General features: G+C 45.4%; 1 protein-coding gene across 1 annotated transcript; it reads right to left on the reverse strand.

The window, feature by feature from the left end:
• Window positions 1-1,313: 1,313 nt before the first annotated feature.
• Window positions 1,314-50,639, reverse strand: SBSPON (somatomedin B and thrombospondin type 1 domain containing). Its single transcript, XM_044294079.1, has 5 exons — window positions 50,072-50,639; window positions 7,754-7,948; window positions 6,973-7,063; window positions 3,706-3,882; window positions 1,314-2,381 (listed from the first exon to the last, which is right to left on the reverse strand). Exons 1-5 carry the CDS (start codon window positions 50,301-50,303, stop codon window positions 2,264-2,266), a joined length of 813 nt encoding a protein of 270 aa, XP_044150014.1. The 5' UTR covers window positions 50,304-50,639; the 3' UTR covers window positions 1,314-2,263.
• Between the last annotated feature and the right edge of the window lie 21,450 nt (window positions 50,640-72,089).

Raw genomic sequence — 72,089 nt, forward strand, 5'->3', positions numbered from 1 at the left:
TACACCTCTCTGAACAGTGTCTGGGAGGCTGTGGTTGCTGCTGCACGCAATGTTGATGGTGAACAGATCAAAACACTGACAGAATCCATGGATGGCAGGCTTTTGAGTGTCCTTGCAAAGAAAGGTGGCTATATTGGTCACTGATTTGTTTTTGTTTTGTTTTTGAAATTGCATACTTTTTCATTATACAGTGATTGAATTACATCTAAAGTTGTATATAGTAGCAGCTTTGGGCAACATGGAAGATCAGCCACGCTACCTAGTGCCAATAGTGATGCCATTTACTTGCATGTTTTCTGTCTATGAACAGAGCAGAAAGGACACTGTGATAGCCATCTGCACCCATAATCTTTCCCTCTATGCTGCTGATGGTGACAGGAAGAGCAGTTCCTGTACTGTTTTGCTGAAAGACTTTATTCTGATGATACAGCTACATAATATACTATGTTTATAGCTCAGGCATGGTACAAACATCATGATTACATAAAATAGTTTATTATAGCATTTTTTTTTTGTTCAACAGTTATTTTTGTGCATTAAAGCAAAACTGCATACTGTACATTTATTAGGACAGTTCTTTATCTCAAAAAATAATAGCATATTGGCGAGCAGGCACAGCAAGTATAAAATATACATGTTAAAAGAAAGGAACACTCGGCATGTAAACAATTCAGCCTGACAATTAACGTAAAGAAATGCTTATTATATTTTTGGAGTCTAAGAACAGGGGACCCAACTTATATATTTATTGGAACACCTGCTAATAGCGCCAGTTATGTACGAAGCCAGTTATGTCCTCCTTTTAGGGTTTTTGTGATGCAACAAAGACCACGAGCCACTGTGGCTTTCCTTTGGAATGTTAGCTTAGGGTACTTTCACACTTGCGGCAGGACGGATCCGACAGGCTGTTCACCCTGTCGGATCCGTCCTTCCGCTATTTCTTCGTGCTGCCGGACCGACGCTCCGTCCCCATTGACTATAATGGGGACAGCGGCGGAGATCCGGCGCAGCACGGCAGTGCACGGCGAAAAGCCGCCGGACTAAAAGTCCTGCATGTCCGACTTTTTAGTCAGGCGGCCTCTCACCGCGAACTGCCGTATAGTCAGTGGGGACGGAGCGGCGGTCCGGCAGCACGGCGAAATAGCGGAAGGATGGATCCGACAGGGTGAACAGCCTGTCGGATCAGTCCTGCCGCAAGTGTGAAAGTACCCTTAGGTAGGGTCTTTTAAAGGGAGTCTGTCAACTACTTGACTGGTTTCAAACAGGTGACATTGTTTAGTGGGGCACAAAGACATGACACAGATGTTACCTGTGTTTAGTTCTTCAGATGCTTCAAATCGCCCAAAAAGTAGTTTTTATCATATGCTATCTCTTTTAACATACTGCATATCTCTGTGCTTCTGACCACAGTGGGCAGAACAGAATGCCCGGGCCTGGCAGTGATGCGCGAACAGCCTATAGGGAAATATGATGTCACAGTGCCACAGGGCTGGCCTGAGCTTACTGAGGTGCGGAGTTAGGCGCGAGTGAGGCGGGGGAACTTAGGCACTTTCAGAAAACTCTCGGCCCCTGGGTACTTGCGACGGCTCATTAGCATATGATAAAAAAATGACTTTTTGGGAGATTTGATGCATCTGAAGAACTAAACACGGGTAACATCTGTGTCATGTCTTTGTGCCCCACTGAACAATGTCACCTTGTTTGAAACCGGTCAGGTAGGTGACAGACTCCCTTTAAAGAAACCAGTCCTATATAGAGATTTACTGGAAGTACTCCCTGGTGTGGAGACTTGGCAATGCTCCATGGGAAAACAATATGCAAAGAGGTATCTCCCATGGAAAGAGAACTATCTCTCTATCGCCACCTTGTGGAAGTGGCCACTTATGAGTCAAAATTGACTTTTTAACAAGCCTTGGGACATGACAAGGGAAAATAGCCAAGCCATTTGTAAAGTCGGATTATGATTTGTAGGGAGCCACTTCCACAAGGTCATGCTATCGGGATGGTTCTCTTTCCTTGGGAGATACCTCTTTGTACACTGGAATGTTAAGTGGTTGTTAATTTTCTGGGAAACAACTACCCCCTCCCTCCCCCAAAATAACTGTGTGGCCATTTATTTACAAACTGTAAGCAGCCACTAAGTTCTGCCCCATGTGGTCTTATCTAAAGGATGTTAGGTTTAATCATACATGCTAATATAACTATAATACTTACAAAATATATAAAATAGCTTATTTTCCTTGACATGGTTCCATAACCTAAATCATATAAAAATAAAGCTATGAACCAAGGGGCAGGAGCACTTCTCAAGCTCTCTAACTTTTTTCCAGGTTCCATGACACTTGCCATTTCCCACAGCTTGCCAGTGAAGAATTTGGTCCCTGAAAACACACAAAAAAAGAAGCAAATTAATCTTTAGTGATTTGTGCAGAATTACTGGGCATAAGAAACTCTAGACACTAGAATTAAAGAATTAAAAAAATTAATAATTAAAATTAAAAAAATTAATAATTATGTAAAACTCTTACATACTAATGTGTATGGAGGGCATTGAGGGGCTGGTCTAATGAATTCTATTGATACGGTAGGTTGTAATGTAAGGTGTGTACTGTGTAGAATCAGGATTTCTGCATCTTTCATTTATTTATTCATTTATTTTAATCATTTTATTCTCATTTGCATCTGGATCTTGCAGAGTTAAAGGGGTTGATCAGAGTTATTTTATTTATTTATTGATTGATTTACTTTAGACAAGGAAGGTATTAAATGAACTAAATAATATTATACTCAATTCCTGAGCCCCTCCATTCCACCTCTTTCCTCCCCACTCGCCTTTGTTATCCTGAGTGCAGCAGTGACATGTGCGTACACCACAAATCACCACTGCAACCATTATGGGCCTCAGAAGTCTCATAACGTGTACCGCTGAGGCCAGTGATTGGCTGCAGCAGTCACATGCCATACACATCATTTCTGCAACCAAAGCATGACCCGATGGCTGTGGCAGCGGAGAGGATGGAGTAATGGTGCTGGAATGGAGGAGGTTTGGAACGGTAAGTCGTTTTTTATTACTCTAATAGGCCTTTTTTTTAAAAAAAATAACTAAATAACTTCTATTTCTTCCCTTGATTTAGAAAATGTTGACCTTTTACCATAACTTGGTTGGCTCAGATTGGTGTATTCCCTGTGACATAGTTTTTTCTATACTCCCAGTTAGCAGTCGCTATAATCATAAACTCCTGGGAATATAGTCACATATTCTCCTACAGATGTAACATTGTATGCACAGAAATAATGGGGGGGGGGGGGTTCATGAGGGTAATATTTTAGGTCAGTTTTGCTTGAGACTGCCTTTGGGTACTTAGCACCAATATTATTAATCCTCATATAAGTTTTTTTCTTTTTTCAATTAGTCTAGAAATACTACTCCAGTTTTTTTTTGTGCCAACCTCATACTGGAGGGACTTTGCATCTTTTTTTTGCAATTTTTTTTAAAAGGTCACATTGATAAATCTGGGGTGAAACACATTAAGATAGCTAACTGTACCCACCTTCCAACCCACTTTTCAAAACTGGAGTAAGTGATGAACTATCAAATTTTTCCACAACAAAGGCCAAAATGTTGCAAAAGCCCTATTTTTGTACTTTTTTAAGCCAGAATTCTGAAGTGCAGGGCATGATAAATTCCCCCCATTAAATTCTCACCTGTTAGCACCACTACCATCTCCATAGCACCGATGGTTCCTGACATTCATTGCAGGGTGCTGGCATGCCACACACACAGTGTAGCCATCTCTGATATACAGCATCCAGCGAGCATGTGGTTCATCCTGAGTCAAGCAGGCTGGAGAAAAGGATTCAATCTGGAACTCAACGCAGTACCTGATGTAAAGATTAGCAAGCATTATCTTCACCAGACAGCAGCTTATATTTATATAAAGTCAGGTAGCCCTGGATCTTAGGCCTCATGCACCCGACCGTTGTGTGCATCCGTGGCAGTTGTGCCGTTCTCCGTTTTTTTTTCGCGGACCCATTGACTTTCAATGGGTGCGTGGAAAAATCGGAAAATGCACCGTTTTGCAGCCGAGACCGTGATCCGTGTATCCTGTCCGTCAAAAAAATATGACCCGTCCTATTTTTTTGACGGACAACGGTTCACGGACCCATTCAAGTCAATGGGTCCGTGAAAGAACACGGATGCACACAAGATTGGCATCCGTGATCCGTGGCCGTAGGTTACTTTTCATATCCGAAGATCCGTCTGCATAAAAGCTTTTTCATAGCTGAGTTTTCACTTCGTGAAAACTCAGATCCGACAGTATATTCTAACACAGAGGCGTTCCCATTGTGATGGGGACGCTTCTAGTTAGAATATACAACGAACTGTGTACATGACTGCCCCCTGCTGCCTGGCAGCACCCGATCTCTTACAGGAGGCCGTGATCCGTACAATTAACACCTCAGGTGCTGCACCTGAAGGGGTTGTTTGTGCTATCATAGCCCCCTGTAAGAGATCCGGGCTGCCAGGCAGCAGGGGGCAGACCCCCCTCCCTCCCCAGTTTAAATTTCATTGGTTGGTGGCCAGTGCGCCCCTTCTCCCTCCCTCTATTGTAATGATAACATTGGTGGCAGTGTGCGCCCCCCCCCCCCCCTTCCTCCCTCTATTCTTTTGATACATTGGTGGCAGTGTGCGGCCTCCCCTCTCCCCCCCCCCCCCCTCCAGATCATTGGTGGCAGCGGAGTTCCGATCGGAGTCCCAGTTTAATCGCTGGGGCTCTGATCGGTAACCATGGCAACGAGGACGCTACTACAGTCCTGGTTGCCATGGTTACTTAGCCTTAGCAATAGTAGAAGATTCATACTTCATACCTGCTGGCTGCTGCGATGTCTGCGTCTGGCCGGGAGCTCCTCCTACTTGTAAGTGACAGCAAGGCGCCGCACAGACCTGTCACTTACCAGTAGGAGGAGCTCCCGGCCGGACCCAGAGATCGCAGCAGCCAGCAGCCAGGTAAGTATGATGCTTCTACTCCGCTGCCACCAATGATCGTGGGGGGGGGGGGGAGAGGGGAGGCCTCACACTGCCACCAATGCTATTATTACAATAGAGGGAGGGAGAGGGGGGGCGCACACTGCCACCAATGCTATTATTACAATAGAGGGAGGGAGGGGGGGGCACACACTGCCACCAATGCTATTATTACAATAGAGGGAGGGAGGGGGGGGCGGGGGCGCACACTGCCACCAATGCTATTATTACAATAGAGGGAGGGGGGGGGGCGGGGGCGCACACTGGCCACCAACGAGTTAACTACAGGGGAGGGTGGGGGGGGGGTCCCACTGGCCACCAATGAGTTAAAAACAGGCAGCAGGGGGCAGTCATGTACACAGTTTTTTTTGTATATTCTAACCTGAAGCGTCCCCATCACCAGTTAGAATATACTGTCGGATCTGAGTTTCACAATGTAGCTCATATCCGACAGTATATTCTAACATAGAGGCGTTCCCATGGTGATGGGGATGCTTCAAGTTAAAATATACCATCGGATTGGAGAAAACTCCAATCCGATGGTATAAAAGAACTCCAGACTTTACATTGAAAGTCAATGGGGATGGATCCGTTTGAAATGGCACCATATTGTGTCAACATCAAACGGATCCGTCCCCATTGACTTGCATTGTAATTCAGGATGGAAAACAAAATCCACAGTGTGTGAAGGCACTCTAAGGCCTTTTTCACACGGGCGAGAATTCCGTGCAGGTGCAATGCGTGAGGTGAACACATTGCACCCGCACTGAATCCAGACCCGATCACTTTAAGGGGCTGTGCAGATTAGCGGCGATTTTCACGCATCACTTGTGCGTTGTGTGAAAATCGCAGCATGCTCTATATTGTGCGTTTTTCACGCAAAGCAGGCCCCATAGAAGTGAATGTGGCTGCGTAAAAATCGCAAGCATCCGCAAGCAGATGCGGATGCGTTGCGATTTTCACGCATGGTTGCCTGGTGACGATCAGGATGGGGACCCGATCTTTATTATTTTCCCTTATAACATGGTTATAAGGGAAAATAATAGCATTCTTAATACAGAATGCTAAGTAAATTAGGGATGGAGGGGTTAAAAAATATTAAAAAAATAAACTCACCTCATCCACTTGATTGTGCATCCCGGCTCGTCTTCTTTCTTTTTCTTTGAGGACCTGGGAGGAAATGGACCTTTGGTGACGTCACATGGTCCATCACATGATTCATCACCATGGTGATAGACCATATGATCAGCGCAGTGACTTCACCAAAGGTCCTTTTTCTCCAGGTCCTCAAAGAAGAAGAAAGAAGACGAGCCGGGATGCGCAATCAAGTGGATAAGGTGAGTTTAATTTTTATTTTTTAACCTCTCCATTTACTTTGCATTCTGTATTCAGAATGCTATTATTTTCCCTTATAACCCAAACCCGAACTTCTGTGAAGAAGTCCGGGTTCGGGTCTGGGTACCAAACATGCCGATTTTTCCCACGCGCGTGCAAAACGCATTAAACCGCTTTGTATTCACGTTGAAAAATCATGCATTTTCCCGCAAAGCACCCGCATCTTTTCCCACACAGAAAGTTAATACGTTAGTGTGGATGAGACGTTAGATATTGATGGCATAATCTCAGCATAAGGTCATCAATATCAAATCAAAGGGGGTCTGACATCCTCCATCCCAATGATCAATAGTTTTGGACATCCGTCTTTGAGCCAAAAGCACAAGGTGCCATCCACTGTGTAGTGGCCATGGCAGGGTACTGCAGCTCAGCTTCCCTAAAAAGTGGATGGAGCCTTGGTTTCCGGCGATGGCGGCTGCCCTAAACAGCTGATTGATGGGGGTATTGATAACCTATCCTTGGAACAGTCCATCAATATTAAACCCTTTAGCTAGAAGAAAGAAAATACAACATACAATACACAGTATATCGATTGAGGTTTAATACTGTACCCAGAATCCTCTGTATTGGATGCCCAGTCTATCGCCACAGCGCGCCTCTTTCTTTCTTTGTTATATTCGGAAGTGGTAATGAAGGCAGGAACTATGGAAGAAAACTGTTACTTTTACCTTCAGACCTACGTTATTCACATATACCATTTTTAGAAGCTTTATCTGTCTGTTAAGGCTGCTTTGGACATAGATAGCCGGATTAATGGAAAAGCAAGGTCTTATCTGTGCCTTCAGATGCTCATTTGGACTCCAGCTTCCTGATTTTTCCGAAAATAGACAATACTGAGGGAAGTCCTTCCTGTCGGCCGAGTATAATGTCAGAGTAAATGTCTACAGTATATAAAGACTACTTAGGGTTCATTCACATTACCGTTCTGATCTATCTACTTTCACTTTGGTGGCACAGCTCTGCAGCAGGATGTTACCAATGTTACCGAAATGCCTGCCGGCCCTATTGATCTGACGGCCTGGAGAAAAAACGCTGCACAAAACTATCTGGCATTCTATGCCGGAACAGCCTGCCAGAGAGCTGTGCCGCCAATGTGGAAGTAGCCTTTTTCTAGCATCCGTTGTGCTCATTTTGCATCTATTTGTGTCAGTTCCATCAGAGAGCCATTGATGGATCAGAAAACAAAACAGTGATGTGAAGGAACCTTTATAATGGAATGAGTTCTGCAATTGTGTATAATAAAGAATAACGGATCGAGTACTGGGTCGTATTAGAATAATAGAAGCTGTATGAGGCTTCCATGACCTAATTAAAAATGTCTTTATGTTTTACCATATAGATGTCCACATTCAATGCCCTGGTTTGTGAAATATTCCAGACATCCGGCCTTCTCCTGTAGGTGTGGGCAGGGCTCTCCCCTATTTTCAGGCTCCTGTAACACTTGACGACTGCGCACTCTATATGTTGGGCTGCACTGGATTGCACAGCCACTCCAATGGCTCCATTCACCAACAACACAGTCACGAGCTAGAGGAACAAGCATATTTGTGAAATTAGGGTAATCTTTTCATTACCTGACTTGTATTTTCTCTGTTTGCTGTTATTAGGGTTTCAGCATTGTGACTGCTACAGGTTACCGCCTTGAAACAAACCATACACTTCTATGCTAGCACATTTTTGTTTTACTCCACCGCTGATTTCTCCTTCCCCTGCATAGGACACTTATCCATTAGCCAGAGCACAGTTTAAAAAGTTCTAGCGGACTCTGTGTAATCATGAATTACATGGACACACATGGGAGGGAGCGGATCAGGTAGTCAGCTTATGGGTGAGATCAGTGTCGGACTGGGGCATCTAGGGGCCACCTGTAAAATTTATTTTTGGGGCCCATTGTACAGATACATTCAAATATAATAAATAATCTAGCAAGTTTTTTATATGAACATAGACTGGTTGAGGTACTGTACATTTCCAATATATGTATGTAGTGCAATCAGTCTACTATGTTATGTGCCTCTTGTGCAGGGGGTGGAAAACTAGGGGCCCACCGGGGGATTCCCCTGTACCCTTGGGGGCCAGTCCGACCCTGGGTGAGATCAAATGGTGTGGCTTACCAGTTTTTCTGGAAGTGGCCAACATGTGTGGCTTCACCATTTGGTCTCACCCATAAGCCCTAGGGCCTCATGCACACAGCCAAAGCCGTTTTTGTGGTCTGAAAATTGCGGATCTGCAAAACATAGATACCGGCCATGTGCATTCTGCATTTTGCAGATTGGTACGTCCTGTTCTCTCTAGGACCGCCTATTCTCCTCCGCAAAACAGACAGGAATAGGACATAGTCTATTTTTTTTTTGCGGGTCCGCAGAATGGACATATGGATGCGGACAGCACACATTGTGCTACCGCATCTTTTGTGGGGCGATTGAAATGAATGGGTCTGCATCTGACCCAAAAAAAGAAATATTGGATGTGGACCAAAATCAAGATTGTGTGCATGAGCCCTAAGGGTGTCCTCACACGTTGCAGGATATTCCACAATAAAATCCGTGACATAAAGTCATCCTGTATGTTATCCTATGGGGATGAAAAGTGTCAATACCTGCGTTCTGACCCGCTGAGGAACATTAATTCCATAGCGGAACAGGAGGCAAATGTTGTGTTGCAGATTTCATGTACAGTAAGTAGCTGTCTTCATGATGTAATCTGCACAGAAATCAACAACATAATTCACAAACAAAATTCCCTTTCCATTTCGTTGAGGAAAAATCTGCAGTGTAATCTACAACAAAAAACACAACTTTGTCAAATCTGCACCTGCGGATCTTACTGTGGAAAATTCCGCCACATGTGAGGGCGCCGTAAAGGGAGTCTGTCACCATCATAAACAGTTTTAAATGGTTTGTCGAGTTGCCTCCCCATATTGTAAGCCTGTATTTTTCTAAAGTGCACTGAGGGCATGCTGAACCACTTGTTGCACTATCATTTTCCTCTCTCCAGACCTTTCCTGTATGATTGACAGGGCCAGGCTTCTGAGTGGTGCCTAGCCATAATTTCAGCCAAATACTTTGTGGATTTTCCTCTGCAGAAAATTTGCAGTGGACCCACTACATGTGGCATACCCTAATAGAGGCATGTAAAAGTTATTTAAAAAGGTTGTCCCACAAAAAATATTCTACAGTTTTCAATCCAGCACCTGGATCTGAATACCTTTGTAATTGCATGTAAATAATAATTTAGCATAGCCACTGAGTTATTCAATAAAATGTATATGTGTAGCACCACCTGCTGTTTGTTTCTTATTTCTTTGTCCTGCTCACTGAGATGGCCGCACATGCTCATTTTCATTCTTCTACTGCTTCATGAGCTGTGATAGGGAGAGTTGAGACACGCCCCCTTAGCTGCAGCAGAAAGGACACTCTCCTTGAGCTGCCAGCTTGATATAAATCTAGCAGAGCAATGAATGGGGAGATTTCTGGATACATGTGAGGTACAGGGCTGGTTCTAGCTTTGTTAGAAAGAGGTTGTCATGTACTATATGATGTTTGATTTTAATTTTTAACATTAGTCATGGGAAAACCCCTTTAAAGGGGTTATCCGGGAATTAAGAAAATAAAAATACTTAAATATTACTTTATTATAAATATATTCCCCAATACCTTTCATTAGTTATAAAGGCTCATTTTGTCTAGGGAGCAATCATTAGGAAAAATAAAATGGCCGCTGTCCTATTAGTACACCTGTCCTAATCACACAGCAGGACAAGTTACTTCACAACACTGAGGTAAAGAGCTGCCTCATCCTCCTCTCCTACTTGTCAGGGATTATGATCCTGAATACAGATGATAAGATCTGCAGCTGAATCTCTGTAGGAATGGAGTTCATGAGGAGACATGAAGTAGAGGGTGGGGATGTGGTAATGAGCAGCAGCACTTGTATGCAGTCTCCATTAACACAGTCTGTCCTGTCCTTCCTCTTTGTACTTCATGTCTCCTTATGAACTCCATTCCTACAGAGATTCAGCTGAAGATCTTATCAGTTCTAATCAGGATCATAATCCCTGACATGTAGGAGGAGATGAGGCAGCTCTTTACCTCAGTGTTGTGAAGTAACTTGTCTGATGTGTGATTAGGACAGGTTTTGTGTGTACTAATAGGACTATGGCCATTTTATTTCCCCTGATGATTGCTCCTTAGACAAAACGAGCCATTATAACTAATGAAAGATATTTCGGAATTTTCTTAATCCCCAGAGAACCTCTTTAACCACCTTACTGTTTTGCCTGAGTCCAGCTCCAGCAGTGGGAAAAGTAGCTAACTGGAGGGGGAGGGCTACTTTAGATGGTGATATCTCCTGAATGGTAGCAGCTAGAAACATGCAACTGGTCTTGTTTGAAAGCATTCCAAGCTTTCAGACAATACCAGAATGAGCAATATGTTCAGTACAGGGAAATTTATCACTGATAGAAATCGGGATGCTGTGAATGCAGCTGAAAGTGAAAGTAAAATCAGGTTTTGCCCGCGATTATTCCCGACCCGATTTCTAAGAGTGATTTCTCCTCTGTTGCTTGGACTTTAGCTGTCATTTTGGTCTTGTATGAAACAAGACCAGTTGCATGTTTCTAGCTGCTACCATTCAGGAGATAGCAGCATCTAAAGTAGCCCTACCCCCTCCAGTTAGCTACTTTTTCCACTGCTGGAGCTGGACTCGGGCAAAACAGTTAGTTTATTATAGTCTATGTGTGGCTATATTAATTAGCCTCTTACATAGGGCTATATGCCATTTTCTGTCTACCTTGCTGTGCCTGATCATTTGTAGGATGTTGCTGGCGTCTACTCATCCACCACTGCCTTATTTTGACTGCTTTGCAAATTGTGGATTTAGAATAGAGCAAATTGTTCTCATCTCATCAGGCTGAAAGTCTTCCAAAGAAACTTTATCTCATCCTTTGCCAAGATTTTTCTGTTTGTCATTTTCTTGCACTGTCAAAACCGAAGAGCAGCCTGTGTTATTTGTGGTTTATTCGTAACCATTGTTAGCAATATAGGAGTCTGTCTACACTTATACACTATATACACTTATATACACTTATATACACCTACGTACACTTATATAGACTATATACCAGGGTTTAGCAACTAACTGCTGTGAAACTACAACTCCCAGCATGCACACCTGCTTGCCTGTGCTTGTAACTCCCATAGATGAGAAGGGAGGTTTCTGGGAGTTGTAGTTTCTGAACAGCTGGAGTGCCAGAGGTTGCTGATCCCTGCTACATACACATATACACCTATGTACACTTATATACACTATATAGATATATACACCTATGTACACTTTTTTTTTTTATTCGCTTTATTGAACTCATAAAGCCAATTATAACGATATACATGAACAAATACTTCCATACATTATACATCAGCATGATAAAAGTGAGTTGAACATATGACGTATACATGAATAAGAAGAATAAAACATATAACACTTGTGCCGTGTCGGTAAGTCAATCCATCCTCCAGAGGGAAGGCTCGTAATGCCAATAAAGGTATCAGCATCATTAATTAGGGTAATGTGTCTAGGTCTATATTATCACATCTTCCCCCGTCCTGCAAAACTTTACTGATGTCTGACAAGTTCCGCTTGCAATGCTTCTGTCAATGTACGAGCTGAGTAGAGCGTTTGTGTTGATGAACAGCATACCCCCCACACCTTTTGAAATTTAGACATACAGCCCCTGTTCTTAAACACAATATTTTCATATGGAATTACAGTATTAACAAATAACTTCCATTGTGCTAGAGTAGGTGCTCTGTCTCCCATCCATCTAATGGCTATAGCTTTTTGTGCCAAGAATAGGGTTTCCCTCAAGAATATCCTTGTATGGTAAGAGTAAAGGATCTCATCTAATATTCCGAAAAGGCATATTTTAGGATGAAGTGGCACTGTACATCCCAATAAATCTGTGAGTAGAGTCACCACCTCCTCCCAAAACCTTTTTATATAAGGGCATGCCCATATAAGATGCCAGAAATCAGCATTTTCTGCTGCACATCTATGGCATCTGGAGTGAGCAATCCTGCCCATCCTATGCACCCTCCGTGGAGACATATAACTTTGGTGTATTATGCATAGTTGTATAAACTTATTGTTTATGGCTGGTGACACTAATGTGGGGGATTCAAGTATTTCCTCATTATCTTCATTAGATAAATCCGGAATCATTGCTTTCTATTTTGACAGTGCTTGCATCGGGTTACCTCTTAGCTTGACACATAGAAGATGGGTATAAAGTCCTGATATGAAGCCACGTGGGCCTTGAGAGCATATAACTCCAATCATTGGAAAAGTGGATAACAGAACTGGGATATCTCTATAATGTGTTTGCATGGCATGCCTTAACTGCAAAAACTTGTAGAATGTATTCCTAGGCAACTCATGTCTGTGACTCAAGGATTCAAAGTCATTGAAGACATTATTATTATATAAGTTCCCCAGTGTGACAACCCCATGCTCCTTCCAAAACGCACCATCTCCCAGTACCATCAGATCAGGAAACATGGGGTTATCCCAAACTGGCGTCTCCATTAGGTCCGTCTCGATTCTATGAAGATGTTTACCAGCCGACCATACTTGGACAGCCACCCTATGAATCGGTAGCAACCTACGAGGGAATAGTTTGGGTTTTTCCAAAACTGGCCACAAATTGGTAAGATCTAGATATTTTGCAAGATGCTTTTCTTGTCTGCACAGAGTGCCATCTGGCGATAGCCAAGACTTTATATTTCACAATTGCCCAGCTAAGTGATACAGGTGTATGTCAGGCAGAGACATGCCACCTTCCTTTTTAAAACGTGTCAAATTTAATATAGACAGTTTCGGTCTATTCGTACCCCAGATAAAAGGTGACATTAAGGATACGAGATTCTGGAAAAATGCCTTTGGGACTAGAGTTGAGCGAACACCTGGATGTTCGGGTTCGAGAAGTTCGGCCGAACTTCCCGGAAATGTTCGGGATCCGAACCCGACCCGAACTTCGTCCCGAACCCTATTGAAGTCAATGGGGACCCAAACTTTTCGGCACTAAAAAGGCTGTAAAACAGCCCAGGAAAGAGCTAGAGGGCTGCAAAAGGCAGCAACATGTAGGTAAATCCCCTGCAAACAAATGTTATAGGGAAATGAATAAAAATAAAAATAAAATAAATAAAAATTAACCAATATCAATTGGAGAGAGGTCCCATAGCAGAGAATCTGGCTTCACGTCAACCACCACTGTAACAGTCCATTGTCAGATATTTAGTCCCAGGCACCCAGGCAGAGGAGAGAGGTCCCTTAACAGAGAATCTGGCTTCATGTCAGCAGAGAATCAGTCTGCATGTTATAGCAGAGAATCAGGTTTCACGTCAGCCACCACTGTAACAGTCCATTGTCATATATTTAGGCCCAGGCAGAGGAGAGAGGTTCCATAACAGAGAATCTGGCTTCATGTCAGCAGAGAATCAGTCTGCATGTCATAGCCGAGAATCAGGCTTCACGTCAGCCACCACTGTAACAGTCCATTGTCATATATTTAGGCCCAGGCACCCAGGCAGAGGAGAGAGGTCCCGTAACAGAGAATCTGGCTTCATGTCAGCAGAGAATCAGTCTGCATGTCATAGCAGAGAATCAGGATTCACGTCACCCACCACTGTAACAGTCCATTGTCATATTTTTAGGCCCAGGCACCCAGGCAGAGGAGAGAGGTCCCGTAATAGAGAATCTGGCTTCATGTCAGCAGAGAATCAGTCTGCATGTCATAGCAGAGAATCAGGCTTCACGTCAGCCACCACTGTAACAGTCCATTGTCATATATTAAGGCCCAGGCACCCAGGCAGAGGAGAGAGGTCCTGTAACAGAGAATCTGGCTTCATGTCAGCAGAGAATCAGTCTGCATGTCATAGCAGAGAATCAGGCTTCACGTCACCCACCACTGGAACAGTCCATTGTCATATATTTAGACCCAGGCAGAGGAGAGAGGTCCCATAACAGAGAATCTGGCTTCATGTCAGCAGAGAATCAGTCTGCATGTCATAGCAGAGAATCAGGCTTCACGTCAGCCACCACTGTAACAGTCCATTGTCATATATTTAGGCCCAGGCACCCAGGCAGAGGAGAGAGGTCCCGTAACAGAGAATCTGGCTTCATGTCAGCAGAGAATAAGTCTGCATGTCATAGCAGAGAATCAGGCTTCACGTCACCCACCACTGTAACAGTCCATTGTCGTATATTTAGGCCCAGGCACCCAGGCAGAGGAGAGAGGTCCCATAACAGAGAATCTGGCTTCATGTCAGCAGAGAATCAGTCTGCATGTCATAGCAGAGAATCAGGCTTCACGTCAGCCACCACTGTAACAGTCCATTGTCATATATTTAGGCCCAGGCACCCAGGCAGAGGAGAGAGGTCCCGTAACAGAGAATCTGGCTTCATGTCAGCAGAGAATCAGTCTGCATGTCATAGCAGAGAATCAGGCTTCACGTCAGCCACCACTGTAACAGTCCATTGTCATATATTTAGGCCCAGGCGCCCAGGCACCCAGGCAGAGGAGAGAGGTCCCGTAACAGAGAATGTGGCTTCATGTCAGCAGAAAATCAGTCTGCATGTCATAGCAGAGAATCAGGCTTCACGTCACCCACCACTGGAACAGTCCATTGTCATATATTTAGGCCCAGGCACCCAGGCAGAGGAGAGAGGTCCCATAACAGAGAATCTGGCTTCATGTCAGCAGAGACTCAGTCTGCATGTCATAGCAGAGAATCAGGCTTCACGTCAGCCACCACTGTAACAGTCCATTGTCATATATTTAGGCCCAGGCACCCAGGCAGAGGAGAGAGGTCCCGTAACAGAGAATCTGGCTTCATGTCAGCAGAGAATGAGTCTGCATGTCATAGCAGAGAATCAGGCTTCACGTCAGCCACCACTGTAACAGTCCATTGTCATATATTTAGGCCCAGGCACCCAGGCAGAGGAGAGAGGTCCCGTAACAGAATCTGGCTTCATGTCAGCAGAGAATCAGTCTGCATCTCATAGCAGAGAATCATGCTTCACGTCACCCAACATTGGAACAGTCCATTGTCATATATTTAGGCCCCGGCACCCAGACAGAGGAGAGGTTCATTCAACTTTGGGTTGCCTCGCAATATAATGGTAAAATGAAAATAAAAATAGGATTTAATGAGGAAGTGCCCTGTAGTACAATAATATATGGTTAAGAGGAGCGTCAGCTTGTCCGCATTGGCTATAGAGAGGCGGCTGCGTTTGTCTGTAATGACGCCCCCTGCCGAGGCCAGCACCTCCAAGGCATAAAAGGCTAGCTCTGGCCACGTGGACAATTTAGAGACCCAGAAGTTGAATGGGGCCGAACCATCAGTCAGTACGTGGAGGGGTGTGCACACGTACTGTTCCACCATGTTAGTGAAATGTTGCCTCCTGCTAACACGTTGCGTATCAGGTGGTGGTGCAGTTAGCTGTGGCGTGTTGACAAAACTTTTCCACATCCCTGCCATGCTAACCCTGCCCTCAGAGGAGCTGGCCGTGACACAGCTGCCTTGGCGACCTCTTGCTCCTCCTCTGCCTTGGCTTTGGGCTTTCACTTGTTCCCTTGTGACATTTGGGAATGCTCTCAGTAGCGCGTCTACCAACGTGCGCTTGTACTCGCGCATCTTCCTATCACGCTCCAGTGCAGGAAGTAAGGTGGGCACATTGTCTTTGTACCGTGGATCCAACAGGGTGGCAACCCAGTAGTCCGCACACGTTAAAATGTGGGCAACTCTGCTGTCATTGCGCAGGCACTGCAGCATGTAGTCGCTCATGTGTGCCAGGCTGCCCAGGGGTAAGGATAAGCTGTCCTCTGTGGGAGGCGTATCGTCATCGTCCTGCGTTTCCCCCCAGCCACGCACCAGTGATGGGCCCGAGCTGCGTTGGGTGCCACCCCGCTGTGACCATGCTTCATCCTCATCCTCCTCCACCTCCTCCTCATCCTCGTCCTCCTCGTCCTCCAGTAGTGGGCCCTGGCTGGCCAAATTTGTACCTGGCCTCTGCTGTTTCAAAAAACCTCCCTCTGAGTCACTTCGAAGAGACTGGCCTGAAAGTGCTAAAAATGACCCCTCTTCCTCCTCCTCCTGGGTCACCTCCTCTTCCATCATCGCCCTAAGTGTTTTCTCAAGGAGACATAGAAGTGGTATTGTAACGCTGATAACGGCATCATCGCCACTGGCCATGTTGGTGGAGTACTCGAAACAGCGCAACAGGGCACACAGGTCTCCAATGGAGGCCCAGTCATTGGTGGTGAAGTGGTGCTGTTCCGCAGTGCGACTGACCCGTGCGTGCTGCAGCTGAAACTCCACTATGGCCTGCTGCTGCTCGCACAGTCTGTCCAGCATGTGCAAGGTGGAGTTCCACCTGGTGGGCACGTCGCATATGAGGCGGTGAGCGGGAAGGCCGAAGTTACGCTGTAGCGCAGACAGGCGAGCAGCGGCAGGATGTGAACACCGGAAGCGCGAACAGACGGCCCGCACTTTATGCAGCAGCTCTAACATGTTGGGATAGTTGTGAATGATCTTCTGCACCACCAAATTCAGCACATGTGCCAAGCAAGGGATGTGCGTCAAACCGGCTAGTCCCAGAGCTGCAACGAGATTTCGCCCATTATCGCACACCACCAGGCCGGGCTTGAGGCTCACCGGCAGCAACCACTCGTCGGTCTGTTGTTCTATACCCCGCCACAACTCCTGTGCAGTGTGGGGCCTGTCCCCCAAACATATGAGTTTCAGAATGGCCTGCTGACGTTTACCCCGGGCTGTGCTGAAGTTGGTGGTGAAGGTGTGTGGCTGACTGGATGAGCAGGTGGAAGAAGAGGAGGAGAAAGCTGAGTAGGAGGAGGTGGCAACAGGAGGCAAAGAATGTTGCCCTGCGATCCTTGGCGGCGGAAGGACGTGCGCCAAACAGCTCTCCGTCTGGGGCCCAGCTGCCACTACATTTACCCAGTGTGCAGTTAGGGAGATATAGCGTCCCTGGCCATGCTTACTGGTCCACGTATCTGTGGTTAGGTGGACCTTGCCACAGATGGCGTTGCGCAGTGCACACTTGATTTTATCAACGGATACTTGGTTGTGCAGGGAAGGCACGGCTCTCTTGGAGAAGTAGTGCCGGCTGGGAACAACATACTGTGGGACAGCAAGCGACATGAGCTGTTTGAAGCTGTCTGTGTCCACCAGCCTAAATGACAGCATTTCATAGGCCAGTAGTTTAGAAATGCTGGCATTCAGGGCCAGGGATCGAGGGTGGCTAGGTGGGAATTTACGCTTTCTCTCAAATGTTTGTGAGATGGAGAGCTGAACGCTGCTGTGTGACATGGTTGAGATGCTTGGTGACGGAGGTGGTGGTGTTGGTGGTACATCCCCTGTTTGCTGGGGCGGCAGGTCCCAACGTTCCTCCAGAGGCGGAGGAAGAGGCCGAGGCGGCAGCAGCAGAAGAAGCCGAGGCGGCAGCAGCAGAAGAAGCCGAGGCGGCAGCAGCAGAAGAGGCCGAGGTGGCAGCAGCAGAAGAGGTAGCAGGGGGAGCCTGAGTGACTTCCTTGTTTTTAAGGTGTTTACTCCACTGCAGTTCATGCTTTGCATGCAGGTGCCTGGTCATGCAGGTTGTGCTAAGGTTCAGAACGTTAATGCCTCGCTTCAGGCTCTGATGGCACAGCGTGCAAACCACTCGGGTCTTGTCGTCAGCACATTGTTTGAAGAAGTGCCATGCCAGGGAACTCCTTGAAGCTGCCTTTGGGGTGCTCGGTCCCAGATGGCGGCGGTCAGTAGCAGGCGGATTCTCTTGGCGGCGGGTGTTCTGCTTTTGCCCACTGCTCCCTCTTTTGCTATGCTGTTGGCTCGGTCTCACCACTTCCTCTTCCTCCGAACTGTGAAAGTCAGTGGCACGACCTTCATTCCATGTGGGGTCTAGGACCTCATCGTCCCCTGCATCGTCTTCCACCCAGTCTTGATCCCTGACCTCCTGTTCAGTCTGCACACTGCAGAAAGACGCAGCAGTTGGCACCTGTGTTTCGTCATCATCGGAGACGTGCTGAGGTGGTATTCCTATGTCCTCATCATCAGGAAACATAAGTGGTTGTGCGTCAGTGCATTCTATGTCTTCCACCGCTGGGGAAGGGCTAGGTGGATGCCCTTGGGAAACCCTGCCAGCGGAGTCTTCAAACAGAAGAGACTGCTGCATAACTTGAGGCTCAGACAGTTTCCCTGGTATGCATGGGGGTGATGTGACAGACTGATGGGCTTGGTTTTCAGGCGCCATCTGTGCGCTTTCTGCAGAAGACTGGGTGGAAGATAATGTAAACGTGCTGGATCCACTGTCGGCCACCCAATTGACTAATGCCTGTACCTGCTCAGGCCTTACCATCCTTAGAACGGCATTGGGCCCCACCAAATATCGCTGTAAATTATGGCGGCTACTGGGACCTGAGGAATTTTTTATTCCCCTAAAGTGAGGAAAATTAGCTTATACCTCACAGTTTTTTTTTGCCTTTCTCTGGATCAACTTGCAGGATGACAGGCCGAACTGGATGGACAAGTGTCTTTTTTCAGCCTTATGTACTATGTTACTATGTTACTATCTAGTCTTCTTCCGTCACTGCTCAGTTTCAAACTTTAGTAACTTGTCCTTTCCACTTTCTTACCACAATCTTCTTTCATTTCCCATAAAAGCCTGCCTCTCACTTTTCTCATGGCAATCCTACTTTTCACACTTACAGAAACCTACACACCATTAACTGCCAGCAACTTATTAACACCCTACAATTCGCTCTTACCCCAATCACTTCCCTCCCCTGTCCAGACTTGGCTGCCAATCATTACATCCAGACCCTCAAAACCACCCTAGATGAAGTTGCTCCAATATCAATCTGACCCTCTCGACACAGTAAAAGGCAACCCTGGCACACACCTGAAACACGTTTTCTCCAATGCTGCTCCAGATGTGCAGAACGCTTATGGAGAAAATCGCGATTATCAACAGACTTCCTCCATTATAATTTTATGTTCAAAGCATACAATTCAGCTCTCAACATTGCCAAACAAAAGTACTTCACTTCTCTCATCTCCTAACTCTCAAATAACCCCAAAAGACCCAAACCTCTCTCTCTCTCTTCTGGTATCTTCCCTCCTCTTTCAAACACTCTATTATAACCCCACTACTAAAGAAACCATCTCTTGACCCGACCTGTGCTGCTAACTACCGACCTGTTTCTAATCTCCCCTTCATCTCTAAACTCCTTGCTCAATAAGCTATCTCTCTGCAAACTCTTCTTGACCCCTTACAATCTGCCTTTCGCCCTCTTCACTCTACAGAAACTGTCCTTTCTAAAGTGTCTAAGGATCTCCTAATAGGAAAAAGAAAATGGGGACTATTCTCTACTGATTCTGCTGGATCTCTCTGCAGTGTTTGATACTGTAGACCATAAACTCCTCCTCACCATGCTCCACTCAATTGGCCTTAAGGACACTGCTCTCTCTTGGTTCTCTTCCTATCTCTCTGGTTGCTCCTTTAGTGTAACATTCGCTGGCTCTTCTTCTTCTCCTCTTCCTCTTGATGTTGGCGTTCCTCAGGGCTTAGTACTAGGTCCTCTACTCTTCTCCCTCTATAGAGCCCTCATCGGACAGACTATCAGTAGATTTGGCTTTTGATACCACCTCTATGCTGACGACACCCAACTATACACTTCATCCCCTGACATCACCCCTGCTTTACTCCAAAACACCAGTAATTGTCTGGCAGCTGTCTCTAACATCATGTCCTCTCTGTAACTAAAACTGAACTTCTTGTCTTTCCCCTATTTACTAACCCACCTATTTTAATTTCAGTCTGCAGTACTATCATAACTCCTGTGCAACAGGCCCGCTGTCTTGGGTACACATTTGACTCTGATCTTTCCTTTGTTCCCCATATTCAATTACTTACACGCTCTTGTCATCTGCACCTCAAGAATATCGCCAGAATCCGCCCTTTTCTTACGGTGGAAATGGCAAAAACTCTTGTTGTTACCTTGATTCATTCTCGTCTTGACTACTGCAACGCTTTACTAATCGGTCTCCCTCTCTCTAAACTCTCCCCCCTTCAGTCTGTTCTAAATACTGCAGCCAGGCTCATCTATCTCTCCAACCGCTACACTAATGCTACTAGTCTATGCCAGTCACATCACTGGTTGCCCATCTACCACAAAATACAGTTCAAACTTCTCACCCTCACCCACAAAGCTCTCCACAGTGCTGCACCTCCATATATCTCCTCCCTCATCTCCATCTACCACCCTACTCGTGCTCTCTGTTCTGTTAGAGACCTAAGATTAATAACCTTCATAATTCTTACCTCTCACTCCCGTCTTCAAGACTTTTCTCAAGCTGCACCTACTTTCTGGAATACTCCGCCCTGGAATATTAGGTCAATTCACAACTTCTTCACCTTCAAACGCGCCTTAAAAACACATCTTTTCAGGCAGGCTTATCAAGCTACCTAAAATGACTTTTTCCAGACTAAACCTCTCCCCCACCAAAGCCCAAGCAGATCGTCCGGCACCACTCCTCTCTGTTCAATAGTGGCTCAAATCCTACCTATCACAATCAACTACCTTATATGTCACCCCCAATTCCTCATAGATTGTAAGCTCTTGCGCGCAGGACCCTGACTCCTAGTGTTTCATTTGCATATTAGCCAGTTACTTTTGTTTTGCACATGAACTCTATGAATTTGTAAAGCACTGCAGAATATGGTGGTGCTATATAAATAAATGTTATTATTATTATTATAAGGCTGAGTTTCGGCTGGAAAAAAAACATTGCATACAATGGTTTTTGTCCTGCAAAAAAGCCAGCATTTCTCCAGAAAGTGGCCGGATCCCCCTGGATTCCCATTATTGTAAAAGCGGACCGGCGGTGAACCACAGTATCCAGCTTGGCCAGATTCAGTGAACTCCGGCAGGCTGTTCTCCATTTAATGAAAGTATGAACGTACTCTTACTGAGGAAAACTGCTTTGACAAGTGAATGTGGAAGCAGGGGGGGAGTTCAGATTTCCTGCAGTTCCCCCTATAGGACAAATTAGAGGGTTTATCCACTTTTGCATTAGTAAATGAGCCCCAATGTGCATAGTGTTTCAGTATTTCACTGGATAGACTCAATATATGGTGAGGATTATATTCAACAGCCTTATGAAAGACCGAAATCCAATTATGTGTGTTTGGTTGTAATTACAGCGCTAAAAGCACCGCAATCACTAATTAAGTATAAGAAGGAAGTTAATTTCTCACAAGGAAGGTTTAGTTGTTGTCTGGTTTTAGGTTCACAAAGCTTAATCACTGTATAGAAGAAAAGTTATTTAAATTTCTGATATACTCTAGGGGAATTTTAGGATTCCCTTTGCCCTAATAAAAGGAAAAGGAAAATTGGTGCAAATGATTTTTGTGAAAAATGTGTTCCTTTTTATTTTCACCACACAACAGGCACAGCACCGTGCCTGGTAGGGATGGTCCTGCTGGTTATTAATACCGGCGTTATAGACACCAGTCTTAATAACCCCTATATTTGGCATCTGCCTCTACATAACTTTGGCGCATGCAGCCCCAGTCTAAGTGTAAGCCTGGATAATAAATGACCCCCATTGACTTTTTTTTATCCGTGCCGATATTGACGTGCGAATGTCAATAGTTTGTGCTATTTTTGATGCTGATTTCACCCTTTGCAGCACAAGGATGAGAACTTTGAAAAAGGGGAATCAAATTTGCAACAGAAACTGCAAGTAACACATATGGGTTCTGGGGCAGAAACAAACAGAAATCATCAAGAAAATTAGTGCAGAAATTCTGTTAGTCCTGTTTCACACAGGCGTTACTCGTTCCGGCAGTGGAGGACCGGTGGAGACCCAGCCGCAGCACAGCAAAAATGATAAGAGGTGGCCAGACAAAAAACGGGGCGTCTCTGACACGCTGTGCGCCAGAAACTTAAAACTGAGCTATAACTTACAAAAATTTCTGGAGTAAGTTATAGTTAATCCGGCAGGCTGCGATAGGCTCTGCCCGACCCACTAATTTCCATCCCCTTTTTTCACCACTTTAGAAAAGTGTCGAGAATCTCAAAAAGTCACAAATTATGGTTTGAGCATCACAATAGTTTTGTAAACACATTAATAAGTGACTTTTATGGGAGAGTTCTAGGCACATGCTATGAACTCTGCAGAGGTCACTGTGCGGGGAGAAAGAGTAGGTAAGGCTACTTTCACACTTGCGTTCGGGGCTCCGCTTGTGAGTTCCGTTTGAAGGCTCTCACAAGCGGCCCCGAACGGATCCGTACAGCCCCAATGCATTCTGAGTGGATGCGGATCCGCTCAGAATGCCTCAGTTTGGTACGTTTGGCCTCCGTTCCGCTCAGCAGGCGGACATCCGAACGCAGCTTGCAGCGTTTTCGTGTCCGCCTGGCCGTGCGGAGCCAAGCGGATCCGTCCAGACTTATAATGCAAGTCAATGGGGACGGATCCGTTTGACATTGACACAATATCGTGCAATTGCGAATGGATCCGTCCCCCATTGACTTTCAATGTAAAGTCAGGAGTCCCTATTAATATACCATCGGATCGGAGTTTTCTCCAATCCAATGGTATATTTTAACTTGAAGCGTCCCCATCACCATGGGAATGCCTCTATGTTAGAATATACCATCGAATTTGAGTTAGATCATGAAAACTCAGATCCGACAGTATATTCTAACACAGAGGCGTTCCCATAGTGATGGGGACGCTTCAAGTTAGAATATACTGAGAACTGTGTAATAACTGCTCCCTCCTGCCTGGCAGCACCTCATCTCTTACAGGGGGCTGTGATCCGCACAATTAACCCCTCAGGTGCCGCACCTGAGGGGTTAATTGTGCATATCATAGCCCCCTGTAAGAGATCAGGTTCTGCCAGGCAGCAGTGGCCAGACCCCCCTCCCTCCCCAGTTTTAAATTCATTGGTGGCCAGTGCAGCCCCCCTCCCTCCCTCCACAGTATTGTATTCATTGGTGGTCAGTGCGGCCCCCCTCCCTCCCTCCCCAGTATTATATTCATTGGTGGCCAGTGCGGCCCCCCCCCTCCCTCCCCAGTATTATATTCATTGGTGGCCAGTGCGGCCCCCCTCCCTCCCCAGTATTATATTCATTGGTGGCCAGTGAGGCCCCCCTTCCTCCCTCCCCAGTATAATATACATTGGTGGCCAGTGCAGCCCCCCTTCCCTCCCTCCCCAGTATTATATTCATTGGTGGCCAGTGCGGCCTCCCCTCTCCCCCCCTAATTAAAATCACCCCCCCCCCCCATCATTGGTGGCAGCGGAGAGTTCCGATCGGAGTCCCAGTTTAATCGCTGGGGCTCCGATCGGTTACCATGGCAGCCAAGACGCTACTGCAGTGGCCGGCCGGGCGCTCCTCCTACTGGTAACTGAAAGGTCTGTGCGGCGCATTGCTTATAGCACAGACCTTTCACTTACCAGTAGGAGGAGCGCCCGGCCGGTCACAGACAGCACAGGTAATTATAATGCTTCTAAAATTGCTAAATAATCATGGCAGCCAGGACTGCAGTAGCGTCCTGGTTGCTATGGTTACCGATCGGAGCCCCAGCAATTAAAATGGGACTCCGATCGGAACTCTCTGCTGCCACCAATGATGGGGGGGTGATTTTAATTAGGGGGGGGAGGGGAGGCCGCACTGGCCACCAATGAATATAATACTGAGGAGGGAGGGAGAGGGGCCGCACTGGCCACCAATGAATATAATACTGGGGAGGGAGGGGGGCCGCACTGGCCACCAATGAATAGAATACTGGGGAGGGAAGGAGGGGGGCCGCACTGGCCACCAATGAATATAATACTGGGGAGGGAGGGGGGCCGCACTGGCCACCAATGAATTTAAAACTGGGGAGGGAGGAAGGTCTGGCCCCCTGCTGCCTGGCAGCACCTGATCTCTTACAGGGGCCTATGATACACACAATTAACCCCTCAGGTGCGGCACCTGAGGGGTTAATTGTGCGGATCACAGCCCCCTGTAAGAGATCGGGTGCAGGGAGCAGTTATGTACACAGTTCTTTTATTATATTCTAACTTGAAGCGTCCCCATCACCATGGGAACGCCTCTGTGTTAGAATATACTGTCGGATCTGAGTTTTCACGAAGTGAAAAATCAGATCTGAAAAAAACTGTTATGCAGACGGATCCGTTCTGAACGGATACCATAGTTTGCATTATAGGAGCGGATCCGTCTGTGCAGACACCAGACGGATCTGCTCCGAATGCAAGTGTGAAAGTAGCCTAAGCTGTGGCTTGTGTAGCGTGATCCTGTGTGAAACCTGCAATATTTTATATAAATAGTAACAAGGAAATAAAAAAACACTAAATAAAAATGGTTACCATCAGTGACGTGCCCGGGGGGAAGGGTAGGGGGCGGGGGGTCCGCCCCGGCTGCCGTCTCTCAATGGGGTGCCAGAACAGAAGCAATGAGCGCTTCCATCAATACAGTTGGAAGCGCTCATTGCTTTTCCCTTTATAAGATGCAGTGCATCTTATAAAGGGAATACTAGTGAGCGCTTCCATAATGGCTATGAGCTGTGCTCTGCGATTGGCCAGCACTACAGCAAGGGACACGCCTCCTACAAGAAATCAGTCAGAGGGAGCGCAGACACCGGAGCCTATACCGGGCGAACGGAGCGCCGACCAAGCATACTAGTAAGTGCAGGGGGACCCCTGGGCGCCGCTCTGCCCACTGATCTAGTTAGTTTTTCGTTTGTAGAGTAGTGAAAGGTCCTCTTTAAACTCTGCAGAGACAAGGCGCGGCTGAAAGAAGTCACCATGGTGGTCTGGTCTAACAGGAGAAAAAGAGGAAAGAGAATATCTACATTAGAGAAGAGAAGTCACTGGATGTAAGAGGAATGTGGCGCTGTATGACCCTGTATGTTCTGTAGCGCTGTATGTAATGTTTTCCAAGTATGTCTTTACAGGGGTTGTCCGTTTTTTTTTGTTTTTTTTTGTATGAGCACCGCCTTCTATGCTATGTTTACCTGCTCATCACTGCAAATAATACGGTGAGTAGGTGAACAGAACAGAGAAAGCAGCTCTCATATGACTGCTGCCCTCTCTTCAAACAGCTAGGGTCTAGGGGAACAGAGGGCATTACTAATATGGAGGGGGCACAGAGGGCATTACTAATGTGAAGGGGGCACAATGGGCATTTCTACTATGGAGGGGGCACAGAGCCAGAGGGCATTACTAGAATGAAGGGTGCACATTGGGCATTATTACTGTGAAGGGGGCACAATGGGGATTTCTACTATGGAGGAGGCACAGAGGGCATTACTAGAACAGTGGGCATTACTACTATAAAGGGGGCACAATGGGCATTAATACTGTGAAGGGGCAAAATGGGCATTATTACTATGATGGGGGCACAGTGCGCATTATTACTGTGAAGGGGGCACAATGGGGATTATTACTGCAAAGGGGACACAATGGGGATTATTACTGTGAAAGGGGCACAGAGAGGGCATAACTACTGTGAGGGGGGAACAATGTGGGCATAACTACTGTGAGGGGCCACAATGTGGGCATAACTACTGTGAGGGGGCACACATTTGTACAAAACTACTGTTTAGGGTTGTACAATGAGGGCAATACTACTGTGAGGGGATACAATTTTTTTTAAAGTATTGGGGGGGGGGGTCAGAGAAAGGATCCGCCCCGGGTGCCAAACACTCTAGGCGGAGTTTAAATAAAACTTTATTTAAACCAAAGATCATTTTCTGTTGATATATTCCTTTTAAGTGTAAAGCTGTCCCATATTAAAAAGAAACATGTATGCTGACATGTAAGTTGTTTGGCAGGCAGTTGTCTCCCTATTGTACCTCCCAGCCGAATGTGCATGCCCGTTCTATGAGGAGTGACTTCCCAATGTGTCCAGAAGCTTATTATTCAAGGGAACAAACCAGATGTTAATCTATTATTTCATATTGGCAAGTGGTGTAATTCATAATTAACAGCAACAAACAAATGAAATACTAATGAATAAATAAGGAACAACCACAGGCCACATATTCATCCCTCTAAGGACTCTTGCACACGACCGTATGGCTTTTTCAGCATTTTGTGGTCCGCAAATAATACGGATGACATCCATGTGCATTCCTTTTTTTGCGGAACGGAACAGCTGGCCCCTGATAGAACAGTACTATCCTTGTCCATTTTGCGGACAATAATAGGACATGTTCTATCTTTGAACGGAACGGAAAAGCGAAAATACTGAAATGGAAGGCATACGGAGTACCTTCCTTTTTTTTCGGATCCATTGAAATAAATGGTTCCGTATACAGTCCGTATATGGAACGAAAAAAACGGAACGGAAACGGAAAAAAAAACTTTTGTGTGCAAGAGGCCGTAAAAAATGAGAATGACATCCGTGTGACATCTGTATTGCATCCGGTTTTGTGAAATCCATTCTAACAATGCCTATCTTTGTCCACAAAATGGACAAAAATAGGACATACTCTATCTTTTTTGCAAAACTGTCATGAGGATATATACGGAAACTGAATGCACACAGAGTGATTTCTGTTTTTTTGCTGATCCATTGAAGTGAATGGTTCTGCATACGGGCCACAAAAAAATCCTGAATGGACACGGAAATAAAATACGTTTGTGTTCATGAGCAAATTTGCAACAAAAACTGCAAGTAAGGGTGGGTTCACACTAGCGTTAGGGATTCCATTATGGCTTTCCGTTAAAACGGAAAATAACAGAATGCCCAGACAGAATGCAAAACGGAAGCCTTAAAAAGGCATTCCGTTTGCTTTCCGTCCTAATAGAAGTCTATGGGAAAGCATAACGGATCCGTCTGGGTCCCGGTATGCAAAACGGAAAACAAAGTCCTGTCGACAGGACTTTGTTTTCCGTCTTGCATAATGGGACCTAGACGGATCCGTTTTGATTCCCATTGACTTCTATTAGGACTGAGAGAAAACGGAGTGCCTTTTAAAGGCTTCCGTTTTGCAGTCCGTCATAATACAAGTCTATAGGCAGAAGAACGGATCCGTCCTTCCGTCTTATGAATTCCGTTATAACCATGTTATAATGGAAAGCCATAATGGAATCCCTAACGCTAGTGTGAACCCACCCTTACACATGAGCCTTAAAGGCTTTGTTTAGGTACACATCTGGGTATCTATTATCACCGCTATACTACTATCCTATAGTTGGGCATCTACACTGTACTGTGTATTACCTAGAATTAACACACACATCTGGACCTCTGCAAATTTCCATACAGATAATTAATTGCTTTCTCATTGAATGTCGATACTAGAACATTACTGCCTGATTGGAACGCTAAAACAAAATAATGAACTTTATTACTTTATTTATTAAAACCAGAGTCAAAGACTCATAACTCAAAAAATATCAGGCTAGGGTATATCCCCAAGGTGTCGGGAAGAGATATACAAGTTAATTTTAAAATCTCCTATCCCTGAATGTATTACTAGGGTATAGGAGGGTGTTATCTCAAAATCCTATTAAGACTTGGTAACACCGTCAATGTGCGCATCAGTGTTACTCTGAAATCTGGACATAGACACCTCGTCACACATAAGGTAGGCATATTGTCCAGTATCCTATCACTGCTATACAAGAGCTCACTACAGGGATAGTACTATGGTGTGTGTGAAAACCGGCAGGAGTCCAGGTGAAAACAGCTGATTAATCACTCTGGACACCTCCGATAGTAACACTATCCCTGAGTGCAGCCCTCACTACCCCTGCTCTATGTGGTGGTATGCCCACACTTCATTAGGAGGTAACTTAGTATTGAATGATTGAATCCCTGCAGAGTGGCGTGCAGGATCGCAGTGTATCGGCGCTGTGACGCCGTACCGGCCACCGGCTCTAAATAGCTCCAACTCCTCCCCCAGCACACATAGTCACATAGGGTAACCAATCACAGCTGAGGTGTGTCCCACTGCTCCTCCCACTGTGCGGCACCCAATACAGGTTTGCAGTGGTGGTGCTGGAAAGTGTTGCTGCTAGTAGCAACCACATGAATGGGGGAACCTATTGGCGGTCATAACTTTCACTGCAGACATATTTCTTAGTGTGATCCATCTAGGGGGTTAGATGTCCCTTACAGCATCTTCTCTATATAGCATTATCGGACATCCCAACCTGCAAAAACTCATTTCAGGGAGGTGCACTTCTCATTTCCGGGAGGTTTTCTTTTTTCGGATGGATCTTCTGGAATTAGCCGCGCTTGCGCACTGGGCCGTAATATTTCCCTACTGAGGCTCTCTGGCGCATGCACAGTGTCCCGGTGTGCAGCTGAACTCCGCTGATATTTTCCATAAACTGTCCTTTTGCGCACGCGCAGATCGTCAAAACTCAGGAACGCCTCCTCACATTAGCGGTGCGACCAGAGGTTAGGAGGTAGGGAAATCTCACGAAGTAGGGTACCATAATGTAACGTTACACCGGAAAGGTTTACTGCGAGTAAACCTTTCCGGGATATATTGTTTCACATGCGGGCGTCAGGGAGCCGCTATCTAATAGCGGGAGACTCCCTGAACGTCCGGGAGACTTGAGATCCCTGCATTATGAGGTTATAAATCATGCCTATTATTTCAGGGAAATAACTTTCAAGGCTATAGGGGTGATGGTTGCATATATATGCTGGTGGATTATACAGGGACATAGTGGGGACATAATGTGCAAGATCGTGGACACACATGGTATATGCCCATTTATGACTTATGACCATTACACAGATCATCTGTGAATTACAACAAAATTCTGTATGGTACAGTTGTTTACCATATATTGACATAATATATCATATGTCATATAGCTCCATATCCTCGCTGGAGTGAAAAAAATCATCTCAAATAAAGCATGCATACGAAATTGCATCATTTAAACCCTGCGGTTTCACCGTTTGCATCCTGAAGATCTATTGAGCTTCTCTACGAGATAGTAAAGTATCCACATCACCCCCTCGTATGGGTCATGTAATATGTTCAATGCCCTGAAATTGAACTCGTGCCTCTTCCTCAGCATAGCACTCCTTCATGTGACGTGCAACTGGTGTTTCCGCCTCATTCCTGATATCAGAAAGATGTTCCCACCCTTTACACATAAGCCTCAAAGGCTTGGTTTAGGTACACATCTGGGTATCTATTATCACCGCTATACTACTACCCTATAGTTGAGCATCTACACTGTACTGTGTATTACGTAGAATTAACACACACATCTGGACCTTTGCAAATTTCCATACAGATAAATTGCTTTCTCGTGAATGTACCTTCTGGTAAGACTGCAACAGTGAATGGTACCATTATAAAGTCCAACTTGTCTCACAAAAAAACGAGCCCTCATACAAGATCTTACTAGTCAAGTGTTAATATTGTAAAGTAGGATGGTCTAAATAACATTAATGCGAAAGAAGCCTTGGGAACATTACTTTGAAAAGCTGCACTCCGGCATTGTTACTTTTTAGGGAGCACTAAGGGGTATTATTATTGTCAAAGGGGCATACAAGGGTATTACTAGGGGCATACAGAGGCATTATTATTTAGGGGGAAATAGAGGCATTACTACTTTTTAAGGGTCGAGCCACATGGGGCATTATTACTTTCTAGAGGGCATGAATACTTTTTAAGGGCACAATGTCAGACAATATTATTTTGCAGGGGTATTGATAATCACTATTACTCTCTAGGATAGAAAAGACGGCATTGGGGCAGATGGGGCACCAATAGGAACGGAATTGGGGGTATCAGGAGGATGGGGAGGAAAAAAGAAGACCAAGAGAGATGCAGACAGAAGCCATGGCTGGAAAAGGTTGTATACGATTGTCTAGGCCAGATGGAAAAGACTAGAAAAACTCAACTTTGGAGAACATGTGCGTCAACTGTAAGTCATTGGATTTTATCACACTGCATTCACATATATGGTCTGCAGAGAGCCTGCATAAGTAGACCTAATACCTACCACTGTGTCGTCACTGTATTGTGGTAATGCCGGTCTTTGTGTCATGTGTTTTGGTCAGTAATAGTATGGTAATGTTATTCAGTTACTATTTAGTGATATTGGTCATGTTGTCGCATCACATGCTGAACTACCCCTCTTTGGCCAATATTATGTAGTTTGTATTCCTAGGCTACTTTCACATCTGCGTTTCCTTTCAGTTTTTAAGATCCGGCAGAGGAAACCCGGAGGAAAACGCTTTCATTCAATGTAATACAACCTGCTGCATCTATTCGGATGTGGTTGTATGAAATTGAAAGTCAATGGGCGCTGGATCCGGTACCATTGATTTACATTGTTTTTAGTGCCAGATCTGGCCTGTTCAGTTTCGCCAACTTGTTACAAAACTGCAGTTTACAGCTGTTTTGTGTCCCGTTACAGAATGCAACAAACAGGAACAGAATGCATTCTGGGGCACTTCGTTCTGGTTTGTTCTGTTTTGTCCCCATTGACAATGAATGGGGACAAAAGTGAAGCATTTTTGAGATGCTCTGCCGGATCCCAAAACCTGAAAGGAAAACGCATGTGTGAAAGTAGCCTTAGATATATTAATAAAAGCTATGTTTTAGTTTTCTCCTTCCTGCTCTACAAGCTTACACCTCTAGTTTTAGTTCTGAGTCTACAAACAGTGTTTACTCCCCAAGGTCAGCTCTGGAAGACCTACAGGGTGCTAATGTTGGCACGACGGGCCTGTGCCAACACACGGAACGTCACTTTAAAGAGGCATGGCAAAACTGTGCTACTCATCTAGATTTACAGCCTGATGCAGCAATCTCTGCATCTCTCACCAGCCGGCACCCCCTCTCCAGCAGTCAGGGCGCATCAATGTCAGCAGAAGGAAGCTGTTTGTCATGCCCTGCTCTGACTATGTGCGGAGGTAGGCTAGATTAGCAGCACGTGTTTAGTTTTGTTTTAGAGTCGTGCTAGATCCGCCTCTCTTCGGGTGCACTGGGTGGGGTCATTGGTTTAAATCACACTCTATCCCAGTGTTCCGTGCGGTTTATAGAAATCAGTCTGGCCTTGGAACAAAGTTTGTGTTACGCCTGTCCCCTCCAGGTTCTGAGGGAGCAGGCTGCCCTATTCCCCTTTCACCATCTCAGGGATTCTAGGGTATTTGCAGCCCGGGCACGAGGACACATTATTCCCACCTTTAGGGTCTGAATGTGGGCTTAGCAGTATAGGGAGAGCTGTTAGGGATTTGCTAGGAGATGACCTTACCCCAGCTTCTCGCCTAGAAGCTTGTTGCTTGGTTTATCTTTGTTTCTGAGATCCTGTCCGTCGTGACATTATAACCTGCCATACTGTGACTGCCATTGCTCAGCGGTTCTGTGATGGTGTCAATTGATGCACTAGTTGACCGCATGCAGGGATTATCCCTAGAGGTTGCGGATCTGCATAATTCGGTCACACGGTGTCAGAATGCTCTGGCATCAGGTGCAGGTCAAATGTGTGGGGAGCCTAAAGTCGCTGATATATTTGCAGAAGATACGGATGACTTTATCCGTTTTAGAGAGTCATGCAAATTGTATTTTCGGCTGCGTCCATCGTCGTCAGGTGATGAAAGTCAGAGGATTGGTATAATCATTTCTCTGCTTAAAGGGGACACGCAATCCTGTGCCTTTTCTCTGCTCAGTGGCGTACATATAGGGGTCGCAGGGGTCGCAGTTGCGACCGGGCCCGGCACCCCAGGGGGCCCGGCCGCCTGCGGACCCCTGGCCCCTGCTGCAGCTGCGTCTGGCATCTGATTCCCATCCCAATACAATACCAGTTAAGTTGCCCCCGCCCCCCGTCCTCCTCCTTGCGGCCGGCGCCGGGCCCGTGAACTCCCGCGAGACCTGTGCGAACTCCCGTGCAGGTCTCGCGAGAACATGCGCGCCTGAAGTCAGACCGGGATCCGGAAGGACTGAAAGAGGATGAGAAGAACTGCAGACGGTAAGTAAGTAAAAGAGGGGGGGAGGGAGGAGGAGGAGCGGACCCTGGCAGCCCGCAACAGTGCACACTGAGGCCCCCAGCCCCCCAGGCATTAGCCCCTGGCAGATGACCGGGGGGGGGGCACAACTCATCTCTGGCAGCAGGAAAAGCCTGCACACTGAGGCCCCCAGCCCCCCAGGCATTACCCCCTGGCAGATGACCGGGGGGGGGCTCACAACTCGTCTCTGGCAGCAGGAAAAGCCCGCACACTGAGGCCCCCAGCCCCCCAGGCATTACCCCTGGCAGATGCCTGGGGGGGGCACAACTCGTCTCTGGCAGCAGGAAAAGCCTGCACATTGAGGCCCCCAGCCCCCCAGGCATTACCCCTGGCAGATGACCGGGGGCAGGGGGAGGGTAATTACAGACTACAGTCACTGCCACTAGTCTCTGGCAGGAAAAGCCAGCAACAGGGCACACTGAGGCCCCCAGCCCCCCAGGCATCCCCCCTGGCAGATGACCGGGGGAGGGTTTACAGTCACTGGCACTCGTCTCTGGCAGGAAAAGCCCGCAACAGGGCACACTGAGTCTGACTGTAAACCCTCCCCCGGTCATCTGCCAGGGGGGATGCCTGGGGGGCTGGGGGCCTCAGTGTGCCCTGTTGCGGGCTTTTCCTGCCAGAGACGAGTGGCAGTGACTGTAGTCTGTAATTACCCTCCCCCTGCCCCCGGTCATCTGCCAGGGGGGATGCCTGGGGGCCTCAGTGTGCCCTGTTGCAGGCTTTTCCTGCCAGAAATGAGTGCCAGTGACTGTAGTCTGTAAACCCTCCCCCCCCCCAGTCATCTGCCAGGGGGGATGCCTGCGGGGCTGAGGGCCTCAGTGTGCCCTGTTGCTGCGGGCTTTTCCTGCCAGAGACGAGTGCCAGTGACTGTAAACCCTACCCCCCCCCCCCCGGTCAACTGCCAGGGGCCATCTGCCTTGCTTTGATGGGATTGCCAGATTGGGGCCTGGGCTGATCTGATCATCTGAGGGGCGGTAGTGGGGGTAGGTACGGCGGCGGGTTGGGGGGGCCCATGGATCAATTTCGCACCGGGGCCCCATGGATTGTGTGTACGCCACTGTCTCTGCTGCCCGGTTCTCGGGCCCTCCGGTCGGTGGAAGAATTTTTTAAGGCCCTGGGATTAATCTATGATGACCCAGATCGGGTCTCGATGGCGGAATCGAAATTACGTAATTTATTACAGGGTGAACATACTGCAGAGGCTTACTGTGTTGAGTTTAGGAGATGGGCTACCGAGTCAGAGTTGAATGACCCCGCGTTACGTAGTCAGTTTTGTCTGGGGTTATCCGAGAGATTGAAAGATGCCCTTGCTTTTCATGAGTACACAGATTCTTTGGAGAATGCAATGTCTTTGGCAGTACGGTTAGATAGACGTATTAGAGAGAGGGGTAGGGCTCCCCCCGTGCAAGGGATCCCTTCTGTGAGTGGTTTCGTCTCTACTGCTTCCCAGGGTGATGTTACAGGTAACTCTGGGGTAGGGGAGGAACCCATGCAGCTGGGTCAGGTTTCTTTCCGTTTTGGTAGTAGAGACTTTAGGAAATTGCATAAACTATGTTACTACTGTGGGAAAAGTGGTCATTTTATTTTTGCTTGTCCTTTTGTTAAACCGCATGTTGATGAGAAAAAGAAAAAAAAAACTTTCCTGACTCTTGGTAGCGTGAATGGTGTGGTGGAGCAAGCAGGTATGCAAGCTCCCTGTAATACCTGTTTTCTCCTTCCAGCTATGGTGGCGCTAGACTCGAGAGAATTTCTTGTTGAAGTATTCCTTGACTGTGGTGCTGGGGTAAACCTTATTGACTTTCTTTTTCTTCAAAATCTAGGCCTGAGTACTTGCACTTTAGAAAGAGAGATTCCGGTTTTTGCAATTGATTCTTCCCCTCTTTCTCAAAGGAGTCTCACTCATATTGCTCATGGTATTCACTTAAAGAGGACCTTTCACTACTCTACAAACGAAAAACTAACTATACCTGTGGGCAGAGCGGCGCCCAGGGGTCCCCCTGCACTTACTAGTAAGTCTGGGCGCCGCTCCGTTCGCCCGGTATAGGCTCCGGTGTCTGCGCTCCCTCTGACTGTTTTCTTGTAGGAGGCGTGTCCCTTGCTGCACTGCTGGCCAATCGCAGCACACAGCTCATAGCCTGGCTATGAGCTGTGCGCTGCGATTGGCCAGCAGTGCAGCAAGGGACACGCCTCCTACAAGAAAACAGTCAGAGGGAGCGCAGACACCGGAGCCTATACCGGGCGAACGGAGCGGCGCCCAGACTTATTAGTAAGTGCAGGGGGACCCCTGGGCGCCGCTCTGCCCACAGGTATAGTTAGTTTTTCGTTTGTAGAATAGTGAAAGGTCCTCTTTAAGGGTGGGTGATACATATGTTGAGATTATGTCTTGTTTTGTCATGAAGGATTTTCCGGCTCCTATAGTTTTGGGGTTACCATGGTTGACTAAACATAACCCAATTATAGATTGGCAAGCAAGACAAATCATTGTTTGGAGTGAATTTTGTTCGGATAATTGTCTTGGCACATCTATCTCTGGTGTGTCCACTACGGCTTTACCTCAGTATCTCTCAGATTTTGCGGATGTCTTTTTGGAGGGTGGGGCTCAGGAATTGCCCCCTCATCGTGACTATGATTGTCCAGTTAATCTCATCCCAGGGGCTAAGTTGCCAAAGTCTCGGCTTTACAATCTTTCTCAACCCGAAAGAGAGGTCATGCGGAAGTATATCGCAGAGAGTTTGGCAAAAGGTCATATTAGGCCATCTAAGTCTCCGGTGGCAGTAGGTTTTTCTTTGTAAAAAAGAAGGATGGATCACTGAGACCTTGTTTGGATTTCCGGGAATTGAACCGTATTACGGTCCGGGATCCATATCCCCTACCTTTGATCTCCGACCTTTTTGATCAGATTGTTGGAGCCAAGGTGTTCTCCAAGTTGGATTTGATAGGGGCCTACAATCTGATCAGAATCAAGGAAGGGGATGAGTGGAAAACGGCCTTCAATACGCACGAGGGTCATTTTGAGAATCTGGTTATGCCTTTTGGGTTGACGAACGCGCCAGCGGTATTTCAGCGATTCGTCAATGACATTTTCCATCATTTGGTGGGGAGGTTCGTGGTGGTTTACTTGGACGACATTTTAATTTACTCTCCTGATCTGAAGACCCATCAGGATCATGTGAGACAGGTTTTGACGATCCTTCGGGAGAATAAATTATATGCCAAATTGGAGAAATGTGTGTTTTCGGTGCAGGAGCTTCCGTTTTTGGGATATCTGCTTTCTGACTCTGGTTTTCGTATAGACCCCGAAAAGGTCCGGGCGGTTCTGGAATGGGACCGACCAGAGAATCAGAAAGCATTGATGCGGTTTTTGGGGTTTACTAATTATTATAGAAAATTTATTTCGAACTATTCTACCATTGTAAGACCTCTCACTGATATGACTAAGAAGGGCGCCGACGTCTCTGTCTGGTCGGATGAGGCATTGCAGGCCTTTTCGGCTATTAAGGAGTGTTTTGCATCTGCTCACATTCTGGTGCAGCCCGATGTGTCTCAGCCATTCGTGGTGGAGGTTGATGCATCAGAAGTGGGGGTTGGAGAGATGCTGTCGCAGCGTTCATCTCCTGGCAAATGGGTCCCGTGTGCTTTTTTCTCCAAGAAGCTCTCGTTCACAGAGAAGAATTATGATGTAGGAGATAGAGAGTTGCTGGCCATCAAGTTGGCCTTTGAGGAATGGCATCACTGGTTGGAGGGGACGTCTCACCCCGTTACAGTATATACAGATCATAAGAATTTGGCTTACCTGCAATCTGCCAAGCGTCTGAACCCTAGACAGGCCAGATAGTCACTGTTTTTTACCAGGTTCAATTTTGTGGTTACCTTTCGCCCGGGGGTTAAGAACGTCAAGGCAGATGCCTTGTCTCGCAGCTTTCCTGGTGGAGGTGATTCAGAGGATCCTGCTCCGATTTTGGCTGATGGGGTGGTGGTCTCCGCTCTGTACCCCGAATTGGAGATGGAGGTGTTGGGAGCCCAGGAGGGGGCTCCTGGTTCTTGTCCCCCAGGGAGGTTGTTTGTTCCTGAAGGTCTGCCATACAAGGTATTCAAGGAACATCACGATACTGTCCTTGCTGGACATCCTGGGGGCCACCTGTGACCTGGTGTCCCAGAGGTTCTGGTGGCCAGGGTTACGTAAGAGCATTGAGGATTACGTTGCAGCTTGTGAAACCTGTGCTCGGTCAAAGGTTGCTCATACTCGACCGGCTGGTACACTTCTTCCTTTGTCTACTCCGTCTCGTCCTTGGACGCACTTGTCTATGGACTTTATCACGGATCTGCCGAGTTCCTCCGGGAGAACAGTCATTTTGGTGGTAGTTGACCGTTTTAGTAAAATGGCTCACTTTATATCATTAACTAGTCTGCCTAATGCCAAGACTCTTGAGCAGATTTTTGTTGATAATATTGTGAAATTGCATGGTATTCCTTCGGATGTGGTCTCTGATAGGGGCACGCAGTTTGTCTCCAGGTTTTGGAGGGTGTTCTGCTCTCGGCTTGGCAATCAACTTTCGTTCTCTTCGGCTTTTCATCCGCAGTTGAATGGACAGACAGAGCATACTAATCAAAACCTGGAGACCTACTTGAGATGCTTTGTGGCTGAGAATCAAGAGGACTGGTCCTCATTCTTGTCCCTAGCAAGATTTGCTTTGAATAACCGTAGGCAGGAGTCCACGGGTAAGTCGCCATTTCTGGGCGCATACGGTTTTCATCCTCAGTTTGGTACCTTTTCTGGGACTAGTTCCTCTGGGATGCCAGAGGAGGAGAGATTTTCTTCTGCCTTGTCTTCGATCTGGCGGAGGATCCAAGTGAATTTGGAGAAGATAGGTGAGAGGTATAAGCGAATGGCTGACAAGAGACGTGTGACTGGTCCGAACCTGTGTGTGGGTGATCTGGTGTGGTTGTCCACTAAAAATATTAAACTGAGAGTGCTATCTTGGAAACTAGGTCCAAGATTTATTGGTCCGTACAAAATATCTGCGGTGATCAATCCAGTAGCGTTTCGGCTTGATCTTGCGCAGACTTGGAGGATCCATGATGTGTTCCACAGCTCTTTACTGAAAAAATGCGTGAAACCGGTGGAACCATCGACATTGCCCCCTGAACCCTAGACAGGCCAGATGGTCACTGTTTTTTACCAGGTTCAATTTTGTGGTTACCGTTCGCCCGGGGGTTAAGAACGTCAAGGCAGATGCCTTGTCTCGCAGCTTTCCTGGTGGAGGTGATTCAGAGGATCCTTCTCCAATTTTGGCTGATGGGGTGGTGGTCTCCGCTCTGTAGCCCAAATTGGAGATGGAGGTGTTGGGAGCCCAGGTGGGGGCTCCTGGTTCTTGTCCCCCAGGGAGGTTGTTTGCTCCTGAAAGTCTGCCATACAAGGTATTCAAGGAACATCACGATACTGTCCTTGCTGGACATCCTGGGGGCCACCTGTGACCTGGTGTCCCGGAGGTTCTGGTGGCCAGGGTTACGTAAGAGCATTAAGGATTACGTTGCAGCTTGTGAAACCTGTGCTCGGTCAAAGGTTGTTCATACTCGACCGGCTGGTACACTTCTTCCTTTGTCTATTCCGTCTCGTCCTTGGACGCACTTGTCTATGGACTTTATCACGGATCTGCCGAGTTCCTCCGGGAGAACAGTAATTTTGGTGGTAGTTGACCGTTTTAGTAAAATGGCTCACTTTATATCATTAACTAGTCAGCCTAATGCCAAGACTCTTGCGCAGATTTTTGTTGATAATATTGTGAAATTGCATGATATTCCTTCGGATGTGGTCTCTGATAGGGGCACGCAGTTTGTCTCCAGGTTTTGGAGGGTGTTCTGCTCTCGGCTTGGCATTCAACTTTCGTTCTCTTCGGCTTTTCATCCGCAGTCAAATGGACAGACACAGCATACTAATCAAAACCTGGAGACCTACTTGAGATGCTTTGTGGCTGAGAATCAAGAGGACTGGTCCTCATTCTTGTCCCTAGCAGAATTTGCTTTGAATAACCGTAGGCAGGAGTCCACGGGTAAGTCGCCATTTTTGGGCGCATACTGTTTTCATCCTCAGTTTGGTACCTTTTCTGGGATGCCAGAGGAGGAGAGATTTTCTTCTGCCTTGTCTTCTATCTGGCGGAGGATCCAAGTGAATTTGGAGAAGATGGGTGAGAGGTATAAGTGAATGGCTGACAAGAGACGTGTGACTGGTCCGGACCTGTGTGTGGGTGATCTGGTGTGGTTGTCCACTAAAAATATTAGACTGAGAGTGCTATCTTGGAAACTAGGTCCAAGATTTATTGGTCCGTACAAAATATCTGCGGTGATCAATCCAGTAGCGTTTCGGCTTGATCTTCCGCAGACTTGGAGGATCCATGATGTGTTCCACAGCTCTTTACTGAAAAAATGCATGAAACCGGTGGAACCATCAACATTGCCCCCTCCTCCTGTTCTGGTCGAAGGAAATTTGGAGTTCGAGATCTCCAGGGTTCTCGTCTCTAGAGTTTTTCGGGGTTCCCTTCAGTACCTGGTACACTGGAGGGGATACGGCCCTGAGGAGTGGATGTGGATTCCGGCGCTGGATGTCAGTGCCAGCCGACTGGTGAGGGCTTTTCACAGATCCCACCCGGATAAGGTTAGTCCCGGGTGTCCGGAGGTCACCCGTAGAAGGGGGGGGGGGTACTGTCATGCCCTGCTCTGACTATGTGCGGAGGTCGGCCAGATTAGCAGCACATGTTAAGTTTTTTGTTTTGTTTTGGCGTCGTGCTAGATCCGCCTCCCTTCAGGTGCACTGGGTGGGGTCATTGGTTTAAATCACACTCTATCCCAGTGTTCCGTGCGGGTTATAGAAATCAGTCTGGCCTTGGAAGCAAGGAAGGAAGGATTGTCTGTTCCGGCTCAGATAAGATAAGTTTGGTTTCTGTTTTTGTGGTTTGCTGTCTAGGCTGTTTGTGTTACGCCTGTTCCCTCCAGGTTCTGAGGGAGCAGGCTGACCTATTCCCCTTTCACCATCTCAGGGAATCTAGGGTATTTGCAGCCCAGGCACGAGGACACTTATTCCCACCTTTAGGGTCTGAATGTGGGCTTAGCAGTATAGGGAGAGCTGTTAGGGATTTGCTAGGAGGTGACCTTACCCCAGCTTCTTGCCTAGAAGCTTGTTGCTTGGTTTATCTGTGTTTCTGAGATCCTCTCCGTCGTGCCACTGTTATTTCTTCCCATCGACTTCAATGTCGTCTATTTCTCTTGATGCTTCTCCATCTCCTTGTCACTTGTTTCAACAGTAATCGATCGCCGAGGTGATTGCAAAAAAGACAACACTATGTGTGACCTCAAGGAAACAAGGAAACACTTGATGCTGATTAATTCACATATATCACCTGATTGTGAAGAGGAGGGAGAAAAACCTCACCAAAGACAACCCACTTGTGAAATGGAAATGCTAAAAACGATTTCTTTATCTATACTGTAAAACCTTGCGCTTATGATCTCCTCCCCTAAAAGGGCGCAACACCTTCTCTATTCCCTGAACTGAAAAAGCCGCAGTGTTCTGCTTGTGAACCACCGCAAAGTGTAAAAGTGGTTCACAAGCTCTTGAGCAGAAAAGCATATTGGATGTTCAGCCTAGGGAGCCGTGCACCCAATGGTCTGAACAAAAGATATGATTTGGTTTTACAGTATAGATAAAGAAATTGTTTTTAGCATTTCTATTTCCCAAGTGGTTTGTCTTTGCTGAAGTTTTTCTCCCTCCCCTTCACAATCAGGTTAAATATATGTGAATTAATCAGCATCAGGTGTTTCCTTGTTTTAAAAGGAAGTGTTTTTTTCTTTTCACTTTGTATGTCATGATTAACCACCTCAGCCCCCCTAGCTTAAACCCCCCTTAATGACCAGACCACTTTTTACAATTCTGCACTACACTACTTTCACGGTTTATTGCTCGGTCATACAACTTACCACCCAAATGAATTTTACCTCCTTTTCTTCTCACTAATAGAGCTTTCATTTGGTGGTATTTCATTGCTGCTGACATTTTTACTTTTTTTTATATTAATCGAAATTTAGCAAAATTTTTGCAAAAAAATGAAATTTTTCACTTTCGGTTGTAATTATATATATTTTTAACTACATTTCTATATAAATTTCTCTTTAAATTTATTGCTCTACATGTCTTTGATAAAAAAAAATGCAATAAGTGTATATTTATTGGCTTGGGTAAAAGTTATAGCATTTACAAACTATGGTACAAAAATGTGAATTTCCACATTTTGAAGCAGCTCTGACTTTCTGAGCACCTGTCATGTTTCCTGAGGTTCTACAATGCCCAGACAGTAGAAACACCCACAAATGACCCCATTTTGGAAAGTAGACACCCTAAGGTATTCGTTGATGGGAATAGTGAGTTAATAGAAGTTTTTATTTTTTGTCACAAGTTAGCGGAAAATGATGATTTTTATTTTTTATTTTTTCATACGGACGTCTGAATGGAGCCTTACAGGGGGGGTGATAAATGACAGGGCGGTGATCAGGGAGTCTATATAGGGTGATCACCCCCCTGTAAGGCTCTATTCAGACGCCCGTATGTGTTTTGCAGATCCGCGGATCCGTAAAACACATACGGACATCTGAATGGAGCCTTACAGGGGGATGATCAATGACAGGGGGGTGATCAGGGAGTCTATATGGGGTCATCACCCCCCTGTCATTGATCACCCCCCTGTAAGGCTCCATTCAGACGTCCGTATGTGTTTTGCAGATCCGTGGATCCGCAAAACACATACGGACGTCTGAATGGAGCCTTACAGGGGGGTGATCAATGACAGGGGGGTTATCAGGGAGTCTATATGGGGTGATCACGGGCTAATAAGTGGTTAATAAGTGACAGGGGGGGGGTGTAGTGTAGTGGTGTTTGGTGCTACTTTACAGAGCTGCCTGTGTTCTCTGATTGTCGATCCAAGCAAAAAGGACCACCAGAGGACCAGGTAGCAGGTATATTAGACGCTGTTATCAAAACAGCATCTAATATACCTTTTAGGGGTTAAAAAAATCACATTGAATGATCGCCGCTTGCAGGCTGTAGATCCACTTGTTTGCCTGCCGATCCTGTGAACGCGCGCGCCTGTGTGCGCTCGTTCACAGAAAATCTTGCGTCTCGCGAGATGACACGCCGGCGCGTCCAGGAGGAATAACAGGGCCGCCGCCAGGACGCAATCCTGCATGTGGCGGTCCTGTAGTGGTTAAGGACTAAGATTTTAATGTCCGAAACGCGTAGATAATTGGTGTCATGAATATGTTTTTACCGCTGAAGAAATTAGGAAATCGTTTTGTATGGGAAGCTGGATTTCTCCTCTTTTTTTTCATATTGATACGGTCAGGTCCGGGCCTTGATCCGTGCATCCCATTAAGCGAACACAGGTGAGCGCTGCAGTTTTCTACTTTTGTATAGGAGCATTATAATCCCTGCACCATGCTGTACAATATACATTATAATCCATATAGCATGCTGTACAATATACATTATAATCCCTGCACCATGCTGTACAATATACATTATAATCCATATACCATACAGTAAAATATACAGTATAATCCATGAACCATGCTATACAATATACAACATAACCCCACAGTGTAGGTGTTATACTGTATATTGAACGGCATAGTGTATGGATTATAATGTACATTGTACAGCATGGTGCAGGCATTATAATGTATACTGTACAGAAAATGTATGAAGGTTACACCATGCCGGACAATACAGGGAGTGCAGAATTATTAGGCAAGTTGTATTTTTGAGGATTAATTTTATTATTGAACAACAACCATGATCTCAATGAACCCAAAAAACTCATTAATATCAAAGCTGAATATTTTTGGAAGTAGTTTTTAGTTTGTTTTTAGTTTTAGCTATTTTAGGGGGATATCTGTGTGTGCAGGTGACTATTACTGTGCATAATTATTAGGCAACTTAACAAAAAACAAATATATACCCATTTCAATTATTTATTTTTACCAGTGAAACCAATATAACATCTCAACATTCACAAATATACATTTCTGACATTTAAAAACAAAACAAAACAAAAACAAATCAGTGACCAATATAGCCACCTTTCTTTGCAAGGACACTCAAAAGCCTGCCATCCATGGATTCTGTCAGTGTTTTGATCTGTTCACCATCAACATTGCGTGCAGCAGCAACCACAGCCTCCCAGACACTGTTCAGAGAGGTGTACTGTTTTCCCTCCTTGTAAATCTCACATTTGATGATGGACCACAGGTTCTCAATGGGGTTCAGATCAGGTGAACAAGGAGGCCATGTCATTAGATTTTCTTCTTTTATACCCTTTCTTGCCAGCCACGCTGTGGAGTACTTGGACGCGTGTGATGGAGCATTGTCCTGCATGAAAATCATGTTTTTCTTGAAGGATGCAGACTTCTTCCTGTACCACTGCTTGAAGAAGGTGTCTTCCAGAAACTGGCAGTAGGACTGGGAGTTGAGCTTGACTCCATCCTCAACCCGAAAAGGCCCCACAAGCTCATCTTTGATGATACCAGCCCAAACCAGTACTCCACCTCCACCTTGCTGGCGTCTGAGTCGGACTGGAGTCGGACTGGAGCTCTCTGCCCTTTACCAATCCAGCCACGGGCCCATCCATCTGGCCCATCAAGACTCACTCTCATTTCATCAGTCCATAAAACCTTAGAAAAATCTTGAGATATTTCTTGGCCCAGTCTTGACGTTTCAGCTTGTGTGTCTTGTTCAGTGGTGGTCGTCTTTCAGCCTTTTTTACCTTGGCCATGTCTCTGAGTATTGCACACCTTGTGCTTTTGGGCACTCCAGTGATGTTTCAGCTCTGAAATATGGCCAAACTGGTGGCAAGTGGCATCTTGGCAGCTGCACGCTTGACTTTTCTCAGTTCATGAGCAGTTATTTTGCGCCTTGGTTTTTCCACACGCTTCTTGCGACCCTGTTGACTATTTTGAATGAAACGCTTGATTGTTCGATGATCACGCTTCAGAAGCTTTGCAATTTTAAGAGTGCTGCATCCCTCTGCAAGATATCTCACTATTTTTGACTTTTCTGAGCCTGTCAAGTCCTTCTTTTGACCCATTTTGCCAAAGGAAAGGAAGTTGCCTAATAATTATGCACACCTGATATAGGGTGTTGATGTCATTAGACCACACCCCTTCTCATTACAGAGATGCACATCACCTAATATGCTTAATTGGTAGTAGGCTTTCGAGCCTATACAGCTTGGAGTAAGACAACATGCATAAAGAGGATGATGTGGTCAAAATACTCATTTGCCTAATAATTCTGCACTCCCTGTATAACCTCTGTGATATGCTGTACAATAAACAGTATAACCCCTACACAGTGTAGAGGTATACTGTATATTGTGTGGCACAGTGTAGGCTATATATGTATAACATAAACATACTTCACATGAAAACTTACAATTACTTGGCTTGGCTGTTGGGGATCTGGGACGCCATTTCAACACTTTGGCCGGGGGCTAGGTCTAAGAACATGCTGCTCCCTCCTCTTTTCCCCTCTTTTGCCGCGCTGTACATGTTTTCCTCTTCCAGTAACAGCAGCACATGAGTAAGGCGGCGGGGCCAGCTTGGAGCCCCGCACAGGAACGGACTCCTGACCAGGGGCGTACATAGAAATCAAGAGGCCCCATAGCAAAAAAATTATGGGTTCCCCCAACTAAATATAAAATATTGAGCGTCAGCAGTCATTTTCTTCTCCCGTTGTGCACATTGCCACCAGAACAACAGCTTGGTTAAACATCCAAGAAAAGAGGACCAGAGGGGTAAGTCAAAAATATTAAGTAGCTTTATTCAAAAACGTACATCCATCACATGATGCAATGTTTTAGCATAAAAACACCTTTGTCAAGCAGTTAAAGGGACACTGTCACATGGATTTTACTTACTGAGCTAATAACATCATCACATCAGTCTCCACGATTTACATTAAAATATACTAGTATTACTGCTCTGTGTCTTTTATTTGGTGTATAAAATCGGTTTTATTAATATGTAAGGTACCGCAATAAAGAACCCCAGGTGGACATTCCTCCCGCAGTTGGAGCCCAGCCGCTCCCATTACTTCGGAGCCCAGCACCGCCCACTGCTAATTTATTCACTGCATATATTAATAAAATCGATTTTGTACACCAAATAAAAGACACAGGGCAGTAATACTAGTATATTTTAATGTCAATCGTGGAGACTAATGTGGTGATGTTATTAGCTCAGTAAGTAAAATCCAGATGACCCTTTAAAGGTATTTTTTGCTGGTTCCTTTTTGAATAAAGCTGCTTAATATTTACCCCTGCAATACTGTGGTCTTCTTATCTTGGAGATATATATATATATATATATATATATATAGATATATATTATATTATATATATATATAAGCTCTCATTGTCCTATTATTGAGTACAATCAACAGTGTAATAGTGCACTGCGGGTCAGAGACTGAACCCCCCTTAGAACTTAAAGCATATGTCTATGGGGGAAATGCTGTAATTTGATGGGCTTTCATTCTCTGCCTCTCATTGTCCTATTACTGATAGCCTTTGTGGCTATACACACCACTCAGTGTAGAGGCCCCCTTTACACATTGCAGGACAGTGTGTGTGACTGACTTTATTACACTAGTACAGTCACCCACAAAGTGATGTAGACTTCTGCACCAGGCCTGCAGCCTCTCCTACTTACCGAGGTTGACAAAGTGCTGGTCACTGAGGCAGTCACTGGGCCGCGGTCGTCACACTGGGGGAGAACTACGGGCCTCTTGTCCTCTCACTGCAATGGCGCCAGCAGCCAGAGGCTAGATGGGATGCTGAAGTACAGCTGGCCAATAAGCAGCGACAGCATTAGGGCATCTCACTGCTCATTTGTCAGCTGTATCTGGCTTACAGGCAGGGAGCCAGTATGAATGTCATTATTATATAAAACTTACTTCCGGCTGCTATTTAGTATGGGCTGCGGCGGTGAGCGGGCCTGCAGAGGTCCTGAGTGGAGGTATAAGGGAAGCTGCGTGGCCGCGCACCCGAGCAGTTTACAGGGAACACTGCCTACCTCCCATCTGAGCCCTGAGGAGGATTAACTAGCAGAGAAGGTGGAGGAGTTCGAGGAGGAGGAGAACAAACGCCCAGGAATTTTATACACACTGTGACGAATTCCGCACCTTGCAGCCCCGGATGACGTCAGCTTGGCACAGTTTATAAAGACACCTCCTGTCCACATGGGAACAGGGAGGCACAGGGAGTGAGAGTGATGCCCCAGCGAAACAGAGCCCTGCCCTCCCGGTAGACTGCCACTAGTTCCTTGTTAGATATAAGCCTGGTCCACTAACGGGATTATATCCGGTCAGAAACCAACCCGGGTAGCTTATTACTTATGCCGAAACACAAACGTTGGCATTTGTGGTTTGAGATACAAGAACAGCGCAAGATTAAATTATATATTTAATTGCCTTAAGGGCGTACTAGACGTCACACTATATACACATAGATATATACAATGGTCGGAGGTGCAAATACAGATGATAGGGTACAAACAGAGTTAAACAGTTCAGAAGTCCGTTACCGGGTAGGCGAGTAATCCTTTGGGTTATTATGATGAATTCTTGGTTGTTATAATCCTTAGATGTAGTCAAACAGGAGGCAATGGGGACAGCAAGTTTCTCCAAACAAGTTACACGATGTGACCCCATTTCAGAGAAAAACTCTGGCCTCTGGCCTGCATGGGCCATTTTACCTGTAGTCAGTCAATCCCCTTCCTCTCCCGGAGAGGAGCCCACTCACCCTTGCTTAGAATCAAGCTAGCTAAGAATAAAAAAAAATATTATGGATCATAGCTCCTCACCGGAAGATCATAGTGAGATGGTTCTGGCAGCAATGGATCCAGCTTGGTGTTAGCTATAAGTGGTGACCAAACATGGCACTGTTATTTGGTTTGTACTAGGAGTTCTCCGTATCAACCTTTTCCTAGCCCCTTACCCACAAAGGAAGGCCAGGAGAATGTCCGTCTCGGTCCCAGGGTCACAAATATTTAACCGTATTATTTCTGCGATGGTCAATTCATAATCCCTTATGAACTCCCGGTTCCATGGTGTCTGATGGATTCTTTTGTTCTGTTGACCAACTCAGCCCCCTTCAACCGGCATTCATCCTGCCAGAGAAGTTGAGTTGCCAGTGTGGATGAGTGGGGCATGAAAGAAAAACTTTGAAACAGGGCCATCTGGGGGTCTACTTCATCTGCTAGCTGACAGCAAATGGCTCCACATTCCTCACACACACCTAGGTGGTTTACCTGCCCAAGGGGCAGGAGAGGAGCAGGGGGAGCATGAGGAGCTGGAGGAGGATGACGATGACAACGCAGATGACCCTGACAGACTATTGCAGTATGCAGTGGAGATGGAGGCAGGGAGGACCTCCGAGTCCCTTACCTAAATGGCCAGATGCATGCTGTCATGATTACGTAGTGACAGCTGCATTGTCAAGATTCGCAGAGGGACGACTACTGGCTATTCACATTAAAAATGGGTGCATTTTTTAGACCCTCTGAGAGGGATGCAAAAATTGACTACTATAGAGACATGCTGTGTAGTCGATTGGTTGCTGCCTACGAGCACCATCTGCGGTCCTCAGGAAGGTCTGACTGGGGGGACCCTCTGTGTTCACACTCCACTGCCATGACTGGGGGGGGGGGGGGGATGCAGGAGCAGCACCAGCTCCATAAGCAGCAACTTCAGTCTGGAGTCAATGATGACTAGTTTTTTTTTTTTTTTTGCGTCTTCTGAAGAAACCACCCAGCAGCAGCATTGGGACATCCAACAGAATCTCAACCAGCAGGTTGTAGCATACTTGGACTGCACCCTGTCACCCAAGATCCCCTGGACTACTGGGCATGCAAATTTGAAGTGTGGCCACAACTGGCCGAGTTTGAAATTGGCATGCTTTCCTGCCCGGTCATTGGTATGGCATTAGAGCAGGTGTTCAGTGCAGTGGGGGCATAGTTACCCCTAAGAGAACTCGCCTTACATCCCAAAGTGTTGAGAAACTAACCTTCATAAGATGAATAAGGCGTGGATAAACACCAGACACCGGTGCCTGATACAACAGAATAGATCATTCTGCCACTAATGATCATACTGTATTGTGCTGGCACACTGGAATATTGTGTAAAAAGGGCTGTTAATTCTGACCAAGTGCTGTTGTCACCTGTCACCCTAACCACTCTATCAGGGGGCCACTATTGTTACTGTTACTGCCACTGCTGCCACCCTCCCCACTCTGTCATGGTTAGGCTACTTTCACACTAGCGGCACACTAGTCAATGGGGACGGAGTGGCAGTCCGGGGGCACACATTGACTAGCGGCAGGACGGATCCGACAGGCTGTTCACTCGAGGGAACAGCCTGACGGAGGTCTGTGCCGCTAGTGTGAAAGTAGCCTTACTGCCACTCTTGCTGCTGCTGTCCCACTCCCCACTCTGTCATGAGGCCACTATTGTCACTGTCAGTGTCGCTGCCACCCTCCCCACTCTGTCATGGAACCACTACTGTCACTGCTACTGCCACAGCTGCCGCTGCCACCCTCCCCACTCTGTTATGGGCCCACTCTTGTCACTGTTACTGCCACTGCTTCTGCTGCTGCCACCCTCCCCATTCTGTCATGGGGCCACTACTTTATACTACTTTTTATGGATTGTAGAAACACTTGGCCAGCACACTGGGATTAGTCCCCCAAGTTGGTTAAAAATACTGAGTTATGCAGTTGTAACTTCCAAGCCTTCACACTGAGATTGGGCCACCAAGTGGGAAGAATATGCCTTACCCTGGGTTCACACCTGAGCGTTCCTCAAACGCGCGTTTTACGCGCGTTTTTGTCGCGCGTTTTTATGCGCGTTTTTTGTAATAGTAAACGCGCGTTTGACGCGCGTTTGTGTCATTGACTGCAGTGTCCTATGGCCACAAACGCGCGTCAAAACGCCCCAAAGAAGCTCAAGTACTTGTTTGAGCGTCGGGCGTTTTACAGCGCGTTCGTACGCGCTGTAAAACGCCCAGGTGTGAACCCTTCCCATAGGGAAGCATTGGTTTTCATGTCTTAAGCGTTTTACAGCGCGTTTGAACGCGCTGTAAAACGCTCAGGTGTGAACCCAGGGTTCGGGTAGGTTCTCACCAGCGTTTCTCTGGTTTTCAGCCTTCCGTCTGATGGATCTGCCCACCTGTTATTTAAATTATATATTCTACACTTCACTGGAGGATGAATGTCATTGTATTGACATCCGTTTACTCCAATTCCATCTGAAATCAATTTTTGAAGCCTGATTTGAAAACACTGCTTTTAGGCCTCATGCACACGGCCGTTGTTTGGGTCAGCGGCTCGGATACGGACCCATTCACTTCAATGGGGCACAAAACATGCAGACAGCACTCTGTGTGCTCTCCGCATCCGTTGTTCCGTTCCGCGGCCCGCTAAAAAAATATAACATGTCCTATTCTTGTCCGTGCTTTGCGGACAAGAATAGGCATTTATATTGACGGCTGCCCGTTCCACAAATTGTGGAAGGCACATGGGCAGCTTCTATTTTTTGCGGATCCGCGGTTTGCGGACAGCAAAAAACGGAACGGTCATGTGCATGTAGCCTTAGGCAGATTGGTCTGGGTATACCTGATTTATAGCAATTCGTTAAGAATGAATTCGTAACAAATCTAATTTCTTGTCAAGCTTCAGCAAAGCTGCCAAATCAAATTTTTTAAAACTTCGCTCACCTCTGGTCATGAGCAGCAAGATGTGAAAAAAAAAAAAGAATCAAAGAATAGGATCAATTAGTCATTTCCTTAAGTACCAGAGCCAAGATTTATCCACCCAGTAGAGGATATCAGAAGGAATTTCTGAATTGTTCCTTGCCTTCCTGAATTGCTTTTGATATGATGACAGCCTAAAGCATACACACTGACAACTGCAAGATGTAGAGAGAATTTAAGCTGGTTTTGTAGAGCTAAGCTTGGTGATGAACTACAAATCTCAGCATGTGTTAGACTAACCAACAGGTGGCTAGGCTTTTATATCTTCCTAAGGTCAGTGCCTTAGTCAACAATGAAGATTTATGGAGAACTGGCCTGATTCACCTTATGATTCATCAAAGAATTCTTAAAGATTTGCTCATCTATATAAGAGATTAGATCTGAAGCTGGTGGATGATTTCCCGAAGAATCATTTAAAACAAATTCCCTTTTCTTTATTTGGCACTGTTTGCACCATTTATATGTTTGGTGTATACAGTGGAAACATCTGCAGAGCTATATGCCTAAAATATGACCCCAGTGCATGCAGTCACGTGTGCCCCCCTTTAAGTTGTTTTGTAAAAACCTTATAGCGTACAGAATGAACTCCGCGTTTCAGGAAGAAATAAAAACGTCCGCCAGGCCCATTATACCCTATAGACACTGTTATACATTCAGAGAATTTTTTGCCATGACCTAAACACAGGGAAAACAAGGTCTGAACATAGCCATAGTGCTATTTCCTTACCTGGACATGCCTGGGTGTAGTCATGACAGCAGTCCATGGCTGATGTGCACACTTGATCACAGAAGCAGGTCCCATATACCCTGTCCATTCTCCAGCCCTTGCTGACACAAGTCAAATCTCTGCCTTTGCAGCACTTTCCAGCCTCCACACACCCACCCTCGGCCATGCCACTGAGTGCCAGCAATCCCATCAAACAAACCCAAAAGCAGCATCTTCTCCAGTTCTGATCCATCACTGTGCGGCAATGAATTATGACGATAAAAGGCGGTCAGTTCTGATTCAGATGATGGACTGCGGTGACATAGTGGTGGTACTTCTCCTGGTGTTCTGAGAAGATGCTGTCATATACACACTGTGGGCTGTCACTGGTTAAGTAACTTCTTCTGAGATTAAGTTTCCAGATCATCCAAATATGAGTAGTCTCAAAGTACAAGGTGCAGAGGAGGAGAGGGGACCAGGACCTCCACAGCTGATCTAGCAGGTGAAGAAGTGACCCTAGATAGTGACAGGCAGCAGTACGCAGTTCAGTCCAGAGCTTGTCCCTCCCAGGCTTCTCACTGGGTGGAATGTGAGCTTCTCCTCCCTCCCTGTGCAGAGTGGAGGATGTTGTGTGTATAACCATGCAATGAGTAGTGCTAAGTATGGACATGCAACACATAGGTACTTGTGCTACAAGGACATACTTGACCTATGTGCCATAATCGATAAGTAGAGAACTTTCATATCCTCTCGTGTCCTTACGTGTGCAGGTTGAAGACAGCTGCTTTATTACTGTGTTACATGCCAAACAATACTGTAGTCTTCATTAAGGATGGGCAACCTTTGACCCACAGCTTTGACAAAGTGTTCATCAACCCTTTTCTACGCCAAGACAAATCTTATTTTAAAGAGACACTATCACATTTTATGCGTTTGGCAAATGAATTTCTACTACGCATCGTAAAGTCTATTATTTTACTCCCATCTTAGTGTTTTTATTTTAATAATGATATGCTTGTGTCTTATGTCCTGACTACCAGCTGCACTGCAGAAGGTCATGTTGTGGTTAGTGATGTCACTGCGATCTTGTGATGTCAGTGTGTTTGTGAGGACTGTGATGGACCCACAAAACGGCAGTGGGAGAAAGAGAGAAACTGAAAAGGTATAAGGCAAAGTTTCTTATTTTTGAATTTTATAGAGAGTCTGTCACAAGGAAATTCACCGATAAACTAGGCACAATAACTTGCAGGACGAGCTCAGCTGAATGTAATGATACCTTTCACTTAGCGATCCTTAGCTTCATTCTGGAGAAAAAGTACTTTTCATCCAAATGCAAATAAGCAGTGAAGTGCACTGAGGGTGTGTCCAAAGTCACTCTGTGCACCTTTGCCCCTCCTGCTTCCTCTACCAGCCCTTCCCTCTACTTCCTGATGGAGAAGGACAGGTCCCTCCATAGTCATCTTGTCTGGCCCTGTCAATCAAGAAGAAAAGGGAGGGTCTGGCAGAGGTAGCAATAGGAGCAAGGGTGCCCAAAGTGGCTTGGGCCCGCCCTTGGTGCACTTAGCTGTCCATTTGCATATGGATTAATGTGAAAGGTATCATTACATTCAGCTGAGCTAACCAGTGAATTTCCTGGAGAGATACTCCTCTTTAGTGAAATATATTTTACCCACAATGGCCAACCATACAGGTTCTTAGAAGAAAAAAAAAAACGCCAAACAGGAGACACAAATGGCACGGCACTTTCCTTACTTCACGATGGTTGGATCCTCGCCAATAGTGGTGGCATGTTATAATGATACTGAGACAACCCTTTTAAGGTCTTCATAGACTTTACAGAAAAATTGGCCAAATTGTAAAACTTCCACCTTATGTCTGAATTACAGGGCGCTTATTTCATAAGGAATTACCGGTATGTTGGATACTAATTACTTATTTGCCATAGTGAGTTTTTTTTATGCTGCAATCAACCCCAGTAGAAGTACCGTCCACAGTCAAGTTGCCTCTCGGATACCCAGAGTGCGAACAGTACAATAGGTTCAGCACGCAACCAGCAGGTCTATTGAAGCCCACCTGGCCACTATAAAGCTGACATATTAGCAGAAGGAATGGAGGTCTTGGCGTGGTACAAATATATTAAAATAAACCCTTCTTCAGCATGATTCATAAAATGTTGAAGCTCTACTACACCATGGAAATCGGCAGTGTCATCCACAACCCACAGCACTCACTAATTCCGGCAGTTGTCGCTCCATTTATTTCAGGGGGATATTGTGGAGTGCAGGGACTTCAAATTACCAGAAAACACCTATGGGCTCCAGCTTTCACTGTAGTTTCTCTTTAATACTTGTGGATAAACAGATGCCTTCTGAAGATCTGATCTTGAGGGTGATTGATCATCTTCGATCACCATGAAAGTTAATTATGCTTGTGCACTGAATACAGGTCCTTCTAAAAAAATTTGCATATTGTGATAAAGTTCATTATTTTCTGTAATGTACTGATAAACATTAGACTTTCATATATTTTAGATTCATTACACACCAACTGAAGTAGTTCAAGCCTTTTATTGTTTTAATATTGATGATTTTGGCATACAGCTCATGAAAACCCAAAATTCCTATCTAAAAAAATTAGCATATCATGAAAAGGTTCCCTAAACGAGCTATTAACCTAATCATCTGAATAAACGAATTAACTCTAAACACCTGCAAAAGATTCCTGAGGCTTTTAAAAACTCCCAGCCTGGTTCATTACTCAAAACCGCAATCATGGGTCAGACTGCCGACCTGACTGCTGTCCAGAAGGCCATCATTGACACCCTCAAGCAAGAGGGTAAGACACAGAAAGAAATGTCTGAAGGAATAGGCTGTTCCCAGAGTGCTGTATCAAGGCACCTCAGTGGGAAGTCTGTGGGAAGGAAAAAGTGTGGCAGAAAACGCTGCACAACGAGAAGAGGTGACCGGACCCTGAGGAAGATTGTGGAGAAGGACCGATTCCAGACCTTGGGGGACCTGCGGAAGCAGTGGACCGAGTCTGGAATAGAAACATCCAGAGCCACCGTGTACAGGCGTGTGCAGGAAATGGGCTACAGGTGCCGCATTCCCCAGGTCAAGCCACTTTTGAACCAGAAACAGCGGCAGAAGTGCCTGACCTTGGGCTACAGAGAAGCAGCACTGGACTGTTGCTCAGTGGTCCAAAGTACTTTTTTCGGATGAAAGCAAATTTTGCATGTCATTCGGAAATCAAGGTGCCAGAGTCTGGAGGAAGACTGGGGAGAGGGAAATGCCAAAATGCCTGAAGTCCAGTGTCAAGTACCCACAGTCAGTGATGGTCTGGGGTGCCATGTCAGCTGCTGGTGTTGGTCCACTGTGTTTTATCAAGAGCAGGGTCAATGCAGCTAGCTATCAGGAGATTTTGGAGCACTTCATGCTTCCATCTGCTGAAAAGCTTTATGGAGATGAAGATGTCATTTTTCAGCACGACCTGGCACCTGCTCACAGTGCCAAAACCACTGGTAAATGGTTTACTGACCATGGTATTACTGGGCTCAATTGGCCTGACCTGAACCCCATAGAGAATCTGTGGGATATTGGGAAGAGAAAGTTGAGAGACGCAAGACCCAACACTCTGGATGAGCTTAAAGGGAGTCTTTCACCTAATCTGAGGGTTTTAGACCGCTCAGATCAGGTTATAGACTCTTTAACCCTCATTACGATCATACCTTTCTCTTATGTGTCCCTCGCCCAGATAATGAAAATAACACTTTTTAAACTTATGCAAATTACCTTCTGAAGGTGCCCAGGGGCGGCGTTACTGGGCGATGTGCCAGAAAAACACACCTCCAGCCGGCGGACGTCACGAGCGGCACCAGAGGACGGCGGGCTGGGAACTGGCCCGCACCTGCGCACTGCTCTGCCCATTATTGGCAGATGAACAGCTTTTCATATTGCGCATGCGCCGGCCAACTAAAGACAGCCGGCCGGCGCATGCGCAATATGAAAGGATGTTCCTCTGCCCATAATGGGCAGAGCAGTGCGCAGGTGCGGGCCAGTTCCCAGCCCGCCGTCCTCTGGTGCCGCTCGTGACGTCCGCCGGCTGGAGGTGTGTTTTTCTGGGCACATCGCCCAGTAACAACGCCCCCTCTGGGCACCTTCAGAAGGTAATTTGCATAAGTTTAAAAAGTGTTATTTTCATTATCTGGGCGAGGGACACATAAGAGAAAGGTATGATCGTAATGAGGGTTAAAGAGTCTATAACCTGATCTGAGCGGTCTAAAACGCTCAGATTAGATGAAAGACTCCCTTTAAGGCCGCTATCGAAGCATCCTGGGCCTCCATAACACCTCAGCAGTGCCACAGGCTGATTGCCTCCATGCCACGCCACAGTGAAGCATCCTGGGCCTCCATAACACCTCAGCAGTGCCACAGGATGATTGCCTCCATGCCACGCCGCATTGAAGCAGTCATTTCTGCAAAAGGATTCCCGACCAAATATTGAGTGCAGAACTGAACATAATTATTTGAAGGTTGACTTTTTTAGTATTAAAAACACTTTTCTTTTATTGGTCGGATGAAATATGCTAATTTTTGGAGATAGGAAATTTGGGTTTTCATGAGTTGTATGCCAAAATCATCAATATTAAAACAATAAAAGGCTTGAACTACTTCAGTTAGTGTGTAATGAATCTAAAATATATGAAAGTCTAATGTTTATCAGTACATTACAGAAAATAATCAACTTTATCACAATATGCTATTGTATTTGCATTCCTTCCAGATGTGGCTTTATAGTTGTATAAGGCTACTTTCACACTTGCGGCAGACTGATCCGGCAAGCAGTTCTGTCGCCGGAACTGCCTGCCGGATCAGGCAATCTGCATGCAAACGGACAGCATTTGTAGAAGGACCTGGATGTGGATCCGTCTCACAAATGCATTGCAAGAACGGATCTGTCTCTCCGTTTGTCATATGGACAAATGGATCAGTTTTTATTTTATTTTTTTCACACTTTTATCGGTCTGCGCATGCGCAGACTGGAAGGACGGATCCGACATTCGGTATTTTTAATGCTGGATCCGGCACTAATACACTTCAATGTAAATGAATGCCGACCCCGGCATTCCAGCAACTGATCCAGAATTTTGGACGGAGAAAATACATGCTTGCGGTATTTCCTTCGTCCAAAACGCCGTTCAGTGACTGCAACTGAAGACATCCTGAACGGATTGCTCTCCATTCAGAATGCATGAGGATACAACTGATCAGCTCTTTTCCTGGTATAGAGCCCCTAGGACAGAACTCAGCGCCGGAAAAGAAAAACGCTAGTGTGAAAGTACCCTAAGTCTTTAACCTCCATAGTAGTATTATCAACATTATTCCCGTAGACTCTCAGTCTTTCCTTCTCCCTTCTTCTCCATTGTATCATGAAACAAAGGTGCCTTAGATAAATGGTTGTACAAGTCTTGGAGAGAGGCTGTAAGTACTTGGCGAACTCAAGTTTAAGTGAAGTTCTATTTAAGGTAATTGGCAGAAGTCTTAGTATTTCATTTCTATTTTTATGGTCAACTACATTCTTTAGCACAACAGAAGAGCTTTCTTCTGCAGTACTGAGGAATAGCAGCCATATAGCCAGGTAATGCACGTCATTAGAAAGAGAAATGAAAAGACACAATCTTTACTGTATTCAGACGAGCGTCCTTTAGTTTTCTTATTTGTACAGTGCACTGTTTCATCGTGTGGAAGGGCAGCTATCCTCGGCTTTACAGATAACCCACATTCCTGTTATGGAACACAAGTACTGTGACTCTATAATGAACTGGAACACAACACTAAAAGAAAAAAGTCCTAGTACCTCCTCTATTTTATGAAAAGAAAAAGGTTAATTTGTGGCGAGAATAAAAGGTCACTGACAAAGGAGGACATAATGGGTTAAAGAGCACCTGTAAGGAGATTTGTACCTATGACACCGGCTGACCTGGTACATGTGCGTGTGGCAGCTGAAGACATCTGTGTTGGTCCCCTGTTCTCTAGGAACAACGTGGGCGTTCCGTTACACCTAGAGGCTCTGCTCTCTCTGCAACTGCCGAGCCCTCTGCACTTTGATTGACAGGGCCAGGCAGTGCAAACGTCATCACACCTAGCCCTGTCAATCAAAGTGCAGAGGGCTCGGCAGCTGCAGAAAGAGCAGAGCCTCTAGGTATAACGGAAACACCCACATTGTTCCTAGAGAACACGGGACCAACACAGATGCCTTCAGCTGCCACGTGCAGATGTAACAGGTCAGCCGGTGTCATAGGTACAAATCTGCTGCCAAATGCTATTTAATATGGAATCTGAGGACAGGTGATGCCCATTGGCCTATTTAATGTGGGTGTACACAGGCAGAGGTAAGTTATGGCTGAAAATCTATTCATTTAGCACCAGTTTTCATTATTTAAATTGAGTAGCAAGGAAGATGCAAACCTTGCATTACAATTTTGGTTGCCTTTTATAAGATAGTAGATTTCAGTTTAGGCACTTGGAGGCCCGCTCCTTGGCCTTCACCTACACCACATTCACCCGACGCTCCCCCTTTTTTAAGAGCTGGAGTAGATTTCAGTCTAGGCACATGGACTGCCGTAGGATGCGCCTATAGGTCAGATAGGTCATCAGTATCTGATCAGTTGGGGTCCAACACCAGGGACTCCTGCCAATCAGCTGTTCGAGAAGGCAGCGGCATTTGCATTAGCGCTGCGCCATTCTCCATGCTCACCAAGGGCAGTGCCGGAAATTGTATAGCAGCTGTGCTTGGTATCACAGCCCAGCCCCATTCACTTCAATGAGGATAAGCTGCAACTAGGCCACTGTGAGCAATGAGCGTGACGTCACATAGCCTAGGCAAAGCTGTAAGAAAGCCATTGCCTTCTCAAACAGCTGATCGGTGGGAGTCCCATGTGTCGAACCCCCACCGATCAGATACTGATGACCTATCTGAAGGATAGGTCATCAGTTCAAAGATCTCTGAAATCTCATTTAAACGTTCCACTTCTTTGCCCAAGCCTCCAACTTGTTCAGATAGACTTTCACTTTAGACAGTTTAGTATCATTTGTATCAATTGCTAATTTACAGTGCGATCCCGTGTAATTGTCATATTTGTCATTCCCATACACTGTGACATTCTTAGCATTACTATTTGAAATAAAGTAAAAATATTTGACACAAGTCAAATGATAAAGTAATGACGGTTTTTTATAACAGTAGATCGTCTACCGATGTATTCAGAGTCTCTGTTCCACTGAAATCATGATGACGTCTTCCTCCCTGCTGTATTCACACACAGACTTGTTATCCTGGATTCACATTATAAATCTATATTAGCAGCAGCATTGCTTCAGCATTGGACCAGATCAATCAATAACCCTCCTTCCTATTTCCTTTCCTAATATATTAGTGCAAACCCCAGTGGACCTTATTAAAGACTTGCAGGCATCAAGGAACACATTGAGATACTTTACATAAGTCTTCCTGCATTCCTGGGTGTCGTTAGAAGGAAATTAGAGAAGTGATCAACAAAATCCTCCATTACATTTATCACATCATCATAGTGCTTGTAACCTAAGCTTTAATGAAGGGTCTAGCGCAGGGGTGGCCAACCCACGGCTCTAGCGGTAGAGCTAGGAAGCAGCTGCGCAGCCTAGTATCAGTTAGAGAACATGGCACATGCCACTCTCAGCGCGTGCCATGTTCTCTTAACTAGCACAGTGGAGAAGGAGGGAGTCCCTGCCTCTCCACTGCGACTTGGCTGCCGTTGCCACCAATGGAATGATAGCAAGGAGGAGAAGGGGAGAGGCTGTGGCCACTGCGCCACCAATGAATGTAATTAACATATTAATTCAAGTATCGGAGGTAGCGGGAATGTGATCTGCATGTGCCACACTTGAGGGGTTAATTGCCATGGTTCGGCGGATGACATGCCCTATTATTGAGGACGGGTATGTGATACCGATCCCGGCACCCACTGCTTCCTATACTTGAATTAATGTGTTAATTACATTTATTGGTGGTGCAGTGCGCCCTCCCCCAATATTAGTATCATTGGTGGCAGTAGCCACAAGGTCCCCTCCCCTCCTCTTTATTGGTGGCAGTGGCAGCTTCCGATCTGAGCCCCAGCAGTGTAATTGCGGGGCTCCGATCTGTTACCATGGCAGCCAGGATGCTACTGAAGCCCTGGCTTCCCTGTTAAGCTCCCTGCTTAACAGGGCAGCAGGGAGAGTGTAAAGTCCTATTCACCCTAATAGAGCTCTATTAGGGTGAATAGGACAAGGGTTCTAGCCCCTAAGGGGGATAATAGTAAAAAAAAAAAGTTTAAAAAACACCAAAATACTAAACGTTTAAATCGCTCCCTTTCCCAATTTTACATATAAAATTTACAAACAATAAAAAAGAAACATATTACATATCGCCATGCCCGAAAAAGTGTGAACTATTAAAATATAAAAAAATAATTTCCTATGCGGTGAACGGTGTAACAGAAAAAAATGACAACCGCGCGATTCGCCATTTTTAGTCACCTTGTCCCCCAAAAAAATAGGATAGGACTGCTCTATTATGGGCTGGACGTTCCATAAAATATGGAATACACACAGCTTTGTTGGTGTTTTATTTTTTTCGCGTGGTATCGAGTATCACAATACTTTTTTATGGTATCAAAATCGAATCAAAATTTTGGTATCGTGACAACCCTAGTAGGTGGAGACGCGCACTATGACCTGACGCTGTGCACATCAGGTCAAGGTGGAGACCAGTGTCAGACCTGCAGAGTAGCAGGTGCCTGATCAGGAGCCCGGTGCCCGATCAGGAGAGGTAGGCGATTTCTTTAAATTATAGTACTGAGCATGGGGTCAGATTTGAGCATGAGGGGTCAGATTTGAGCATGGGGGGGTCTGACACTGGGAGTCTGATTTGTGTTATCTGATCTGAGCATTGGGGGTCTTATTTTGGGGGTCTGATTTAGAGTTCTGATGAGGATTGGGGATCTTATCTTAGGTAAGATGAGCATTGGGGGTCTGATAAAAAATGTGTTTTTTCTTTTCTTCTTTGCTAATGAAAAATAAGAAAAAAAAATCAGATGAAAACATATTTTTCTCCGCTAAAACCTAGGTGCATCTTATAGGGCGAAAAATACGGTGACTTGTGGGTAAATGTATAGCTTGAGGCTCCCGGTAGTCATACTTTTTATTTTTTACTGGCTCTTTGTGTCTGTGAGGTTGGCCACCCCTGGTCTAGCGTATCAGTTTCAGCTGGGTATGGCTAAAGTGCGTCATGTGTCACCCGACAAGAAAATCGTGCAACATTTCATGTAATGATTGTCAATGGTCCAGCACAACAGTCGCAGAAAATCTAGACATGCTGTATCTTGTGCCGCGCGACTGTCGGGCGAGACTTCTCATCCATTGTCTTTAATTGAAGTTGGGCATGACATGCGACTCTCCTGCAACTTGGCAGTATTTTCACAGCCAAAACACAGTTCTGAAACAGTCACGCAACTATCCTTCACTGTAGGGATGGTATTGGGGAGTGCTCCCCCAGACATGATGCGTAGAATTGAGGCCAAAAGGTTCAATCTTGGTTTCATCAGACCAGAGAATCATGTTTCTTAGAGTCTGAGAGTCATTTAGGTGCTTTTTTTCAAACTGTACAGAGGAGAGGCTTCTTTCTGGTCAATCTGCCATAAAGCCCAGATTGGTGGAGTGCTGCAGTGATGGTTGACCTTCTGGAAATTTCCATCTTCGCACAGGATCTTTGGAGCTCAGCCAGAGTGGCCATTGTGTTCTTGGTCAACTCTCTTACCAAAGCCCTTTTTATTCTGATTACATAGTTTGTTTGGGCAGCCATTTAATAATTATGGAGGCCATTGTTCTCTTGGGAACTTTCAGCACAGCAGAAATGTTTATATCTGTCTTCACATCTGTGCCTCCACACAATCCTCTCTCCAAGCTCTACAGGCAGTTCTTTCCTCCTTATGGCTTAGTTTTTGCTGCAGCTCTCCCTATAACAGCTCAGAGGGTATGTCCTTTCTGCTACTGCTCTCTCCCTATCAGCTCAGGCAGTGTGTCCTTTCTGCTGCTGCTCTCTCTGTATAAAAACTCAGTGGATGTGTCCTTTCTAATGTGACATTTTCCTGGCTGCACAGCTCTACCTTTAGATCAGGAGCAATTCATTAACAGTAATATAAAAATTGTTACTATTTTGTAAAGTACTGAAAAGCTTATATAAAATGCAGAGATCTAAAGAACTGGAACGTATGGTGGTATGCCTTAAGGAATACAATATGTGGCATGGCGGACTGGTGAAAGACAGAGCATCCCGGGACAGCGACAGAATGTAGCACGCAGCATTTCTCCACTCCTACACTCCACTAGTCTGATTTGGCTAAAACATCTGCCATCTGCATGTGGTGGGGATGACTGCATTTCGACTCCATTAATAATAAGTGATGGATTCCCTGGAATGTCTTTAAACAGTTAATGGGCTGTAAGGACTGGATTATTCAAAGTGAATCTGACAAGACGGCCCAAATCTGCCTGCAGCTCCGCGATTCCACTGTCAGATGACATGTTAAATTCATCAGGCTGGGCATCATTTTTCCTCTGCTGTGTACACTAATAAAGGAAGATGTCTGATGAGAAATATCGGAATATATTCAGACAACGTGTTCGTCAAGCAGAGTATTGTAAGAATAATGAGCGTTCCCAGGGATGTTGTGACTGGGGTCATCACTAGGGGTCAAGAACTATTAAACTGGGGCATATCATGGGGGGCATATTATCAGCCCATAGTAGATAAAACAAGAGCAGATCCCGACAGAGGAAACTCAGCAAATTCTACAACTTGTAAAAGTAGCATTTCTAATGGATGCACATATTAATAAATATCATAGGCCAGCAGAAATATTTGATTGACACTTGGCGCCGCTCATCTCCCCAAACAAATGTAGTCAGTAGTAGCCCATTGCTTTTGAAAACTTCTTCTGTGTCAAGCATTGATTGACTGACAGGTAGTGCTACCTATCCCTTAAAGGGATTTTCGGGGATTTTAATATTGATGACCGTTTACAGCACAGTGATGAACAGGTGGAATTACAAGCGGTCGCATTCACTTCAATGGAACGCTTCTTCCTATACACTTGAATAGGGAGGCGCCGTCCCATAGACGTGAATAGGACGGCTTAGGTGTAATTACACCTGCTCATGGCTGCGCTGTCGACAGCGAGCAGTTAAACAAACAAGAGAAGGCTGCGTTCGCACGGAGCGTGGTCGGGGCTTTCAGGTGATCGGCAGGGGCTTTCAGGTGTCATACCCCTGCTGATCTAATATTGATGACCTGTCCTGAGGATAGATCATTAATATTAAAGGGAACCTGTCATCAACTTTATGCTGAGCTCACTGAGGGCAGCATAAAATAGTGACAGAAATGCAGATGTCAGCGGTCTGTCACTCATCAGCTAACAGTAAGTGGTTTCTGAGAACCAGCATCATAATCACTTGCAGCCCAGGCCTGGAAAAGAGTCACATCTACCTGAGAAGAGTCCTGGTTATTCCTAATCTCCTGCTCTCACCCATCTTCTGATGATTGGCAGTTCTCTCCTAGAGAGAAGGGGAGAAAACTAGGTAGAAGATTGTCAGCCATCAGCAGGAAAGCAGGAATTCATGAATGACCAGGACTCTTCTCAGGTGGCCGGGACTCTTTTCCAGGTCCGGTCTGCGATGATTGTGATGTTGGTTCTCGGCAACCACTTACTTTTAACTTATAAATGACAGACCGCTGAAATCAACTCACCTGTCTCTACTCTATGCTGCACAAAGTTGATGACAGGTTCCCTTTAAGATCGCGGAAAACCCCTTTAAAGGGGTTGGCCAGTTTCTATTACTAGGTGCACATGCATGCAGCTAGTAATACGCATTATGAAACTATCAGCACTGATGTCCGATAGTTTAATATGCATAATACATTTTTACATGCAGGTCCCTTAACCCACGTACCAGTGCTTCGCTGGGAACATGGCGGACTCCATTCTCTTACACTGGGGACGGACTGCACATGCACTAGTTTCCCTGTTGGTCCCCAGTGTAAATGAATGGAGAACATGATGGATAGAATACTCCATCAGCAGCTATGTTCCCAGCGCAGCATCAGCACGCAGGTCAAGGGAAAAATGAATTATTCATATTAAACTATAAGACATCAGTGTCGATAGTTTAATACTGATTATTACTAGCTGCATACACGTAAACTGGCCAATTCCTTTAAACAAAGAGGTTCTTCAGCAGATGCACTGAACACTATACAGTTCTCTATACCAAATGGCCCAGCATGGAAATCAATTATTGTATCCACTCTTGTTCACATACGGCAGATTTTCTGCAGAAACATCTCAACTAATAATCTGTCCATGCATCCAGTGTCGGACTGGGGTACCTAGGGCTCACCAGTAAAATGTATTTTGGGGGCCCACAGTACGGATACATTCAAATATAATAAATAATCTAACAAGTTTCTATATGAACATAGGCTGGTTGAGGTGCTGTACATTGAATATATGTATGTAGTACAGTAAATCTACTGTGTTATGTGCCACTTGTGCAGGGGTTGAGAGACTAGGGGCCCACCTTGCTCAGGGGCCCACCAGGGGATTCCCCTGTACCCCTGTGGGCCAGTCCGAGCCTGCATGCATCTATTTATTCAGATATATGGAAGTTACAGAGATTTCTGCGATAGATTTGCCATGTGGGAATATAGCTATATATGAGCTATAATGAGTTTATCTTTTGTTAGGGCTATAGTCACACAACAAGGAAGAAAAAGCCAGCCATTAAAAATTGTTAAACGGTCAGTTTTTCATGGCCATTTTGCATCCAGACATTTCCGGCAGTCTAACCATTTTCAATGTCCGTTTGTCATCCATTCACCATCCACAGCCGTTAAAAAACAAGTAAATATAATTGACTTTTTCCCCCCAAATCCCTAAAGCACCCGAAGGACGGTCACATGATCACCCAGGTGCCATTTTCTCTGCCTTCTACAGCATAGGAGAGGATACCCTTGCTTTTCGTCAGCGTCTTCTAACAATCAAGCCATTTTTATAGGCTATCAGAAGGATGCCATTCTGTAGTTAAAAACAGGCCCAGTGACTTCTATGGGGTCTATCAGACATGTCCTATTGTTTTGATGGCCATTAAGACAATGGACGTGTGACTATACCTATAGACTTTGTTCTGAAAGTGGCAGCCGTTAAAAGAACACCCGTCACATGGCTATTCTTCAATGTTGTGTGAATATGGCCTGAGGGTCCTTTTGCACAGGATTGGGGTAGTTATTAGGATACAACTTTTGCGCAGATACTCATTCCCAATAGTTTGCCTACGGTCTATGTAAATGTGACGCTGTCCAGTTGATAGATGAGAAATAAACTTGTTTGTCATCTTTTATGCAGCACCTAAGATCATTATTTGCCGGCATCACCGCCTTGTGTACACAGAGATCGGCTGCTGAAAATGTGTACAATGAATGGTGGGTGAACAATCGCAATAAGAATCGTTAGTACCCCCTTATATTAGAACTTCTTGGTGACTTCTAGTATTCTTATAAAATACACTATGTGTACATATATAGCACTGCTATATTCCGCAGTGCTTTACAGACATTAGCATCAAGCTGTCCCCAAAGGGGCCCACAATCTAAGGTCCTCATCGCTCCATCATCTTTTAACAGCTGATCAGTGGACATGGTGGGAAGCGGATATTGATGAACTGTCCTGAGGATAGGCCATCAGTATTATTCTCCTGGAAAACCTCTTAAGGCCCCTTTCACACGGGCGAGTATTCCGCTTGGGTGCAATGCGTAAGTTGAACGCATTGCACCCGCACTGAATCCTGACCCATTCATTTCTATGGGGCTATGCACACGAGCGGTGATTGTCACGCATCACTTGTGCGTTGAGTGAAAATTGCAGCATGTTCCTCTTTGTGTGTTTTTCAGGTAACACAGGCCCTATAGAAATGAATGGGGTTGCGTGAAAATCGCAAGCATCCGCAAGCAAGTGCAGATGTAATGCGATTTCCACGCACTGTTGCTAGGAGACGATCGGAATGGGGACCCGATCATTATTATTTTCCCTTATAACATGGTTATAAGGGAAAATAATAGCATTCTGAATACAGAATGCATAGTACAATAGCGCTGGAGGGGTTAAAAAAAATAAAAAATAATTTAACTCACCCTTATCCACTTGATCGCGCAGCCCGGCTTCTCTTCTGTCTTCTTCTTTGCTGTGTGCAGAAAAAGGACCTGTGGTGAAGTCACTCCGGTCATCACATGATCCATCACCATGGTAAAAGATCATGTGACGGACCATGTGATGACCGGAGTGACGTCACCACAGGTCCTTTTCCTGCACACAGCAAAGAAGAAGAAAAAAGAGAAGCCGGGCTGCGCGAGCAAGTGGATTAAGGTGAGTTAAATTATTATTATTATTTTTTAACCCCTCCAGCGCTATTGTACTATGCATTCTGTATTCAGAATGCTATTATTTTCTCTTATAACCATGTTATAAGGGAAAATAATACAATCTACAGAACACCGATCCCAAGCCCGAACTTCTGTGAAGAAGTTCGAGTTTGGGTACCAAGCATGCCGATTTTTCTCACGAGCGTGCAAAACGCATTACAATGTTTTGCACTTGCGCGAAAAAATCGCGCATGTTCCTGCAACGCACCCGCACCTTTTCCCGCAATTCCCGTGTGAAAGAGGCCTAATATTTGATGTTCTTAGCCCTGATTGTAATCAAGTTGTGTGACCCCACCTGCCAGGATGAGAGAAGACAAGCCTCCTAGTCCTATCGTTGTGCCTGTCATGGCAGATGTGTAAAACTTTCTTGAAATTAACGCTATTAACCCCACATTAAAAGTTAATTAAGTATAGCAGGGTTGCAGCTACAGCTTTGTGTTTGTTTGCCTCTGCATTGTGGTCACAGTACACTTGTACATACCCATTCATTTCTCGTTATTAGGAGGTGCTAACTTTGTGCTTTGCTATATATATATACAGTTGCAAAAGTATGTGAACCCTTTGGAATGATATGGATTTCTTCACAAATTGGTCATAAAATGTGATCTGATCTTCATCTAAGTCACAACAATAGACAATCACAGTCTGCTTAAACGAATAACACACAAATAATTAAACTTTACCAGGTGGAAAAAATATGTGAACTCTTGGATTTAATAACTGGTTGAATCTCCTTTGGCAGCAATAACTTCAACCAAACGTTTCCTGCAGTTGGAAATCAAACGTGCACAACGGTCAGGAGTAATTCTTGACCATTCCTCTTTACAGAACTGTTTCAGTTCAGCCAGGGCCGGTGCTACCATAAGGCAGACCAATGGTCGCCTTAGGGCACACCCTGGGGGAGGGCGGAAGAATGTGACATGGAGGGGGAGACGTGACATGGGGGTCTGATGGCTGACATTGGGGGCTGATGGTTGGGGGATGATGTCTGACATGGGGTTCTGATCTGAGGTCTGATTAACATTGGGGTCTGATTGGGGCTGTGAGCTGAGGTCTGATTAACATTGGGGGTCTGATTGCTGGTCTGACCTGAGGTGTAATGGAAAATATTTTTTTCTTATTATCCTCCTCTAAAACCTAGGTGTGTCTTAGAGGGCGAAAAATATGGTCCTTAAACCAGCCATTGTCTGAAGCAGAGAGAAGATAACAGGACCACAGAGAGGAGAAGCGTGGGGGGGGGGCGCCAAAATGTAGCTTCGCTTGTGTTGGCAAAAATCCTTGCACCGGCCCTGAGTTCAGCAATATTCTTGGAATGTCTGGTGTGAATCGCTTTCTTGAGGTCATGCTACAGCATCTCAATTGGGTTGAGGTCAGAGACTGGGCCACTCCAGAAGGTATATTTTCTTCTGTTTAAGCCATTCTGTTGTTGATTTACTTCTATGTTTTGGGTCATTGTCCTGTTGCAACACCCATCTTCTGTTGAGCTTTAGCTGGTGAACAGATGGCCCTAAGTTCTCCTGCAAAATGTCTTGATAAACTTGGGAATACATTTTTCCTTTGATGATAGCAATCCATCCAGGCCCTGATGCAGCAAAGCAGCCCCAAACCATGATGCCCCCACCACCATACTTTACAGTTGGGATGAGGTTTTGATGTTTTTGTGCTGTGCCTCTTTTTGTCCACACATAGTGTTCTGTGTTTCTTCCAAACAACTAAACTTTGGTTTCATCTGTCCACAGAATATTTTGCCAGTACTGCTGTAGAACATCCAGGTGCTCTTGCGCAAACTGTAAACATGCAGAAATGTTATTTTTTGAACAGCAGTGGCTTCCTCTGTGGTATCCTCCCATGAAATCCATTCTTGTTTAGTGTTTTACGTATCGTAGATTTGCTAATAGGGATGATAGCATATGCCAGAGACTTTTGTAAGTCTTTAGCTGACACTCTAGGATTCTTCTTCACCTCATTGAGCAGTCTGCGTTGTGCTCTTGCAGTCATATTTACAGGACGGCCACTCCTAGGGAGAGTAGCAGCAGTGCTGAACTTTCTCCATTTATAGACAATTTGTCTTACCGTGGACTGATGAACAGCAAGGCTTTTGGAGATACTTTTATAACCCTTTCCAGCTTAATGAAAGTCAACAATTCTTAATCATAGGTTTTCTGAGAGCTCTTTTATGAAAGGCATCATTCACATCAGCCAATGCTTCTTGTGAAAAGCAATCCAGAACTGGTGTGTGTGTTTTTTATAGGGCAGGGAAGCTGTAACCAACACCTCCAATCTCATCTCATTGATTGGACTCCAGTTGGTTGACACCTCACTCCAATTAGCTCTTGAAGATGCCATTAGTCTAGGGGTTCACATACTTTTTCCACCTGCACTGTAAATGTTTACATGGTGTGTTCAATAAAAACATGGTACCATTTAATTCTTTGTGTGTTATTAGTTTAGGCAGACTGTGATTGTCTATTGTTGTGACTTGGATGAAGATCAGATCACATTTTATGACCAATTTGTGCAGAAATCCATATCATTCCAAAGGGTTCACATACTTTTTCTTGCAACTGTATATATGTATATATTATACTGGATATCTTGCTCACTAAAAAAGAAGATAGACAAAATTATTTAATTCTCAGTACAATCCAATATGAAGACATTTCATCATACAAAAAATAGAAGTAATGACCCATACCACCCTCACCTACCCCCATGAAGAGGAAGAAGATAAGAGAAAAGCAAATTAACTTTTTAAAGAGCTTCTGTCAGCATGATCAACTCTATTAAAACATGCATATTGTCTGGTAGGGTTGATTATGCTAATTAAATGATATCTTTCTTTTCTATGTAGCTTGCAGCATTGTGGAGATATCATTACTTTTATCTTTATGCAAATTAGGCAATTTGAGCACCAAGGGTCCGGTGTAGCTCTTGGAGCACTGCTACTACTATTACTATGCTCCTTATTGTTAATCCCACTGTGATTGACGGGGCTAGACAGCCCTGTCTAAGGTGGTGTCTGTGCTGTCACTAATAATCATTGGTGGTCTAGCGTTATTTATGATAGAAAAATATTGTGTTTTAGCAAAATCCTGCACTCCCCTAGGAGGCTATTATGTAGGCAATCATTCAAAAAGAGGTCTAATATGTCTGCATTCAAGGGAGTGAGCCCTGTGTGGGAAGGAGAGAATAGTTACCATGCGTTCCTCCCAGTAGCACCTGGAAGTGGAGGTTTCTGCAGCCTCACACAAGGTGGAGGAGAGCAGTTGCTCAGAGGAAAAGACACAGGGGGCATAGTGGAGACCATAATAATAACGTTTTTCTGATTTACGTCCATTTTAAGTAACCCTTGCATTTGCACCACTAGCATGTCCAGTCTTGGCTACCAGGGAAGAGAATATGGCCTGTGGATTCCTTGGGAAGTCCATTGTTTTTTTTAGTACAGTAGTAAAGAGGATGATGGTTGAGCACCAGAGAACTTTCCTTTACATATTCTGCCAGAATCATTTAATGGAGCTTTTATCCTAAAGTAAAACACAATGACTATTAAATATCAATGTGTGCAAAACCAGAAAATCAGCCAGTAAACCCTGAGAAAGTAATAAAAGCAGGGTCTACCAAGAGAAACCACTTTGTACTGAAGGCTGGGAGATGCTTGTGTATCAAATGATGCATTTATATAAAGTCTAAAGTCTGAAGAAGTTGACGCATTTGCACTCTCTTTGACCTTTACACTTTAAAATGATCCATTTCCTCGTTGAGTTCATACAATGGCTGAAATTCCTACAGCGTCATTCATGAATAGATCAGGGCTGCTTGGAGTGTTCAGAGCATTATTCATTTACAGCTTAAAACAAAGGAGAAAAACACACAGAGATCTGCTTGTTCCATCTTTTAGACTTCTACTCCATGCCAATACTGACGTGCGAGCACCTGCTCAGCGAATACGCAGTGATGCCACTATACATATTGTATCACTGTCTAGAGCTTTAAACATTATATGGAAATGGTCACTTGTATTTATATGCACTTCTATTCATTATGACCATGTTCATGGATAAGTAGACAGTCTCTGTTGAGAAAGGGTGTAAACTTGTCCAAAGTCACCATAACTCTCACACACTACATATGGTAGGGATCCATGAAGAGTGCTACTATGCTTAGTGTAGTGTCTGAATCACTACCACCATAGTAACAGGCCCATGATGCATATAACAGAGAAGATCAATCAGTGTATTCATGTAACCAGGTATAAATGGGACTTTTTCCATTAAATCATGGTTCTCTATCAATGGAAAGGACCATAATGTTGACTTTTTGTTCTTCATGGTAGATCCTCTTCTCCAGGGGTTCAAATGCTAGTTAAGAACCTCAGACATAGAGTCATAGAAGTAGATTCTTAACCTAACTCCATTCCATTGTGGCTTCAAATCCATTTTTCTCCTGACATCTGGGGAAAAAAAGGGGAGGAGGAGCCCGCCATTCACATTAGATAGATTGTGGTTTGGACTTTTATCAAATGTGCATGGCTAGTTTTATTCATATTACTAGCAGAAGGACCCGGCTTCGCATGGGTATATTTCATCTATTTAATTTAATGTTTCTGTGTGTCGTTAAAAGATATCGACAGTATCCCCCATAACAGTGACCTCTACAGTACCCCGCCACTTTAACAGTAACCTCCACAGTACCTGCCCCTGTAACAGTGACCTACATGGTGTCCACCCTTTAACAGTGACCTCCACAGTGCCTGCCCCTTTAACAGTAACCTCCACAGTGCCCGCCCCTTTAACAGTGGCCTCCATTGTGCCCACCCCTTTAAGTGACCTCCACAGTGCCCGCCTCTTTAACCTCTTCAGGACACATGACGTACCGGTACGGCATGTTGTCCCGGTACTTAAGGACACATGACGTACCGGTACGTCATGTGTATTTCCGGCGGGTGGTGATCGGAACAAGGTGCCTGCTCGAATCGTTGAGCAGGCACCTTGGTTAAATGCGTGGGGTTTGCTGCTTTTTATGTTGCGGGTGGCGGTGCCATCGGGTCCCTGTGGGGCTGTAGGGGGACCCGATGGCATGGAAGGCAGCGCGATGCATAAGGAAGGCAGCGCGATGCATAAGGAAGGCATTGCGCTGCCTTCCGGTGACGAGCCTGTGAGATCCAGCCCCTTGGATCTCACAGGCAGGAAGCTGTATGAGTAATACACACAGTATTACTCATACAGCCAATGCATTCCAATACAGAAGTATTGGAATGCATTGTAAAGGATTAGACCCCCAAAAGTTGAAGTCCCAAAGTGGGACAAAAAATAAAGTGAAAAAAAAGTTGAAAAAATAAAGTTTCAAGTAAAAATAAACAAAAACGTCATTTTCCCCAAATAAAGTAACAAAAAAAATAAAAAATGGTAAAAAAACAGGGGGGGGGGGGAGTATACATATTAGGTATCGCCACGTCCGTATCGATCGGCTCTATATACATATCACATGACCTAACCCCTCAGATGAATACCCTAAAAAATAAAAACTGTGCTAAATAAACAATTTTTTTGTCACCTTACATCACAAAAAGTAAAACAGCAAGTGATCAAAAAGGCGTATGCCCAGCAAAATAGTATCAATCTAGCCGTCACCTTATCCCGCTAAAAATTAGCCCCTACCTGAGACAATCGCCTAAAAAAACTATGGCTCAGAATAGGGAGACACTAAAACATCATTTTTTTGTTTTAAAAAAGCTGTTAATGTGTAAAACTTACATAAATAAAAAAAAGCATACATATTAGGTATCGCCGCATCCATATCGACCGGCTCTATAAAAATATAACATGACCTAACCCCTTAGATGAACACCGTAAAAAATAAAAGATAAAAACTGTGCCAAATAAACAATTTTTTGTCACCTTACATCACAAAGGGTGTAATAACAAGCGATCAAAAAGTCACACGCACCCCAAAATAGTGCCAATCAAACAGTCATCTCATCCCGCAAAAATCACACCCTACCCAAGATAATCGCCCAAAAACTGAAAAAACTAAGGCTCTCAGACTATGGAAACACTAAAACATGATTTTTTTTGTTTCAAAAATGAAATCATTGTGTAAAACTTACATAAATAAAAAAAGTATACATATTAGGTATCGCCGCATCCGTAATAACTTGCTCTATAAAAATATTACATGACCAAACCCCTCAGGTGAATACGGTAAAAAAATAAAAATAAAAACGGTGTAAAAAAAGCTATTTTTGGTCACCCTACATCACAAAAGGTGTAATAGCAAGCGATCAAAAAGTCACACGCACCCCAAAATAGTGCCAATCAAACCGTCATCTCATCCCACAAAAATCATACCTTACCTAAGATAATTGCCCAAAAACTGAAAAAACTATGGCTCTCAGACTACTAGACTAAAACATATTTTTTTTTGTTTCAAAACTTTGCTTCAAAACTTACATAAATGAAAAAAGTATACATTAGGTATCGCCACGTCCGTGACAACCTGGTCTATAAACATACCACATAATCTAACCTGTCAGATGAATGTTGTAAATAACATAAAAACATTGCCAAAACAGATATGTAATGGGGTGCCGAAGGCGCACTCGGTCTCCCATTAGCCGCAGATCTGCTGCTTAGCTTCGGGAGCGAGGATCTGTGTTTGACCTCGTTCCCAGGGTGGCTTTGCTAGCTGGGAGGCTCCCTGCTCCTAGGTCTGCCTTGCTCGACTGGTCGATCTGTCGGTCACATGATTCTCACTCCCCACTATAAATACAGGCAGCCTGCTGGCCACAGGTTGCCTGTTAATTTAGGTTTCTGGCAGTTGTTGGATATCTGTGCACTTACCTGATCCTGTTCCCTGACGATCCTTTGCCTGCTCCTCCTGTACTGCGCATCCTTCCTGGTATATTGACCTCGGCTTCCACCTGACTATTCTTTGCGGACTCCTTTGGTACCTTTCGACTCTCCTGGTATCTATGACCCCGGCTTCTCCTGACCTTTCTTTGCTTATCACTCTGTACTGCGTTGTCCTCTTGGTTTTGACCCAGTCCGTTCACTATCCGTTATTTGTCTTGTCTGTCCTTCCCGCACGTATCCTAAGTTAGGGACTGCCGTCCAGTTGTCCCCTGTTATCAGGACTCGTGAGGCAAGTAGGCAGGGCCAGAGATGAGGGTGGAGCGCAGTGGTCACTATCCTCCCCCCTGTGTGTGTGTGTACGTGACCGTTACAGATTAACAGGCCTAATAACCACTGTATAATGAATCCTCTGGTGACCCTGACTGACCATGTCTCTAATTTGACGCAGATGGTGCAGGAGCTAGGGGAAAAACTCAGTTCTTTTGAGTTAGGGCAAGGTTCTTCCACTCCTCAGGCCTCCAGTCCGCATTTTGAGCCTCAGATTAAGCTCCCAGAACCCTTTTCTGGAGACCGGAAGAAGTTTCTCTCTTTTAAGGAGAGTTGCAGACTTTACTTCCGTTTACGCCCGTGTCCTCTGGCCC

This window comes from Bufo gargarizans, chromosome 5 (assembly GCF_014858855.1).
Source record: "Bufo gargarizans isolate SCDJY-AF-19 chromosome 5, ASM1485885v1, whole genome shotgun sequence".
Lineage (NCBI taxonomy): Eukaryota > Metazoa > Chordata > Amphibia > Anura > Bufonidae > Bufo > Bufo gargarizans.

Coding starts and splice junctions, on each gene's coding strand:
- SBSPON (XM_044294079.1), bottom strand. CDS start 50,303: ATGGATCAGAACTGGAGAAGATGCTGCTTTTGGGTTTGTTTGATGGGA. Junction 7,064..7,753: donor TGAATGTGGACATCTATATG/GTAAAACATAAA, acceptor TTTCTTCCATAG/TTCCTGCCTTCATTACCACT. Junction 3,883..6,972: donor TCCAATACAGAGGATTCTGG/GTACAGTATTAA, acceptor TCTTTACATCAG/GTACTGCGTTGAGTTCCAGA.